Source organism: Metopolophium dirhodum, chromosome 1, assembly GCF_019925205.1.
Source record: "Metopolophium dirhodum isolate CAU chromosome 1, ASM1992520v1, whole genome shotgun sequence".
Classification (NCBI taxonomy): Eukaryota; Metazoa; Arthropoda; class Insecta; order Hemiptera; family Aphididae; genus Metopolophium; species Metopolophium dirhodum.
In genome coordinates this window covers 33,212,055-33,284,143 of record NC_083560.1, presented here as the reverse complement: position 1 = coordinate 33,284,143, position 72,089 = coordinate 33,212,055, and the positions used below count along the sequence as shown (strand labels likewise).

Sequence of the window (72,089 nt, the reverse complement as noted above, 5' to 3'; positions counted from 1 at the left end):
ATATTTTCAAATTCCTGATCATTTTGTACTACTCAAGGAATTTTCTGTGGCGATAAAAACTTAAATTTTTCAAATGAAAATCTTCCTTTTTTACTGTAAATTTTTTTGTGGGTGATTCTCTTGAAAATGTTGAAGTATCTAAATCAAAATTCTAATTAGTAGTTTCTGAGTTATTAAAATATTCATACCAAGGATAATAATCCTTAAATATGGTTTTACAAAAATATAAACTATATGTAATATTATATGTAGGTAGTATTTGTTATACTTCAATTATTTATATTGGTAGATCGTTAGTAATTAATAGGCTTAGGGAATTCTAGCTCTAAAAAACACCAAAATATGCACCAAAAAATGGCCAAATATGCACTTAAAAATAACCGTATATGCACGAAGATATGCCCAAAAAAATTTAATTTAACAATTATGTGGTAAAATTAAATATTTGTTTTATTAAAATGTATATTATATATTACTATATTAGAATATTATATTATTTTTAATTATATTATATTATTATATTTAAAATGATTTAATAAATTGAATTTTTAAAAGGTAATTGGTTTACATTTTAGTTTTCTTCCGTATCTACCGATCCTAAAGTAAAAACTAAACAATGTTTAAATATTTAAATGTTTTAATTCTTATTTTTTTTCTTAATTTCTTTACGTTAAAAATAACACTGCACAAAGAGATATTTCCTGATGTTTTTAACGTGAATCCACGACGATTACTTGACAATAAATTTGTATACACGGAAATACTTCTTTCGACATCTACAGACGACATTTGAGCATATACATAAAATAAACCAAATCATTATACTTATGAAATCCTCAGGCAATCCTTCTATATCTTATACTTTGCCGCTCAAAATTTTTGAAAATTTTCATAAAGCTTTGTAACCATGGTTTTTGTTTAAAACATCGTTTAACTTCTGTCCAACTGCTTTGCATTTTGTACATTTTAAGTCAATGATTTTATTTTTCACATCTTCGACAGTTTTTAATGAATCAGATAATTTTATTTCTTTCTTTTCCAAATATGTTATGGATTTAGGTAAAAATCCGAAATTTGATTTAATAAATGCAAAGTTACACATTTTTAGATCATCTAAGCCACCAAACTTGCCTAAACCTATGACATACAAATACAATTTATTCTTAGTACCTGGACTCTAACTTTCGTAGTACTTTCAATATAGTTTCTGATCGAGTTTCAATTTGAATTTTAATAACAACATAGTATATTTCTGGATTATTTCAATACCTATACCAACCAATTATGGTGCTCAAATTATAATTCGATTAAATTTGGCAACGTTGGAAAAAAAAATGAAATATCGAGCGCTCTCAATCGTGTTACCAAAAATGCCGTTCTCAATCGTTATTTACCGAAAAATGTTGCGTATGCCACTGTCAACGTGTATAAATAGGTGGGTACTAATAATTAATAAAACAATTTTTAGACGTATAGATACTTACGAGATACATTTGTTCCAGTCATTTCGCTATATAATATATAAAGCATTTAATTATAATTTAATACGGGTAATATAATAATTATTATATCATAATGTTCATGGCTACATTTCCGATGCTAAGGACCAAGTTAATTTTTTCTTGGTATTTAGGGAAGCGGATCACTTACAAAGCCCCCTTTAGACGTAAGCGATTTCGGGCGCGCTTGGAATGGACACGTCCAAGACCGCGTGATAAAACCTTGCGTTTAAAAATAAAATCGTGTGCCGACTTAGCACTAGTCCAGCCCAGCACAGACTTGTCGCCCGTACCAAAACCGTCGTGTCATCTTTACGACACACCTGCTTGACCACGCGCGCTTAACCTGCGCGAAATTTTTTATTTCGTTTTTAATTACGATTAATTAAGGTTTGTCGAGTAACTGTTGGTGAATAAATTATTTTCCACCTAGGTAAAATGTTGATCTCCTCGGTATTAAACAAAAGCAACAGTTTTACATTTTTCCAAAATATTAAAGTTTAAGGTATTTGGTTTCAGAAGATAGATGAACCAAAAATTATGTAATAAAATTTAGAATTTCGTCTTTTTGAAAACAAAAGTTTGATTTTATAGTATATTAGGTTTATATTATGTTTTTTACGATCCTGTGTGTTGTTTTTGGCAGAATTTTTGATTGGGCACCCGTAGGTATCTGCCATATGCCCGGGTGGGGGATGGCGGCACTTCTTCTCCGGACACCGTGACTTGTCCGAAGAAAAATACCACGGCCAAGGAATCGAACAATTTAATCTTAAAATGATCATAACTTACATAATACAAAAAATAATATCAATAAAATCCTCCTTCCATGAATAATGAGGAAAATTCACTCTAATTTTAGAAATTGCAGAGTAAAATGTGTTATTGCACAGTTCGTCAGATGACGATCGTTTGTAAGTGGGGAGACAACAAATGGCATTTTTGCGTCCTCTCAGTGGCGTAGACAGGGGGGGTTTTGGGTGTTCACCCCCCCCCCCCTCCCCTCCCAATTGCCTTTCCGGGCCAATGTAAGTTCCTACACGAGAGTAGCAGGTACACAAAATACATACGTTAGTTCCTACACGATAGAAAAAGGTTAAATATGTATATACGAATTTAAAAAAATACATATATAATGTTTAAAAAATATAATAAATATCGTTATAGAGCATTTTCATAAATAAATAAGATAGATCTAATATGGTGAATAAAAAATATAAAAAAATCGCATAATACGAAATTTTATATTTTGAGGTTTATTTCTATAACTTAAAAACTTAACATAATCGTATTGCTTAATTTTGTTCGTTGTATAATCTGAAATTTGTTTATTTATGAAATCTTCTTTTTCGGCGTATTTTTTACTGATTTTTGGTTTTTCGTTGCTAATTGTGGTTCTTATTTAAATATATGTATTTACTTGAAAAGGTTTGAGAATTTCAATAAATATAAAAATATGTGGATGTTGGTGAAAAAAATTTGAGTTAGAATTTGAATGAAAACTTTCACATGCGTTTGTCGTATGCGGACTGTATTAGAACATTGCCGCGCCTACATTTTCGGAGGACATTTGAATAATTGTCTATCAAATAATCACAAAATTCTGTTATAGCTTTTGTATTTTTAGGTTTGTCTGCCATGAAATATTCTGTACAGCATTCTGCCACATCCTCTGGATTGAAAAAAGTCTTAAAATATGTACCAACCATTTTCCTACATCGTCATTTGCAGAATTAAATTGTGGTGCGTAAACTAAAATTTTGAATTTTTGCGATGCCAAGCTTGGCCCAAATGAAAACGACAATCAAACACCTCTGTTACCGGAAAAATTTCAATAAGATATTTTATCTTTCGCCCTACGTCAAGTCGGGATACTATTATCAGCTTGTAGCTTGTAGTATTTTCCCGTAATTTCGTGGGTATATGTTTGCTTTAAATGAAGTATATTTGAGTGTATATTATAGCTAGCTACAGCTGGACCGAGTATTATTAAAACGATACGCCTGTTGGTGCTGTGGCTTAAATGAAAAAAATGCAGACTATATAACAAACAAAATGAATCAAATACGATTATGTTAAATTTTTAAGTTATAGAAATAAACCTTATAAAATATAAAATTTTGCAATATGCAATTTTTATTATATTTTTTAATCATCATATTATATTTATTTTTATTAATTCGTAGGTATATATACATATTTAACCTTTTCCGCCGTGTAGGAACTTACATATATGTACCTTTTCCCGTCGTGTAGGAACTAACGTATGTAATTGTTTACCTGCTACTCTCGTGCAGGAACTTACTATTCCCCGCCTTTCCACATCTAATAAATGCAGTTATGTTTTTAAAGCATCTCGTTCCGTTCCCTGTTCATTTGCTAAAATATGAACTCGTTCCAAATATAGTTCCTCTAAAAAATGAACTCGTTCCCATTTTCGTTCCATTGTTAACCTAGTGTCCTGGTTTTCTCTCGGCTTTAAAGTCATACCTTGTTATTTTATAATGCAAAAACTTTCTTAACGCACGGAACTTGAACGAGTTTCCTCCATTAAGGACCTTGGTATAATTTACTCGCCTAATCTATGTTTTAGCACTCACATAAATTCGATGGTTAATAGAGCACTTAAAGTCCTCGGGTTCATCATACGTAATACTAAATTATTTAAGTCGGTTGGATGCCTTTGTACTTTATACTATGCCCTTGTCCGCTCTCTTCTTGAATTTGGATCTGTGATCTAGCAACCGTATTTAGTCAAAGACCAGCTACGACTTGAACGCGTCCAAAATAAATTTCTTAACTTTATTGCCTTCAAAATGAACATTTATCACGAAAATCATGATTATTCCAACATAAGGCAAGTTTTGAACATCCCAACTCTTACCTCTCGCGTGCAAAAGCAGACTTAGACTTTCTAAATTCAATTCTAAGTGGTTCTTTGGACGTTCCTGATCTCCTTGCAGCCATACCATTCAGAGTTCCTTCTCATTCTTCCAGAAACCAATCACAATTTTATGTCCCAACCCACAAGACCTCGTATGGGCACAACCACACTCTACACCGCATGCTCAGAGCTGCGAACAACCAATAATCCTTAGGCCACTAATTATACTTCTACCTTTATAACTATACTATTTATCTATATTATAACATGTATACTCTGAAATATTTTATACTTTTATCTAAATTATTTATGTATTCTACCTTACTGTACTTATACCATACCTATTTGTAATAATATGTAAAATTGCCGTTTCGGCGTTTAGAAAAAAAAAAAAAAACAACAATGATCATTGAAATTAGAACTTAAAAGATGAAACTAAACAAGAGCTGAATAGTCATTAGGTACCTACTGAACAATTTAATCAACAGGTATACAAAAAATTAAAAATGTAAAATAATTAATAATATAGATTCAGCTTGTATTTTTTCTTATACTTTTTTTTTCCTATAAGTACTTTCAACTTTTAAGTATAATATATTATATAAATAAAAAAATAAATATAAATATAATATAAATAACATATTAGTTTATAATTATTAATAAGTATAAAGTATACTAAATAATATGAAATATTAAGAAAAATAAATGAACTGTGTTTTTTCGTTCACGTTCCTCAAAATAAAGAATTCGTTCATTTTCTTTTTCCTTTATTTTTAAAGGAAGCAGTGCCAAGCTTCGTTTCCTACAAACAGAACTCGTCCCAGGAATCCGTACTTTTTGGAATGAGTTCCTTCCCAACACTGAATAAATGTATTATTTATATTATTGACTATTGTATATTTCATTAATTCTAGTACCTTCTATCTATACAAATATATGACATTAGACGTTTCTGAATATTCCAAGAACTCGTATCCAGAAACCGGATTGATAATAATTTTAACAATAATATTATATGTTTAATTATACTATCTGCACGGGTTTTCAACAACACTGTGGTTATGACCATTAAAGATATTATGATTGTGAATTATTACAATATTTGATAAAACTGTTTGATTACAATTTACATTACGATATTCTAAGGTAAGACTATTTTGTTCGCGCCGCTACACACACACACCGACCGACGAACACACGCACACGATCTTAACAATTATATCGTTTTTATATTTTATTTAATTGTTATGTAGGTAATAACCATAAAATATGTAGTCAATGTTGCCCGCCGGGGTCGCAGCCAGTTTGGTCGTGAATGTCAAGGCGAAAAATAATTATTAATTACGTGCCACGGCGTCGCTGTATAGTTAGGTTATTGTAATATTATTACTGTGGGTGCTAATCGCCGAGTTTTTTTTTTGTAAATAGTAAGCCCCGGGGGCCCGAAGTGTAATTTATTACTAAATAATATTATTATTCGTGTGAGGCGCGAATCGCCATGTTATATTATTTGTCGATTTTAGAATTATTTTATACGGATACAGGTAGCGGCTGGCCGGCAGAGCACCGACAATCTGTGAATTTTTTTTTTTATTACTATTATATTGTCCAGCTATTAGGCATGTTATTATACTTATACGAGTTACAGCTTAAAGAGCTACCTATAAATTATTATTCTGTAGGGGCAAAAGTGCCGCGCATTATCATTTATCAACTATCACTATTGACACCATTGTGTTGCTGTAAATAATCATATTTTGTGCTATTATTATTTAAATTGTGTATTAAAACAGCAACTCAATAAACTAAATCTTCTTGGTATACCATTTATGCTAGAGTTACATACCTAGTTTCATTCATTCCTAAGTACACATACACACCTACGCACCCACCGCATACTAGCACTCGAGAGTCTTGATCGGCGAAGCCATCCACTTCTCCTGAGTCGCTGTACCTGACCCACAATTCGGTCAGTGTGTGAGTATCACGCATAAATATATGCTGACCGGGGCGCACGGTCTATTATTGTACCGTACCCGACGCGAACACTATATTGTTATCTATTATTTTTGGTCGTGCGATACTGTGATAAATCTAACCTAACCGGAAAGTAACATGAAGTTATGTTTAGTATGTCGATTATTATATTTTAGACTAACACTGATAAAGACAAACACAAGCGTTCTGTGGAAGATGGCGAAGATGTAACCACTAAAATTGCTAAAACTGTAAGTAATTATTACTTAATTACATTTAATTTAAAAAATGACCTATTTGCATAGCAGTTAGCAAAAACTGCAAAATCATTAAGTCATATTATATTATATTAGTTGAATTAATGATTTTATTAGTGCAACTAAAAACTCGTATAGCAATGGGACTATATGGGACTAACAAATGTTTTTTTGTCCTAAACTTGAAAAATTCTGAAAACAGCCATGACACTGATACTACTGATTCTATGGATATTGGATTCAGTAGTTAGAAAAGGTTTGCATGAAAAATTATTTAAATATGTTTTGATGTGGTTCTAAATTATTTTATGTATAAAAACCAGAAGAATACGTTTGATATAGATAAATAGTAAATAACCTAGTTATGTTCATAATATTATTAGGATTTGATATGTTATGCATAATTTTATAACCTGTACAAATAAAAATGTATTAATTTTCATATTGAGGTGTTTACAATATATAATTATAAAACATTGTACATTCACAAGTTCACAGCTGAACTTTGATTTTGAATAGTTCAATATTGGTCAACAAATATAACGAAAACTGTAAAAAACTAAGTTTAATTTATACTTAACCCATTCCCCCATTGAAAAATCATGGCTACGCCACTGCGTCCAGTCCTTTTAAACGTCGTCGATAATGAAACCCATTAATAAGGTCGTAGCATGAACAAATTTTCGGTAGTGGTTTAAATCCAAATTATTGTGGAAAAAAATTTAGAATTGAAATGTGAATTGTTATATTAATCGTCATAAACGTTATACCAAAGGTCGCGTGTACATTGGCGAGCGTCGAGCGGCAGCGTCGGTGGTGGCGACGCTCGGCTAGCGGTTAGCGGCCAAGTGTGTACATTAAGGAGCGTTATTTTTCAGGGCATGCTGTTTTTCATTCTTCTACAAATAGACATTTGTCCAATTTTTACAGTTGCAGTTCATCTGTTCAGTAAGAATGTCGTTCATCAGAGTGGAACGTCTCTCTTCAGTCTTAGACAATCCGTTTTTACGAAATAAAATGTTAAAAAAAAGAGTTAGCGTTCACCCAATCAATCGCACCAGGAAAATGTACGGAGAGTTCCATCATTTATATGCTGATTTAAGAAAATCACCACAACTAGATTTTTCGAATACCTCCGAATGTCAATTGAGTCTTACGACTTTATTTTAAAAAGAATCGGTACCTATACAAATTCAAAAGAAAATGAATAACTTTCAGAAGCCAATTTCACCTGCTGAAAGGGTTGTACGTAACTTTAAGGTAAGTAACACTATAATCAATTTCGTAATTAATTAATATTTTTTAAATATATTAATAGTTTAAACTAACAATTAAAATTTAGTTTTTTAACAACAAAATAAATACGTTTTAAATACATAGTTTATAAAAAAAATACTCACCTATAACTCAGGTGATTATAAAAAAATTAAACATAATGTTCTCCTTTTGTATGTTAAAATTAATAATACATTATATTATACAATATATTTATACAAGTTTAAAATAGTAAATACTCCATTGCCTATGAATATATCTATGATAAAATATTTGTATAGTCATGTTTTTTTATACACAGTTGAAAACTATAACGATTTATTAATAACAATTATAATATCATTAAATTAGTTTATAATAAATAATAAATGTCATAATTATTATGTTGGTAATGTTATTTATTAGTACACAGAAAACTTGATGTCTAACTGAATCTCGTATTCAATTTATTCCTAATATATTTTTAACACGAAATTTGATGTGTTTGAATAATATATTATTGGACGTATTCAAATAATTGTGCATGAGATTGTCCCAACTGTCCAACGTCTTTCCGTATATGAGTGTTAAATTTCCCGAGGAGAGACGTGTGACGACACCTTTTTAGTTTAATTGTTCTATACTACGCTTTTGCAATGACCTTCGCACGCGACCTAATTATTGTTACATAATTATAATAAATTTCAAATACCAACAAAATTTGTATTCCCACGATTATAATATATTTATATATAGTATGCATATAAGGCATAAGCGTATATAACAATACATACATAATATAGGTACAGTTATCATATTATTAGGGACGTCTGGTAAATTATTGACTTAAAAAAGTTTCGGAGAGCTTGAACCCCCCTCAAATACGTTTTCGTCAATAAATCGGTAGATATATCCGATAATAATACAATTTTAAACTCCCCCATAATATGGCAACACATTTTTATAATATATATTATATTAGATAGTAAATATTATAATCTAATATAATGTTAAATACATTTGTTCAATTTCATAATATTTGGTATACGATAGTAAATTGATCGCAAACGGCACGTAAAATGTGCCGACAGCAAATGCCCCGACCGCCAATATCGTCGCCACTACCTGTTGTTACTTTGACGGTGTCGCAACGTGAACCTTATAATTTCGTTGAGTATTTGCACTAAATTTTGTTTGTCTGTATCATACAATTTTAAAACGAATCTATAATTAGTGTCTTTACTGAAAAAAAAAAATCACTGCCAAAAATCTCTTCGTAAACCCGAAATTTATATTATGTTTGTTTTGTTTAGATAATTTTTTAATTTTTCTAAACTACAAAACATCAAAAATATTGTGAAGAACGTGCTTTTGTAAAAATCATCAAAACCGTACGTGCTAAAATATTCCTAAAATATCTTATAAAATATTTATATTATATTATTCCATTAGAAATTTAAAAAATTGCAACAACAATCAATATATTATTATGCTTTAATATGTAATTTTTTAAAATTTTTTAGTACAACATATTAAGAATCTTTAGTGAATTAGTGAGGACGTGAGGTATATACACTTCCGTTTTTAAAATTTAATGGTTTATTTATATTTTTGTCAATTGAAAAAAATTTAAAATCACGCAATCGATATTAAATGCGTAATATTGCTGTGATCGTGATGGCTGTTGAGTGAGTCGCAACAGCCACTGAGCCGCCGTCACCGCTGCCGAAACTGAAGAAAAGAACGATTAGACCATGAGTCCCCTGATACTCCAACTCCCCATTTTTTTGGATTTAGTTCGTACGTTTTAGTAGCGTTTTGATCAATCCGATCAAACCTCACAGACCAACCATTATTATTATATTTGTGGCGCGAGCTAAGTAAAAAAAAAAATAACTGCATGACGGCGAGTGTTTCGTATATCGAAGCAGGAGTGGCCTATTTAAACTGTGTAAAAAACAAATACTTACATTTGTTATACGTCACAACTGATTTTCTAATGCATCAATCGACTCCGAGTAAACTCCAAAACATCAGAAATATTGTTAAGTTGGGTAAAAAAAGCGTGAAAATTTAATATAAGGCGCCTGATATATCGTTCTAATAGCAGTTGAAAAATATTAAAAATACATAGGCTCAAATTTTTTGTAAAGCATTTAAAGTTCAAAAGTTGACTAAATTTATAAAAATTTATAAAATGTTCAAATTTTATAGCTAAGGATTGAAAATTTAAAATAAGGCTCTTAGGCTCCAAAGGCTCTTAGGCTCCACGTAAATAGGTTATACATAAATTACTTTTTTCACAATAATATCATAAAATATACCTGGTAATATCATAGGCTGACTGACCGTTTTCGCTCAGAATCGTATTTCTTATACAATGATATTATATCATTGAATTCAAATTTAACCCCATCCATTACAGTGACCTACTTGAAATCTACTGTACAGCAGAGCGACATCCACTTACCCATCTTTTTTAAATTTTTTTTTTACAACATATTAAGAACTTTTAATTAATTAATGGGGACGTGAGGTATATACACTTCCGTTTTTAAAATTAAATGGTTTATTTATTTTGTTAATTGAAAAAAATTAAAAACACGCAATCGTTATTAAATGCTTAATATTACTGTGATTGTGTTTGCCATTGAGTGAGTCGCAACAGCCGCTAAGCCGCCGCCGCCGCTGCCGAAACTGAAGAAAAGAACAATTAGACCATGAGTACCTGATACTCCAACTCCCTATTTTTCGATTTAGTTCGTACGTTTTAGTAGCGTTTTGATCAACCTCACAGACCAACCATAATTATTATTATTATTATTATTATTATATTTGTGGCGCGAGCTAAGTAAAAAAAAAAAATAACTGAATGTGTTTCGTATATCGAAGCAGGAGTTGCCTATATAAACTGTGTAAAATACAAATACGTAAATTTGTTATACGTCACAACTGATTTTCTAATGCATCAATCAACTTTAAGTAAACTCCAAAACAACAGAAATATTGTGAAGAACGTAGTTTTGTAAAAATCATCAAAACCGTACGTTTAGAAATTAAGCTATAAATGAAAAAGTGCCAACTTTTTAATGGAATTTTATACTAAATTCAGAATCATGGTAGCCGTCGTCGTCGTCGTCGTCGCCCCAGCGTTGCCAATGTTTGATATCAAGTCATCGGGGAAAATATGACAAAATTACCGTACAATTACCGTATAAGCAACATTACCGTTCTTATAGATTATTGCGTAAATACTCAATATTTACTCAGTATTTATACAAACAATTGTATGTCCGTACTTTATACACTGTACTATCCTTATATAAATAATTCTATTGTACTTGTGTATGTCACTGAACTCCTCCTAAACGGCTGGACCGATTTAAATAAAATTTGTTGTGTGTGCTTGAGTGGGTCCTTGAATGGTTTAGACTCACAATTGGACTCATCAAGCCCGACCTGGAGAGGTGCTCAAACAGGGGTTTTGAGGTTATACGATGGAAATTGTTCTTTATAAATGGTTGCTATATTGGGTATAGGAGAAATAATTAGTAGAAATTACTAATTAGTATTTATTTATTGTTGGTGGCCATAAGTTATTCGGACAAGGACGTATCAATTCGAATTGTCTACCAAGGTGGTTGCACTTATATCGGGTTGATTGCCTACTTGATATGTTGTCGCAAATTGTCCGCGATCATAATGTTTTTTTGTAATCAATAACAACCATTTAAATAAACAAAAAACAAATTTAAAAAAATGTATTATAATTACACAATCACGAATTTTCTACGTACGACTTTGTTTTATTATGCCGATATTCTCATTAACAATACCATGCCACGAACAAATACTTCACGTCAAAGCCGTAATGCAACTAGGATTCGAAACATTACGAATGAAAGGACTGATATATATATATATATATATATATATAAATTAATTTTCGTGTGTAGATTAGACCTCTGGGAAAAATATAGGCTATAATTTAAAAAGGTTTAAATTTGTTTTTTTTTATTCATCGATTTTATTACGGTTTTTAGGTTAGGTTAGGATTTTGTATTAATTGATTATATTAATCCATCTTAGGTGGAATTGGGTAAAAACGATAAACTTGGTATCACTTTGATTTAAATCATACACTTACTCGTACAAACAGCACGGAGTAATTTTTTTTTTAGCGGTTCCCAGTGATTTAAACATATATTTTAATTTTTTTTTTATCAAAAATAATAATCATAAATTAAAAATGTATCATTATTTAATGTTTTTTTTGATTCCCCTCACTCAAATATACAAATGTTTAGAAGCTTTTAAAATTATGCTAACTAATACTATAATATTGATAAGAAGACTAGAAAAAGTTCGAAAACTATAATGAGAAAGAATACTATTTATAGAAAATAAATAAATCAGCTAAATCGTAATTAAATCACAATAATTAAACTATTGTTAAAGAAAACAAATTAGCTAATAAAATATGTTTATAAATACAGAATAAATTAAAATTTAGTATAGTTAACTTTTTACAATAATATGATTTATGATTGGTATTATTATGTTTCTACGATTACAATTTTTTTTTTATAAATATTTGATTATGATTTATGAGTTACATAATTATATTATATTTTCCTAACCTACCTATATTATTATGGCAGTATCACATTAGGAACTTTGTTTAAAAAGGTTCGTTTACCTGACATGTTACGCATTCCGTGTGCGCCGACATAAACACATAAATAGGGCAGTGAAGTTGTTGCATTTGCATGTTTTTTGTAAATGATTATATTTATTGCTGAGTGAGATTAAAATATGTTTCGTAAAGAGGATGTCAGCGCACTATATGGTTTCTCTCTCTGACCCCCCCCCCCCCCCCCACCATCATAGACAAAACGCATTTCCGCAGAATCATTTTTTCTATATTCTTAAGAAATTTCAGAGTAAAACCACCCATTACAAAAAAGATAGAGAATAATATTTTAGAGGGAATGACATATCGATTTTATATTTTATTGTTATTTGACTTTGAATTCAACTTTCGAAATAAACAAAAAAATACTGTAAATTTAAATTATGTTTAAATTGTTTTGAAACAATATTTAGAGATATGTCATTCCCTCAAAAATATTATTCTCTATCTTTTTTGTTATGAGTGATTTTAGTCTAAGATTACTTAAAAACATAGAAAAAACGATTCTGCGCAAATGCATTTTGTCTGTGTTGCGCGTGGGCTAGAGAGAGAAAATAAATAGTGCACTAATATCCTCTTAAACTCTTAATTTAAACAAAAAAAAAATAATATTGCAATAAATGTAATTTTAGCGACTTTTTTTAATTTTACTGCAATTTTAACTATTTTTCATGATTTTCGTTTACATTTAAGATTATATAACTTAATATATTAAATAAAAGCAAGTAGCAGTAGAAAAACTTCTATATTTGTTGTACCTAATACTTATTATTTTATTAATATTTCTATAGAGTGATTATCGCATTAGGGTCGCTAAGAAAACTTAAAAAAATCATTTGTTATGTAATGCAATAATGTAAGCAATATTCATGTTTAATTTTTATTATTATTATTTATTAATATGTTTGATTTTATTGATTTTATTGATTTTTTCGATGTAATTTTTAAATTTATCAGTGCAATTTTTAATATATTTTAATGCAATAATGCAATCAATTTAGTGAGTTTTTTAATGCAATAACTTCACTGCCCTACACATAAGCATTGGTATTGATTATGAATAATAGTAATCTAAAGTACTCTAATACTAGTATCAATGGTATTAGGTGTATAATATAATTACCTAACGGCTAGCTTATAGGCACGGTGTCTAGTCTATGGCGTAGGTACAGAGATGTTTTGGTGATGATTTTAATTTTTGCCCTTGTCTGGCCCTGTTTTATTTCAAAGGTGGATACCATGGATATTACTGTTTAATGTTTAGTATTAGTGAACCAGACACGTACGGATGGACCGTGACTCAGACAGACCTAATTTTCCACTATCTAATGATCTTACCATGACATTTTGTAAAAGGTCAATTCAATCTAAATGTTTGTTGATTTGTATTCTTATTTTTCGTCAGTATATATATGAATTTTCATGGGTAGATTAGACCTCTGGGAAGAAGATAGGCTAATTTAAAAAGAGTTAAATTTGGTTTTTTTATTCATCAGATTTTAGTACGGTTATTAGGTTAGGTTAGGATTTTGTATTAATTGATTATATTAATCCACCGTAGGTGGAATTAAGTAAAAATCACAAACTTGGTATAACTTTGATACTTTAGAGTTTAATCATACACTTACGTACAAACAGCACGGGGTCCGCGATTTACCGCAGGTAGATTGCCTACCTGATAATATACTGCTGCAGCGAATAAGAATTTTTATTCCAGGCAACAAAAAGTTAAGATAAATCTAGAACATCATACACCGAATATTAAATAAGGCATTGAACAAAGTTTGAGTCATATAGAGTTTGTACATATGACGGGTAACGAAAGTTACAAAGGTGACTTATGCCCGGGCAACGCCGGGAGGGATAGCTAGTATATATATTATATATACATATATAATATTATATGGATAAATATACTGATGCATTATCATTATCAAAAACCCTTCGTAAACTACGTGTAAAAATGGCTAAGTAAAAAAAAAATATAATATTTTTAAGCATTATTAAGCAGTGGCGACATTTAGACATTAAGAGCCCTGGGCAACATTTTACTAACGCCCTTCAACCCACCAAGAAATATACGTTTAATATTGACATTTTCTGTAAACAGCTCAAAACAAATCGAAATATTTTGAAAGTTTAATCAAGTATAGAAATTGATAAAATAAACATAATATGATATAAATCTCAAGTGTCTACGGTTATTCTTTTTTGAATTACAACAAAATATGAAAATCGCTACATGAGAAATCGGGTGAATATCCAATGATGCACAAATTTAAACTCTCATTAAAATGTAACTTAACTTTTTATAGGTAGATATTTTTTTTTTATAAAGATAGAGAACATTATAAGGAATTTTGTATTACGTTTTAAAATCTTAGATTAGAAAATAATTTGCACATTTTCGTGATTTTGAATCTTTTGGTCAAAATTCTAACTTTAAATGCTTATGAAAAAAATTGTGCATATCAATTTTTAATATTTTTCAAATGTCATTGTAAAAATATTTTAAGAGTCTTGTATTAAATTTGGAAGCCCAACAAATAAAATTATATTGGCATTGATAGAAAAAAAACTAAGAAAAATTAAAATTGATAATGTTCGTAAACAGTTCAAAACATGTCAAAATATTTTGAATATTTTATGGTGTACTTATACCAAATGTTAATATAAATGTTCAGGGAAAATTGCATATACGGTCATTTGTTTTAGAGTTACGCAAAAATCAAAATTGATTTTGTCAAAAACCAATTTTGCGTAAAAATTCCTATTTTTCCTTAATTTTGATGTCGTTTTTGAAAACTATTGAGAATTTTAAATATTGACCTCCCAAATCGAAGATAATCGAAGCAGTTTTTCTGCCCCAACCCATAATGACAGATATATATAAAAAAAAAAAAAAACATTATTGTAAAATCCATACATTCATCGCTACGCTCAGATTCTAAAAACCGTATGAGGTTCACTACTTCACTAGATAATAGTCTTAATTCTAAAATTTATAAGTAGTCAATTGACTCTAATTTTTAAACTAATAGAGCTAAATGTGATCTGTTGGACGTACCTGCAATTTGCTATGCTATGCATTTGTAAGGCGTAGAGATCGTATGCTGGTGTACCTCCCAAGTTAACCTCTTAAGGTAAGATATTATTTTTTCTTATAAACACTAACATGCCTTGTATACTTGGAGGAGAATTGGAAATGGTTTTTAAATAACATCCAAAATGAATACTTTCATTCATAGGCGTGCGCAGCCTTCTTGTTCAAGGTATGCAGAAGCGTCAAAAGGGGCATTCCCCCTCTCCTCATTCACCTTAGTTTCCCGTTGTCTTGTTTAGCTAATTTTGTACTTTTGCCTCCCCCCAAAATTAAGCACTGGATTACCACAGGCACCCCCTGAAAGTTATTTTAAGAATGTAAAATTCTGATAAAATATATACACAATATACAAATATTCAAATGTCTTACTTTTTAATTCAAAAAAATTTACTTAAAACTCAAATTCAAATAAAAATAAAAGTGATAAAACTTAAAATATTTATGTCATACAACTTGTACGATTAAAAATCAAACAAAAAAAAACATTATCATATTAATCCAAGTCTTCTTCTTTTATACTTGAATTTGTGGAAACCGCATTATTCTACCAATATGATATAATATTAAATTTAATTGAAACATTTATATTTCATGTTATCAAATAGTATCCAATTCTAAATTCTATTATAACCTACCTGTTTAGAAAAGTATGAATATAAAGTTCTTTTCTTTTTACTAGGTTCCATATTGACTGATCGATCAACTATGAAATCCAAAATCAACGCACAGATATATAAAAAATTTATTTTTAACTATGGTTTAACGGGTAAACGTCAAATTATTATTAAAAAATTATTATAAAATAAACGTAAATTGTATACGCTAATCAATAACGTTATCACTGCCAGTGCCGTGCTTCTGTCACAGAATAATGTAATAATAATAAAATTATTCTGTGCTTCTGTTATCTAATATCTATGGTCTGTGCTGAACACGGCCTTAGAAGATTAGGTCGGGACACTTCCCTATTTAACAACCTTAATCAATTCGGTCGCTTAGAAAGGGACATTTTAGTTGAGTTTTTATTCGCTAATTTATTAGGCGCCTCGGTCTGAACTTAATTGAGGTTATGAATAAAATTTAAAATATTTTTGCGACAAACGAAAATTAAACATCACAATAAATTATTAATTATTATTATCGTAATTGAAATTAGAAAACAGAAAAATTGTATTATACAGAAGTGATTCACCAAGTATGCTCACACCCTATTTTTTTCCTTTAATAATTAACTCAAAAACTACCAGTACGAAATTTGATTTTGATACGTCAAAAATTTCAGAAAAATTATCCACTATAAATTTACAGTTTGAAAACGGGGTTGTTCTCATTTGAAAAGCAAAAGTTTGTATCTCCACTGAACATGCTGGGTGAATCATCCTGTATATTTTAATATTATAGAGCCATAAATAGATATTAATTTGTAATTTGTATACGGACATGGAATTATAGAAATAGAAATTATATTAATACTTCCTGAATAGTAAATTTAGAATTTTGTTTTCACAAAACATATTTGTTAGTTGTTAATATAATATCATACTGTTGTAATTGTAGTTGTTTTAAGAATTGTTTCTTTCAACTTAAATATGCCCAATTTAATTTGTTTTGTTAGTTGCAATAAAAATTCAAAATTATCACATGCCACTGATATAATTTCTTTCGTAGTTATATATTACATTCGTATGAGAATGAGGCAGTTTTCCCAACAAGTAAATCATTAAAAATAAAAATTTGAATCGTAATAAAAAAAAAATTGGTAAGTTATATTTGACATAATACATGAAAGTACCTACTGCACCAAACGTTGAAATTGTACTGTAAATATTTGTAAATATTAAAACAATAAAATATGTTATGGTTAATTATTAAAGTAAATCATTATTCATTATCATCAATTTATTTATTTATTTTATTTAGTTAATACTTGATTATAAATTGGTGACCGGTTTTAGATTCCTGAGATCTAAAACACCGAGCGGAGCGATGTTTTTTTTAAATTTGTAACAATGTTGCCACTTTGCAGCCGATGACCGATGGAAAAGTAAGTAAGTTGGTAAATAGGAAAATTCAGAAATTCGGAACAGAAGCGCTATTAAAATAGCGGATTAAATAAGTACTAAAATGTCCTCTCTAAGCGGGCACAATAATAAGCAAAGATTCCCGACCTTATTTTTTAAGGCCGTGGTACTGAACGTCGTGCGCCTATCCAGGCTGATTTTCTCCCACCACAGTTCCATTCCAGTATTACAGTATACAGGAATGACGATGACACCTAACCGTCGGCGTTGTTATGTGGAAGGGGAATCAATGCGCAGGCGAGTGCAGAGACGGAGGACGGACGAGTTTCGAGTTTCAACATAATAATATGTACTACACTCCTGGGCCGCACCATAATTAGTAATTATTTTTCTTGCGCACAAAAGTTTTTTTTCCAAAAACGATTTTTGCCCCTCAAAGGGCTACAGGGTATGCAGCTGCATACCCTGCGTACCCCCTGTGCACGCCTATGCTTTCATTGGACAATTAAGTTCCCTAATCTGTATTGTGTTCATTTTTTAAAAGCCCGGCAGATATCATTATGTTTTGCTGTCATTTAAGTTAGTTTTAAAAAAAAAATTAATATTTTTTTAAAAGGTTCTGATAGGTAATGGTTTGCTATGAAAATTTTCCCGTCCCTAAAATTTGGCACGCGGGGCATTTGTCCCGCTCCCCCTCTTAAATCCGCCTCTTAAATCCGCCACTACTATAAATATGTGATATCATGAATAAATTCTAAGTATATTAAATTTAAATAAACTCATTTTGTTTCAATAATTTATTTACTTGGCGAGGAATTATTTAGAATAATATATATAAAAATTAATATGTTTAAAATAATAATAAGTTATATTTTAATAGTCCTTCACCGTTTAATTATTTTGTTCATCACACTTTGTTTTTTTTGAGAAATAATTCCGCGCCAAGTAAATAAATTATTGAAACAAAATAAGTTTATTTAAATTTAATATACTTAGCTTTTATTCATGATATCACATCTTTATAGTGCTTAAAGATCTTATATTTTTTTTTTACTTATAGCCATTTTACACGTGGTTTACGTGGGGTTTTTGTTGTGATAATGCATATATATATAAGGGACATCCGGCGTGTGCAACGCGTGTGATATTCTCACGGTAGGTGTAGACCGCAAGTTGTCGTCAGACGGACAACCGGCCTCAAGAAGAACAGTAATCCTAACTTATGCGTGACACGTATACATCGACAATAATAATAGCATTGAGTATAGATTGTAAAATATATTCTCAATGATAATAGTCAGGGCTCGTAAGTTCATCCCCTGAAAAATACTTAAATAAGCATGCATTTATTAATGCATTCAAAATTGGCAAAATGCATTGAAATATGCCTTAAAAAGTTAAAAAAAATATGCATTTATATGCAACAAAATATCTAAAATTATGCACGTAAAAAATGCTTACTTAAAAAAATCACAAACAATTGTTTAATTGAAATGAATGGATAATGTCATATATGATATATATATATATATACGTGACCTTTTTTTATAATTATATTTTATTTTTTTATGTCACAATTAAAAAAAAATAGATTTTAAATAGATTATGAACAATTGAATTTTTTTTTTCGTGTGAAATGTTGATTCTTTCATAGTATTTCCATAAAAAAATGCATGCATATATTGATGTAGTAATATGAATAGGAATACCAAAATCATGTATAATATGCCCAATAAAATAAAAATATGCATAAATAATATGCTAAATAAGCAAAAAACCTGTAGATATGCAAAAACGTGCAAAATAAGACTTCACATATGGTACCTTGAAACGGATTTCTATGTCATCTAGCATTAAATACAACTTAACAAGATTTATAATATGCAAATGCATGAACTTACGAGCACTGATAACAGTAATAAGCGTGACTCTGAGCGACGCTTGACAATGGATAATATATGCCCACGCATTTGAATAACTTTTAGTATATAGCCCGATATACAGAATAATATATTGTCTGGCAAGGGGGGGAAATTGCCTTCCCGCACGAGCCACACATACTATTTGAAATTTTTTATCACGCGTCTGCATTCATCGATCACGACAAACGTAATGCCGGGATTTATGCAGCAACTACACTACATTACAATTATACGACGACAATATTTCAAAATACGAGAAACGATTTGGTTTTATTTATTTTAAGCCTGGGGGGCCAGATGTAACCAAAAGTTTATGTTTCGTATAAGGACCGATGACCGTGGTATGGATTTCAGTGCCTGTTTGTGCAGAGTATACGTTCGTGAAATGTGCGCGCAGCACTGTTGGGGATTTCCACTTTACCGCCCAGCACTATTAAGTATGAAGAATTCCCACTTTACCGCCCGCTGGACGGAAAAAGGACTCTTTCCAACGATTTGACCGCTATCAAAAACCAAACTTTCGGAGCAGGCGTGACAAAAATATTATTGTGTTGTTATTTAAAACAACACCACAAATGACAATAATAATAAATATATGTGGGGGACGTTCGGCGTGTGATATTCTCACGGTAGGCCCAGTCCGCAATGGCTCGTCAGATGACGGACAACCAGCCTCAAGAAGAACAGTAATCCTAACTAATTATGCGTGACTCGTATACATCGACAATAATAATAGTAACGCGTCACCAATGTTTTAAAGTATTTGAGTAAAAGTATTCAAATACTTTTTTACCGTATCGAATACTTTTTTAAATACTTTTTTATTTTGAAGTAATTGAATGGTATTTTAAATACTTTTTGTCACTATTGAATACTAATTTTTTATTCTTTTAATTCTTAATTTGTTTCTACTTATAATTTATTATTCTCGTTAAATAAAAATACCATGCAGTCGTGGTTTTGCTTAAACACTATAACAATACCAGCTGATCCCGAGGTCCATTTCAATGCCCCCCCCCCCCCCATTTTGTTTATGGCTTTTTGTTCTATGTACCAACTCTATAGGAATCAAACGTTGTTCAATTCGTTATATAATATTCGGTGTATGGTGTTCAAAATTTATATTAACTTTCTGTTTCCTGGAATAAAAATTCTGATTGGCAGCAGTATATTATCATTTATCAGGTAGGAAATCTGCCTGCGGTAGATCGCGGACCCAGTGCTGTCTGTACGTAAGTGTATGATTTAACTTTAAAGTATCACGCTTTTTTACACAATAAATAAAATTTTATTGATATTTATAGAAAAAAAAACTAAAAAAATTGAAAACTGACAATGTCCTTAAACAGTTCAAAAAGAGTCAAATTATTTTCAAAATTTTATGGTGTATAGAAAATGCTAATATAAACATTCAGTGACATTTTCAAGTATCTATATTATATACAGTCATTCGTTTTTTATTTACACAAAATAAGAGAAATCACGAGAAATCGAGTGAATATCAAATGTTGTAAAAATATGAATTTCAAACGCTCATAAAAATTTAATTTGACTTTCTTGTAGACATTTTTTTTTTGATAAAGGTAGACATACTTATGGATAATCTTGTATTACATTTTCAAATCTTAGATTGAAAAAGAAAAATTTTTTATGAATTTTCAACTCAAAATAATTTGTTAATTTTCGTGATTTTTTCGTATTTTGTCAATATTTGAACTTTAAATGCTTATAAATAAAAATTGTGACTAAGGATTTTTAATTTTTTATCTGCCTTTGAAACAATAACCTAAGAGCCTTCTATTAAATTTTCAAGCTTTTTTAACCAACGAATAACATTTTATTGATATTTATAGAAAAAAAAATGGAAACTGAAAATGTCCGTAAACAGCTCAAAATATTTGGAAACTGTTATGGTGTATAGAAAATTCTAATATAAATATTCAGTAAAAATTTCGTATACCTACGGTTATTTGTTTTAGAGTTGCACCAAAAACCAAAATTTTCTCAAAAATAGATTCCCGTTTATCGATTTCCCGAAATCTTTACTTTTAACCCCCCAAAGTACCAACTAGATTCACTTTCGTATCAGAAAAGTTACTGTTGAAGAAAATCTAAGAATTTTTACTGTCCTAAAAGGTGACGACAGACACAAAAATAAAAAAAAAACACATCATTATAAAATCAATACATTCATCGCTTCGCTCAGAATCTAAAATTACAAAGTGAATTGTTATTCTAAAGATGAAATTTTTATATTATGCTTTAGTATCACAGAGACAACACATATGGGTTATAATGTCCTCTTAATCAAATATATGAATAATAATTATACAATACATGTACATCAAATATTTATTATGTATACATAATGATTAATATTCATTACAAATTAGACAATAAGAGTTCTATTAAGATACTTAGCAGTAAAAAATAAGTATAAAAATAATAATAATAATTAAAAAAAATAGTAGAATTATTTTTCAAAAATAGGATTATATAGATGATAATATATAGTATGCTACATTCATAATTTTAATTATGACAGTTTCTGAAAGCATCAACATAATTCTATAAACTTAAACCCAATAAAACAAGATGCAAATTTAAACCATTTTTATAAACGTCTTCATGTACTGATTGTAAATTTTTTTAAACTGACGTTTTGTAAATGGTGGAGGAGTCTTGTTCCTAATAAAATTTTCAGAATATGTTTTGTACATATATTCTAAAGAAATACTAGTTTCAAAGAAATGTTTTTTTAACGTTCCAGGAATATTATATGAACTCAAAACCCTAGGAATATCTTTCATGTATAGGAATAACGTTTTCATATTCTTTAAAAGGCACATTTTCTATACTAACTTCTGAGTCACTCTCAGGCTCATATAAATTGTAGTCCTTGTCCAACGGTATTAAAGATTCTTTCATAAAATCTGTCATGATAACTGGCTCACTAATAATATTTAATTGTCTTGGTTGATTAGCTTTCAACGCAATATCTCTATCAGAATACCAACTGTAATTTATTGGTTTCAGAATAGCATTAAGACGGTTATCAGAAATACCTAATGTGTTCATAAAAAAAGTTCGGCAGACTTTTACGGACGCCTTATTCCAAATAAAACGGTATGTTGGACAGCTTTCAAAAGTGCCATCTTTTTTTTTAGACATACGCAATTGTACTAATTGAGTAATTTTACAGTTCTGTTCAGTCGCATTCAACATCTGAAATTCTTTATAAATTTGTCTTCGGTCGGGGCCAGGCATAGAAAAGTAACATATTAATTGACAGTCCTGGTCGCAACAAGGTGAAAGCATTTCACCATAGCATTCTGTTAAGTCTTGATTATGTATTATAGATTCTGGAATTCCTAGAAAAATAATAAACATTAAACATGTATCTATATGAATAAATTTTTTTGTTTAGCATTATAAAAACTATATCACAAATAACATTATACTACTATAGAATATAATAGTAAAATATACAAAGCCATTTTTTAATTATGTGTATGCTAGCCCCAATTTTATATTTTTTAAATTCTAAATGAAAAGTTTCTGAGTTATTCTTCTTTAAATAGTAAGCTTATTAATTACTATATAAATGGTTATGAGCTTGGTAATTATAATTAAGTATGCGATATAGAATATTTGTTAATAATTACTACTTAGTTAAGTAAACTAAGACAATTTTTTTATACTACATAATGCTTATTGGTAAAAATTGCACCCAATAATTTTCAAAACAAAAGTAAATAATATCCTTTTAATAAACTAATATCTTTATATACTCTATTCCAAATAAGTTTGGAAAAACTGTGCAGCCTCTGAATGGTAGAACCGCTGTGATTGGCTCCAGCCAATGAGACTGTACATCCGCAAACCACGTCACTTTTCCGTCGGGATTTTTTCCAAACTTATTTGGAATAGAGTATAGTATTTAAAATAGAATAACTCGGAAACTTTTTGTTGAAATATTTTAAAAAATCTTATGATTCAAAATTTGCATTAAAACATGTAGGTTTTTATGAAATAAACCAAAGTTTGTATCATAAGCTCTTTAAATGTTGTAAAAATTATAAGTATTCAAATATATTCAACTATATTTAAAAATTTGAAAAATAAAAATTTTAATAAATGCATAATTTAAACGTAAAATTGATAGTAAAATAATCATTATTTTACGTGTGAATATCCAATTTAATCAACATTTAAACTTAAGACGCTCATATTATATATTTGTGGGATTACACTAAACTTTTTTTTAATCTCTACAATCACAACTTATCCTTGTAACCTTGTCATACATTTTCTAACCTAAGGTTTAAAAACCCTTAATGATTATTCAAAATTGTATGCATTTTTAACTAGAAGTAGATTTTCAAAGTTGTGAGATTTTGACGAATTTCATAAAAATTTGAACTTAAACGCTTATAAGAAAATACTATGAATAAGTAATTAAGATATTTTTTAATTTGTATATGAATAACTTTTTAGAAACCTTAAAACTAAAAAAAACTTCAAATGTATATATAGCTCAAAAAGAGTAAACAATTTTTAAAATTTTAACATGAATAGAAAGTGGTAATATAAACATTCGGTGAGAATTTCAAATCTCTAAGGTTATTTGTTCTTACATTACACTGAATACTGGGTTTACATAAAAATTCTTGCTTTTTAAATATATCAAATATTTATAATTTTATTTGGGGGGAGGGGGGGGGGGGGTTAATTTAAAACTTAAAAAGGGTTAGTGACCCAGAAAATGTTAAAAATCAAGGCCTATAGGTTTAAAAGTAAACTATTCATACCATCAGTATGATTTTTTTCTAATAGTTGCAGAATTTTTGTTTTGGAATTTTTTGAAATACTTTTTTTTTCAAATGAAAACACATTTTTAGCATCATCACCAGTCAACATGTCTAAGTATATATAATCACAGTCATTTCCATTATTTCTTGATTTTGGTATCATATTTCTTTCTATTACAGTAAAAATAATTTATAAAGAATTTATTGACTTAATTTTGAAAAAAAAAACAATAAATATAGAAACATAAGAAAATGTTTCACTATTTTAAAAATTCAAACTTTTTCTTTCAAGAACATGAATTAACACACCATATTTGAATGAATAAAATCATTATTTTAAGGAAAAACAAAATTTGGATGTAAATTAATTACCTTCAGAAATATTTTTTTCAATTGATTCTTTATGCGATTTCTTAAGTACTTTTGAAATAGATTTATTTTTTGATATAGTAGTGATATTTGGAGTATCGGTATGTATATTTTTCAAATTATTTTCATATATGGTCTTTTCATCTGGTTTGGATACTAATTTAGTCTGATTACATCCATCTGTTAACACTTAATAAATAATTATTAAATTATATTTTATAAAATAAATTAAATATAACCATTGTTAAAATTATTATTATTATTATTCAAATGCAACAATAATAACAACGATCAATGTCTTGTAAAGAAATACATCATGCACTCGTCCAAACATACAGGTGTTTGATGTGAGTTGAATGAATATTTTGTTACGCTACCACTAACAACACAATTGTATATATTATTTTAAACAATGGTTTGTTTTTTACTTTCTTAATCAAGTATGATAATTGGAATTAAAAAATCTAAATTTTGAAAACTTCAAGAGTTTGTTGTAAATAGAATAATAATAAAAATTGTAATAAGTAATAATGAGTAGGTGGGTAATTAAGTTAGCTTTAATATAAGATATTAATGAGATAGATCCATAAGCGCAACTAGGGAGGGGGCTTGGGGGCTTAGCCCCACCAAAACTTGTAATAGCCCCTGCAATATAAATTATTCATTTGTTTCCTAAAATATCAATAAATCTTTAAAAATTAAACTGTATTTCTTACTTTTTTTTTTTAATTATCTAATTTTTATTTAAACTTTACAACTATTTTATATTTCCAATGATAAATATGGTAAATATCATTAGCTGTATGCCTGTATTTGTTTTAATGAAACAATTTATGTCGGTATATTGGTAAGATAATTATGCATATTTCTAATGAATATGCACTGAACTAAAGTAATAGACTATAGAGACATTGAATTGCGGAATAAAAATCCCCTGAAAAATCCCTGACCCTAGGAAAAATAAACCCCAGACTACAATGTTACTGATAACTAGGTATCAGGTATATGAAATTGATTGATCAAGCTAATTAGTGTTTATCACATTATTAATAATTCATTACAATTATATTATACTTACTAGTAGCATAGTATACCCCAGCGGTTCTTAACCTTTTTGAGTTTGCAACCCCCCTATAATGTCACCAAGATGTCTAACGACCCTTTTGTAATGTAAGCATTAAAAAATTTAAGAAACTGTTATTATTGTATTTATTTGTGTATATATTTTACAAAAAAAGGTATATTATGTACATTTGAATATTTTTTTAATTTAATGACTCTTTTGCTTTGTTGATTTGAAATAATTTTGTCAATCCTTGGCTCAACAGATTTGGATAGACGTATTCTCATTGTTGGCGATATATTCAGCCGATTTCTCGATTTAGTTTTAATTGTAGTCATCATAGAAAACCCTGCTTCGCATAAGTATGTCATTGAAAATGGAATTAACTTTCTTAAAGCTTCCTCTGTTAATGCAGGATACTCAGATTGAATTTTGATCCAAAATTTATTTATGTATTTATTGCTATTAAAAATCTGTTCCAACCCTTTGTCTGAATACAACTCAATTAATCTGAATCAGGACCGTTCAAAATTGCTGAAGATGAATTTGATGTTGAGGGTTGTTTAAAAAAATTGACAAAGATGTTTGCTTACTCATTTTTTAATAATTAGGTATTGAATAAACGTACAATATGTACAAATAGTGTATAACTTATAATTACAATACTTTACCAGCTGGTGTACGACATACAACTGACGAAACACCGATAAAATACTCAGAACATCGCGTAATCGATTATATTGTTATCTTATCTGTAATTAGCTTTGAATTGTATTATAAATAAATAGTACGTTTTTATCGACTATCGGACTATCCAAACAAAAATATATATATTATAACACTTATTATTAATTATAAGATTCTAAGTGAAACAATTTTTTTTCCACATGAATTGGTTGAGAATCGCTGGTATACCCTACTTATCATTAAAAAATTTAAATGTAATAAATAATTTTCAAAAATTAACAATAATATTAATATTAATAATCCACATATTATGTTAATTATCTTTTTAAAAGATTAGATACCTACTACCTACAAACATTCATTGATTATTTATTTGATAATTATTTAGATTATTTGACTTATTGATCACTCAAAATATTTTTATATTTTATTTTATAATCTTTTAAATATTGTATCCATAACTTAAACTTGTAAAATCGACTTCTAATAATAATTATTATTATTAATATTTACATTTTATTTATCGTCAAAATATTATTAGGAAATGTAATATGTTATTTTGGGGGTATATAATATAAAAAAATAATTCTGAAAATTATAATATAAATATTAAGAAATAAGTTAAATTGTATTCAATATACACAACTAACCTACCTACCTACCTAACTATATATTTACACTTTGAATATAGCATAGTTTTTTAATTAAATTTTTCTTTAATCTCTACTTGATTTTGAATTTTTTCAATGATATGTAATATGTATAGTGGATACTGTATACCTACACTATAAGTATATATTTGTAATTAAATATTAATAATGTGATATTTACACTAACTATAGCGCTTGAAAAATATTTGTTCAATCATTTTCATGTGTTTATGAGTAATATAAACAAATATTGTAGTCCGAGGATTTTTATTTTGATTACCACATAGTATACTATATTATTCCGAAAAATGATATTTGAGTAAATAAATATATATTTTGTATGATTTTTCTATATTTTTATGTGAATATATATGGGTTACTTTTCATGTAGTATCAGATGGGGCTACAGCCCCCCCTAACATTTTAGTCCTAGTTGTGCTACTGGATAGATCCTATATGAATATGCCAATGTATAATGATTTGCATCCAGAAAAACGTCAGCTCTCAAAACTCAAATTTTTTGTTAAAACTCTTTGACTTAGAAATTTGGTTGATAACTCAATAAAAAGTACTTGTCAACTATCAAGTAGATACAGCATTTAACATTTTTAACGGTTAAAAAAATAGTCAACTTTAGCTAGACTTATCTTTAGAAACATATCTCTGAAACTGGATAACGGATTTAGTTGTTAAGGGTATTGTTACACATTAGCTAGAAGAAGTGTAGCGAAGAGTTTCAGACCTTTATCTTTAATAGTTCATTCACTAGAGATCTTAAAAGTTGTACAAGATAAAAACAGACAAGTAGATAAAAACTTAGTACCAAAAGCGATAATTATTTTAAAATTTTAAGAGGGCTAAAAGTATGAAGTGAGTTCCATATAAGTACAACTACAATATTAAAAAGGGTTAAAATATTTTTAGAAACAGACCACTATAATGTTGTATACTAAGATAATTCAGTCAATAACAAGTTAGGTACCTTTTTACACTATTGTTTGTATTAAATGTTGGTGGTTCTTCCATCAAATTTTTATAGTTTAATATTTCCATACAGACATACTCCAAATGTATTTCATAATATAGTAGGTAGTATTAATTTTTTTGTAAGAATTGCATTTGATAATGTCATTGCGTGTATACATTTTTTTTTATTTATTTAAGAAAAAACTTACACAGTAACTGGTACTATGTAGGGGAAATTTTTCTATATTTTTAATATAACAAAACATAATGATGTGCAAGCAAAGAAATGTTTGCAAGCACAGATTTAAATAATTATTGTTCAAAATTGTATTTTTTACTGTGCTAATTTATTATAGCTTTAAATGTAATATGGCATGTAATGTGCTTGCTATTCACTAAAGTAGGCAAAGTGAGACAACATACAATCTCTGAATATATTTTTTTTAATTTCAAATCACTTTAAATACTTCTTAAGTGTTCCCACATAATATTTTTGTAAATTTGATTTTGATTAATATCGCAATAATGTATCGAGTATCTTTCGATAACAATTTTTTATGAAATAATCGATATTTTGACTATAAATGTATCATGTTACAAGATAATTGATACTTCATATAATTGTATCGAGATACGAGATACAAAATATAGTTGTATCTAAGATACTTCCAAACCCTGCCTGTGGTAAGGATGAAACATTCAAATTATTTTGGAATTGAGGCATAAGAAAATTTTTGAAATAATAATTGTAAGCTTTGTATGTTAATTATAAAGTAATTGTTAGTTCCATACTTATCTCTTAAATAATTAAACCGTGCCACGGTAATTACCAGAAATACCGTATACCTACATTTATTATTTTTATATAATCGTAACGACATAATATAAAAGGCCCTATCCTAGCCCATAGGTTGAAAACTTGGAAGCACTAATAAATTTGCCAAGGTTTATGATTTTTTTGCTAATAACCGAAGTACGGTGCTTTAGGCAATTATCGAAAATACTGTACAACCGGTAATACCGTAGATACCGGTAATAAACATATACCGGATACCGGTATAAAAATATGAAATACCGCTAGTCTTACAATAAATTAGTAAATTACTTGCATTTATTTTTATTGTTCAATTAAGTGTATAATGTATACTATATATTAATAATTTCTCAGAATTGAATAATATGATTATTAATATGCAAGATTTAAAATTTTAATTACCTTTATTGCCATTTATTTTTGTTGAACTAGATTGGACTGCGCATGCATTAAATATTTGTTGGTGATTTTCTGGATCTTGGTCATCTACATCACGTTCCAATGAATTTAACAATAAACTTTCATTCATTTTTTCTCTTGTGTCTTTAACTATCAAAGTGTTATTTTCTAACTGCTTGAATTCTAAATTATTTAAAATAATATCAATATATCTGCTGTTAACTGTGGATGCATGTTTTCTATCATAATTGTCTTCAGAACTTATTACAAATGAATTCTACAAAATATAAAAAAAATTGTGATAATTAAATGACCTATGAAATTGTTGTTACTTTATAATCATATACATACTTGTGGCTTAATTGATGGGATAGCATCATTATTTAGACCATACATATCATTAGTCATTAAAACATCATCATTTTCAAAATGATCAGAGCAAATTCGATCTTTATCGGTTGGCTGCCAATTAGTTAATCCAATACTATCTACCCATTTTTTAAGCATATTTTTGTTTTGCAATGGAAATCTAAGTATAATATCAAAATATAAAATTAACAATATAATATTTGATTAGATATAACCCAACCAAAAATAAGGCAGAAAAAAATCCATTAAGCAAATCTGGACCTTTGCAATAAACCGTGTTATTTTTATCATTTTTTTCATGGGTATGAATATAGTCACACAACAATAATGGACTCTTTATAGTTTATATAATTTATGCCAAAACACTTATAGGTGTAGGGATATACAAAAATTAGGTTTAGAGACATAATATTGTATTTTTTTTTAATGTTACTCTGTACAGAGTGAAACCGGAAAACCTGATAAATGAAATTAATTTTGTTCTAATCAATATTTATTTTTTTAAATTTGATTTTTTAATGGTGAAAATAAAAAAATTAATACTCATGTAAATTGTTTAGGAAAAATGTTTATTGTTTAAACATTTATTTAAGTCACGTTATATGATTTTTACACATCTCATTATTTTTGTTAAATTAAGTTGATCTAGTCATAAAAAAACATATAAAATTTACATTTTAAACTATATTTTAAAAATATTTTATTAGAATTTTTTAATAGGGACATATTAAAATCTTATTTATTTTTAAAAAAGTATTAACTTTTTTAACAAATGAAGAACTTTTAAATTAAGCCACTTGACTTAGATAAATGTTTTTAGTATCAAAAGTTTTTGAAAAACTAGATTTACAAATTAGCTATTTTGAATTTTTTTAATCGGATTTTTTATTTTTGTTATTAAAAAATGTATAATCTTATATTTTAAATGTAGCGCACATTTTAATAAATTATACATATAAATTAAAATGAAAAATAATAATTAGAACGAAACTTATTTTATTTGTCACTTCTTCCTGTTGCACCTTGTATAATTTGTTTAACAATGAAAAATTAATAATGAATATATGATGATGTACTTATGTCAATCATTAAATACTATTAGTACCATTTTATAGCTTTAAATAAAATACATATACATTTTTAATTTTGTAAGTAATAAAAACAACTAGTTTACTTAAAAAACAATGTCTTTTTTCCATCTTTCAAAAATGTCTTGTCACAGCCTTGAATAATACAGTCTTCAAGTTCTGTTGTATTATTTGTTATACCTGCAATTATGTTTTTTCCAAATTATTATCAACATTAATATAAATTTATGTTATCCTAAAATGTAACTAAACTAACTATAATTATCATTCACACTTCTTTTTCGTTTTCTTGCAAACTTTGTATACTCATGTGACAGTAGATAAAGTGTTGGTACAATATTATTATTATTCAAAATAGTTTGTCTAAAAAGTTGACCGTCTTGTCGTATAGTAATAGATGTAAAATTTTCAGGATAAAAATGAATTGAGCATATTTTTAACAAAGGATCAAATTTGTCTTCGCGTCCGCACATTTTCCACCAGGTTTCACAAAGTGCTTTATTATCCATTGGAAAGTTGATGAAAAATAAGGTATCAAACTGGTCTCTTGCATTTTGATTACATAATACAACCGCACATTCTTGGTTTATAGGCTGGTTTGTCTAAAAATTCAAAATTTTATTAAATATTTACTTAAAATAATAAAATAACTGAACCAACATTTACAAGATTTGTTACAGATGAAGACAATGACACAGAGTCTACTTCTATCATTGATTCTTCCAGTATATTTTCAAGTTCAAATTCGGTGTCTGAAAGTGATGATAGAAATTCATCATCAAATTCAGTAGCTTCATTCAAATACTAAAAAAAAATTCTACAACTGAATAACTCAAAATTATAAATTTGAATAAAATAGTCTTACACTAAAACTACTACAAGATGATGTACTTAGAGTTGAATCATCATCACTGGATTTCATATAACTAGTATTTGGTGTATCAAGTAAATCGTCAGAACTAATATCGCTTGTAGACGAACATTCACTGTCTTCAGAATCTGTCAATATCTTTCCATGTGTAATATCCTCAAGGCCGTCCTGACAATTTGCGGGGCCCAGGGCAGAGTAATATTGTAGGGCCTAAAATGTCATTATCGTTAGTTGGTAATTGCATATATTTAATATTATGATGTATACCTAGGTATAAGCGGTCAACGCGCAAATATACTTAAAAATATAATACCTTGTACTTGCAACAATATGAGTAAGTAAATTAATTAATAACAAAACATGTCATATATTTCAACTTAATATAATAATATTGATCAATTAATAAGTCTGTAAATATAGTAGGTACCTAATACAATATAAAAAAAGGTGGACGAGTGTGTACCCCTCTGCTGTACAGTAGTACAGTAGGTGTCATGCATGTTGTGCAATATATGTGTTATATTAGAATTACATTGATAAATCATTGTATACGAAAAAATATCCTTAGCGGAGACGTTGTATCAACCTAGCATACTTGTACAAATAATCAAATTTAATAGTTTAAAAAAAAATTAACAGATAGAAAATATCTCTCTGCTATAAATAGTCTGCCTTTCCGGTGAACTTATTTAGTTTGATAGAGATACAAAAACTTGTTGGAAACCTTCTATTAAAATTTTTTTATCTTAGCTACGAAAAGAAAAACTTTTTTAACTTTAAAATAATTTACATTTTAAAAATTTCTTCTGGGTACAAATAGCTCAAAGCTATAAAAAGCTATAAATAGCTCAAAAAGAATCAAAATTGTTTGAAAATTTTACCATGTATGGATGGTAATATGGAAATAATGGTAATTTTAACATTTGGTGAAAAATTAAAGTGTCTATGGTTTATGTTTTTGAATTACAAAAAAATATTAAAAATTGATGGATAACAATTTGTTAATTTACCGAAGTAAATCCAATAACGTAAAGTTAAATTCGCTCATAAAAAACTAATGTTACTCTCCGGTAAACATATTTTTTTTGTTTAATGTAGGAATATTTGTGGAGAATCTCCTATCAATATTTTTAGCGTTAGTTAGGAATGAAAAACTTTTATGAATTTCTAATATAGTTTGAGCATTTTTGAAATGTTGATACATTTTGTCAAGATTTGAACTTTATAAGCATATAAAAAATAATTGAGTCCATGTATTTTTTTAATTCCATTAATAAAAACTATTAGGAACCTGCATTACATTTTCAAGATTTTTTACTAAGTGAAAAAATTTTATTGAGGATAATTTTAAAAAAATTTAGAAAAATAGAAAAATATCTCAAGGCTATAACTAGCTCTAAAATAGTCAAAATATTGAGAATATGTTTTATGGAAGATGCTAGTGTAAATATTTGTTGTAAAAACAAAGGTACTACTTGAATTTTTAATTTTGACTTCCCAAAAATACCAACTAATTTCACTTTTTTATCAGTAAAGTTGCTGATCTCGAAAATCAGAGCACTTTTACTACCCAAAATGTGGTTTACAAAACAGAAAAAAAACATTATTGTAGAATCAATAAATTTTTTCACTCCGTTCAGAATCTAATATATTATAAATTAACCTTCTTACGTCTTAAATTAGCAAATGTGTCAATAAAAATTTAAATATAAATATAAATTTTAGTTTTTCAGCATTTTTTTTCTTTAGACATTATAACTGGTCCTTTTTTTGGGATAGAGCGCTTTAAAGATAGTTATTTTTATAGTTTTCAACTTTGAAAATTGAATTTTAATTATATTAACTCGTTTAAAATGTCATACATTTATTTGACGTAAATTCATATAAGTAGGTTTAGATAGTAAAAATTACAAAATTAAATGTATAAATATATACAAATAACACATTTTTTTTTTTACTCATTAACTTGAATTTTTTTATTGTATCTATAAAAGCGGGGCCTGTCCAACTGTGGTAAAGGCGAGGGGCCCTACTCGCTCTGACCTGAATATTCTTTACACAAATACATATACTCAAGCATTTTTCATAATTCATAACATACATACTATATTTATACTTTATTACATTTACTTACATTATGAATTGTATTTGTTGTATGGAGTATGGGACAAGCATCTGGTCTAAGCCTATTGGCCCTATTGCCAGCTTCATATTCATCCATCTCAAAGTGGTCGTCACATATCCTACTTTTGACAATTGGTAACCAATTTGAACGATTTGTCGCCATTATCCAAATGGGCAATAACTTCTCATCATCAAATGGGAATCTATAATATAATACACAATAATGTTTCAATTATTTTTGTTGAATCATTCAATTAGGTATAAGCAAGAATATATACTCATGCAATCGAACTCCATCATCAGAAGTATTCAAACATCCCAAAACAGAACAACGATTTTCCATGGCAATAGTAGGTACATACAAACTCTCAGGTACTTATTAAAAGAATTCAAATTTACTGTGCTTTACATTTAAAACAAGTTTCATATAATTTTTATTATAAAGTAGGACTACTATAATTATTAAGATCATCTGCTAGTAGTTACCACAATACTCACTATAATGATTAATACTCCGGTATATTACTGTATACTACTAACTATGAAGTCCGTGCCACTACCGAATAGTTTGCACAATCGATTGTCATTCGATAGTTTAAAAAACAACTGAGTGATTTTTTGATTGAATAAATATTATCAACAATCGATTTTTTTGAAAAATACACTCGATAGTTTTCATTCAATAGTAAATAGTAATCAGTAATGGCGGGTTTCCGCTGGATACGTGTACGTGACAAGGCAATCGCGGCAGCTCGGAGGATCGTGTTATCACTAGGTGTTATCACAATAAAAATTACTTGTATACATTTTCACGTATTTTCACGTACTTTTAGTTTTATACTTTGACATATTTTATTTTAATCATTATGGAGAAGTCGTGTTGTCATTGTAAATGTACAACAAAATTTCAATCAAACTTAATTCGTCATCAAAAAAATGCACATAGATTTGTTGAAACACAATTCAAATGTGAATACTGTCCATATGCTACCAACTCCAATTACAATATGCAACGTCATCGATCTCGTTTTCGCGAGCTGGGTATTGATTGCAATAGCAAGAAGAATTGTAAACAGAGAATAATTTGTCCGGTTTGTGGATCAAAATATGAACTAAGAAATGAGCTGAGGCGACATAACGTAACCGATCATAATGAGACTGTTGAGGAAGAAAATCTTGTTTTTGAATCTGACAGTAGTAAATATTAGCAAAAACATTAATATAAAAATAGGTAAGTAGATGCAATCTTAAACTACAATTTATTAACTGCAATAATTTTACTATCAATAATACATTTAATTTATGGTTTTAAAATATTGAACAAAAATATAATATCATAAATACATACCGAAATGCAAATAAAAATATTTAAATGAACAACATATTAAAAACAAAACAGTCTAGATAATATTAGTTTAACCTTGATAATAACTCATAAACTTAAAATACATTTAAAATCTTTGCAAAATAAACAAAGTGATACATTGTATATTATAGAAAAAATAGTATAAATTAGAATGCACCACCCCCCTATAAGCAAAGCTTGGGCTGGGGAGCAATTCTTATCTGTACAATATTATTAGAATACATTTTATTTTTAACTAGGTGTCAAATGAGAAAAAAGTGAAGAGTAAATACATAATAATTACCTATTTAGTTTAATAACATTAATTATAAACTGGATAATTCATGACTTTTAACATAGCTTTTGATTAATTTTAAATTAAAAAAGGTGGATAAGTAGATGTCGCTCTGCTGTACGGTAGGTTACAAGTGGGTCACTGTAATGGATGGTGTTAAATTTGACTTCAATGATATAATATCATTGTATAAGAAAAACGATTCTGAGCGAAAACAGTCAGTCAGCCTATGATTTTACCAAGTATATTTGATGATATTATTGTGAATAAAGTAATGTATATATAACCTATTTACGTGGAGCCTTGTTTTAAATTTTCAATCCTTAGCCATAAAAGTTAAACATTTTATAAATTTTTAACTACAAAATAATTAATAAATTATAAATTTGATAAATGTTGTCAAAATTTGAACTTTAAATGCTTATAAAAAAAAAATTGTGCCTATGTATTTTTAATATTTTTCAACTGCTATTAGAACGATATATCAGGAGCCTTATATTAAATTTCCACGCTTTTATACCCAACAAATAAAAATTTATTGATATTTATAGAAAAAAAACAAAAAAAATTGAAAACTGACAATGTCCGTAAACAGCTCAAAAAGAGTCAAAATATTTTCAACATTTTATGGTAGATTCACTTTCCTATCAGAAAAGTTACTATTGAAGAAAATCCAAGCACTTTTACTGTCCTAAAAGGTGATGACAGACACAAAAAAATAAAAAATTAAAAAAAAATAAAAAAAAAAACACACATCATTGTAGAATCAATACATTCATCGCTTCGCTCAGAATCTAAAAATGATTAATATTAAATATAACAATTGGCATAATTTAAGACCACAAAAAACTTTATATTAAATAAGTTAACGTATATTTATATATTTTTTTTTTGTATCTTGTACTATGATCATGATCTAAGCAGATAACTAAATGTTTATTTTTGTTAAGTTCCACTAAAGTATTGAAATTAAAAATGTACCTAAAATCATTTACTTTTAGTCCCTTATAAATTAATATGGTACTTGTATGAATTGATAAATTATGTATATATTTATTTAATTAAGATTATGTAACTCTGGTAAAATTATTTATGCATAATACATACTCATTTTTAGCCAGTACATTTAAATAGTCATTGTTATGTTTTGAATTTGTCATTATATCTACATTAATATTGCCACGTAAAATGTTTAAGTACTTATATTTAGTTTGAGAGAATAATAAATCAAGACTTTTAATAAAACTTTCTTGATTATCATTAGGTGATATAAAGGGTGATATAATATATATATATATATATATATATACAGATTACAGAAAATAATAATTCATTAATGATTCTCAGAACCATGTACACAGATTTATGGTTTTGAAAAAATAAAAACTAATTCTTCTCTTATATTATCCTAGAATTTTTTTAATGGAAGAAAACTGTCGAATGTGAAAACTTTTGGTCATTATGTGTGTCATCAAGGAATGAGCAGAAATAAAAATAGTACCAAGAAAAAAGAATATTTTTGTCTTCGTGATGGATTCCATAATGAATTTAAAAATCGTAAGAAGCAGCTCAAGAGTCAGGGTTCTAACAAAATAAATAGATCCTGTCCTTCTGTCCTTCAAAGATGAAATATAAAAAAGAAAATGGAGTAGTCTTGGTACAGTTTATAAAGTCACACATTGGACATGATGAAAATATTGGCAGATTAAACCTTAAAAAGGATGAACGTGCTGAAATAGCTGGTAAGTGATTATACAGCTATCTTTGAATTATCTTAATTTATATATATATCTTAATATTAATTTAGGGAAACTCAAATTTGGTGTTCCACTTGATGTCATACTTGATCAAATTCGTGATGATACATCAGATATTCATGCTGCACTTATTACAACAACAAAACAAGATCTTCGTAATATTATAAGAGATTTTAATTTGGATCCTACTCGTTCACATTCAGATGACGATGTCAGCATAGAAATTTGGTGCACCAAAGTAAGTGGTGTTAATGATCCTTCTTTCAACCCTGTTATATACTATAAACAACAAGGCGATCATTCTGATAATGAAAATCTGAATGTTGAAGAAGTCCTTTTGATTATATCTAATGCATTCCAGAGAAATATGCTTATTCAATTTGGTAACAATATAATATGCATTGATAGTACACATGGAATGAATCAATATGATTTCCACTTAACTTCATTGGTAGTAATTGATGAGTATGGTCGTGGTATTCCTGCAGCATTCTGTATTTCAAATAAAAAGGATACAAATACATGGTCAATTTTTTTTTAAAAAATAATTGAGTGTATTGATATCATTTTACATCCAAAAGTATTTATGTCAGATGACGATGACTCATTTTACAATGCGTGGAAACACGTGATTGGCTATGTACCTAATAGATTACTGTGCACCTGGCACATTGACCGTGCTTGGAGAAATCAACTCCAAAGAAAAATAATAAATGTCGAGAAAAGAGTTTTAGTATATAAGGCTTTAAGAATCTTATTACAGGCTACAAATACTGAAGAATTTCAAGAATTATTAAAAGGTTTTATGCAAGAAGTAATGGCTGATAATGAAACCAGTCCATTTGGAGAATACTTTAAGTCATACTACATCACCAGACAGACAACTTGGGCATATTGCTTTAGAAAAAACTGCGGCATCAACACTAATATGAGGCTAAAATCCCTGCACAAGGTTCTCAAATACTTCTATCTTCATGGACAAAAAAACAAACGTCTTGATAAATGTATTGACGCTCTTGTAAAGTACTCCCGTGACTGTCTCTTCAAAAGATTAAGAAAAATTGTTAAAAATGAGAGACCAAGACGACTGAAGAATATTGCAAAGAGCCATGTCATAGCTGAAGAAGTGCAGGTAAATTTTAACCAGGCCACAAGTACATGGTCTGTTGAATCTCAGTCATCAACAGATATATTATGCGAAGTTGAATTAGTATGTGATAATGTTGGAATTTGGAGTGATGATTGTATAATGATATGTGAACAATGTGAGCCAAAAATATGTGTTCATACATTTGCTTGTGAATACGTTGATTATTTAATTAAAACAAATATCTGTAAGCATATTCATGCTACTTTAGCATGTATATCCAAAGATCTTCTTACAGCTGGATCTGAAGTCTCCCCTTGTTTTGAAGAAAATACCAAGCTCAGTGAAAGGATTACTCAGAATATTGACACTTTAGAACCATTATTCAATAACAATTCCTCATCAGACATTGATGATAATCGAAATATAATATAGTTTTTAATTCTCAAGTGAATATAAGTTATAACTATAAAATACTACCAAAGATGGGCGGTTGTACACTTGTACTACTCTAAATTGCTCCAATACACGTAGTAAAGGTTTTCGTCTTTTTCGGTTTCCAAGAGACCCTAAAAGACAAAAAACTTGGTTACAAAATTGTCGCCGTGACAAATGGCAGCCTACAAATTATTCTGAGTTGTGTGAAGTAAGTATTAGATCATAATTTATTAATAATTTATTAACAAATTTAGTCACGTTAATATTTTTTGTCGTTTCCTTCAGAATATAGGCATTAGATATAAATATCGTAATATAATAAAATATAATTATATCTTATGCGTATTCCAATAGATCCATTTTGAAGAAGGACAATTTGAACAACATCGTCAGGATGGTGTAAAAAAACTCAAGCCAAATGCTATACCAACACTGTTTGATATACCAAATCCACCACGCTTGTTGGAAACCAAAAGAAAATCTTTGTATGAGATATATATCATTATTAAACCAAATTTATTATAATTAAAAATTTGCTTTTGTTACCTAAATTATATATAAAAATATACTATTATTGTTATTACTATTAATAGTAACTTTAAACTATTTTATCTATTTAATTTATTTACAAGGCACATTCTTATAATAATCTTATTTATTATAAGTTAAGTTATGCAGTTATTCAAATTTTAAATAAATATAATTGTAGTAGATCTTATTTTTCCAAACGTTTCTGTAACTATAAATTTTAATAATCGTTAATAATTTTTTTTTAACCTTAATAATTCTAAATAATATACTAAAATAAACAAACAAATAATAGGTAATTGAGTCCAAAGATTCTGATTTGGCCCATTATCAATCAATATTGTTAAAAGAGAAGCAAGAATTGTTTTTTGTTCAACAAGAAAATAACAACTTGAAAATAAGACTTCAGGTATGAACACAACTGAATGTACATACTTGTAGATTGGTATCATTTAATTTAATTTCAATTTTATGTTTTGCAGGTAGATAATAATCAATGTTATAATATAACAGGCAATCATTTATCAAAACTATTGAAGGAAAAAAATAAATTGTTATCATTATAAAAAGAAAAGAAATTATTGGAAACAAAATTACAAATGGTCCATGAAGCTTTGGATGAGATTATGTACAATTGAAAAACAATGACAGTTTTGTAAAGTATTTGAGCAAACAAATAGGTAGATATAGTTAAATATAAATTATGCATTTAAGTACCAAATTGTTATTGGATGTATTTTATCAGTGTTGTAAAGTATTTAATTTAACTTTTAACTAGTTTAGTAATCGGTATATTTATTATTAATTTATCACATACATTTTGTAATAATAAATACAATAACATAATAATACAATAATTTAATAGTTTTATTTAATTAAGTTAGGTTTATCTTTTTTTAGCAGTTGCTGTGCCATATATTTTCTTTCTTTTTTTTGAGTTTACTGAAAAGTTTACTGTAGCATAGGATCTTACCGTAAAAAAGTGTTTTACAATTCTTACAGGATTACAGGATTTAAAACATGTAGGAAATTCAATACATAAATCATTTACAATTTTATTAATTAAGTTATAAGAAGAGGTATGTATTATATATGTCTTATACTTAATATAGAGAATTTCAAAATTACAAATAATTAGAAATAGTTCCATGCATGGATGGTTCAATCCACCTTTATTCAATGAATTGGTGTGTGTCTTAATACTTTCAAACAGTTCATCATTAGGTGCATTTTGCTGTAACTTAATTGCACATTCTTTACAACAATGTTTTAACAACATATTGGTTGTACTTCCAGCAATGTGGTATAAACTGTTTAGATCAATTTTACTAATGCCGGTTAATATCTGGTTGATAGTTTCTGTTTCAAATGCATCACTAGGAAAGTTATTAGCGTTATGTGTAAACAAGTCACTAAAATTATTAATATTACTGTGAATACTCTCATAATCGGGATTCTGGAAAAAATCTATAAGATAAGTATCACTGTCGGTTACTAAACTACTTCTTTTAACATCGGAAATAAATTGAGAAACTTAGATTATTTTAAACGCACTGAGACACTGGGTGGCTATAGGAGTTGCTCCGGATTTTCGTCGAAATTGAGAAAAAAACATTTTCAATTGCATCTTGGGTGAATCTATGACAAATCAAGAAATCAAAGCCACAATTGAATAGAGTTTCTGCAATATCAATCAAAGATAATGATGACATTCAAAGGTTTCCAACTATTTCCGATGGTTAAGTTTTCAAATAAGGTAATAACTTTCTCTAAAAAATCATATTTAGATTCTTTGTTATTTTTAGTTGTTGATGTTTTTCTTAGTTTTGAGGCTATCAAAGTGAACCATTTATCAATTATTCTAATAAAATGTGCTGTTACTAATGCATCTTGAGGTAAAATTCCTAACTTTACACCTAACTCAAGAGCAACTGCAGTCTTAAATGAAAAAAATCTAATAGTTGATCCAACGTTCATTTTCTGAAAACTATCTGGAAAGATATCTTCACGTTTCAAGTGGTATAAAGATCTGAGTTCTTTACCTCCATTAATTTCTTCTGTCCACAATTTAGTAACATAAGACCCTTTGACTTTTAGAGAAGGAAGATTGTTTATGTCGCAGTAAGTTGTGGGTAAAATCATATCCCCTTTTAGTGTGGCACTTTTAAAATTTTTATTAAATGACATACATCAGGAGTAATGAAAATATAATGCCCATTGTAGAAGAACTAATTTTCTCTAATGCCTTCTTTTTTTACTTGTATACCCAATACTGTTCAAAGTGCTCGAATGCTATTACCCATATCCGATGACAATGACATCAAAACCTGTGAAATCTGGTGAACCTAGGTAATGTTTAGACCTTAGAGTCTAGTAGTTTTGTTTAGCAACCTATATGTAGGATAGCAAAAAATAATTTGGGCCTTGTCTTCTAAGTTATAAGATACCTACATTTTTTGATGTTTATGTTTGTAATGAGATCATAATCGTGCACCTTGCCTTGAGGCTTTCGTTTTATTTAAAAAATTGATTTCACCCGGGGTCGTAGGTTTATGACACGGGGAATTGGACTGAGAGAACCGAGATGAATTCTTGAGTTATTTAGATAAAATCTCTATTAGGAAATAAGTTTGGATGTAGTTAGAATATTTTGACTATTTCATCGTTAAAACATTTAATTTGTTTATATACTGCTAAAGATTCATTTTCTGGTTGAGGATCAATTTACTTTGTTTCTATTAAACCTTTGTTTTTTTTTTAAGCAAATCTTTGATAGAATAGATTTTACATTTATGTGATATTTCTCAAATGTATGCATACAATCGTTTTTCACAATGTATATACAGTGTATATTGTACACGATAAAAAATATTTCGATTAGCTACGGGGATGGTTTTATGGTAGAAAATTTGATCTAGTATATACTTTTCAGAGGTCTATAATAGGTTAAAAATTTCCAATACTTTTCTTAATAATCGAGGAGGAACAAAATGTGCTCTATAATTTACGAGAGTGATAATTTATTGATAGAAATATCGCGTTATGGCGATGTCAGCTCCGGTTATATACCTAAAAATTGTCATATACAATTATATATGTTAATCACATGTTAAACATACGCAGCAGCTGATATAGAATTGGTTCATATCCTAAGATCCTCGTCATTTGTCAATTGTAGTATTATTAGTTATATATGTATTTGTATTGGTAACGGACACAATTCTAAATTAAATTATAATTATCCTAACAATATATTAACGATAACAATAAAGATATAATGTTATATGCACATTAAATTATTAATAAGAATACAAAACAAAAAAAAACGTTATGGAGCCTGTTCATGAGTCAGTCGTCAATGATGATTTGTGTGAGTGTGATTGTATTCTATCTACACATTTTCTGTATGTGCATTGTGCGCACATGTCAACAGCACCGTCGACCAAAAATGAAAAGTGTGATTTTTTGCTCAAAACACCCTTTACAGGATGAACTCATACGAATCGTCGAGTGGACTGATTTCATTAATTATTTTTTATTAGAAACGGGATCATTTATTCAGGCCGCATTGGACCGAATTTTAATTTCATTGCTTAAAACAAACATAGAATAAAAATATGAAAAGCCTGGACAAATTGGTCTTATTCAAATTCGTTTATATGGTCGCCTAGAAATAGATATGCCAATTATAAAAAGCCAAGAATTCCACTTTCAAAAAAAAAAAATATATCGATCACTACAAGGCATGAAAGTTTTTCCCGTAAGGCATATATTTGAGCAAAAAAACAGGTCACGTGCAGGCCCCTTGAATATATTACCTATCAAATAAACAAGATAACTTTAAAAAATTTGTTATCATCCATTGCATCACATAATACGAGTCAGGAGAATATTATGTTATATCATTTTTAGAGAATTATAATTATATTCAGAAATTCATTTTAATCATATAAATATATTAATTTTATTTTAGATAAATTGCATGGTAAAGAGGTTTCTCATCTATTGAAATCTAACTAATAAGTTTTTTTCAACAATTGACAATTGTTAATAAAACATGAAAAGCTTGACAGTTTAATACGAGGTTCATTTTAAGTTTTTATTACTGGAATTCCAAAGCGTAAATAGCGTAAGCGTAAGTCCATAGAAGTTTTTAATGAGCATTCGAAGTTAAAATTATGTGCAAATATGAAATAAATTGAAAATTGGTTTAAGTATTCACATAAGAATATGCTAGTATCTGTATTATTTAGGTAGGTACTTGTGAATACCAATAGGCCGAGTCTAATTGTGAATCGAACTCATATCGGGAGGCACTTGTAACTTACTGTACAGAAGAGCGACACCCACTTTTTTTTTTATTCATTAGATTTAAGTATGGTTAGGTTAGGATTTTATTAATCCACTGTAGGTTAAATTAAGTAAAAACTACAAATCTGGTATAACTTTGATACTTTAGAGTTAAATTATGCACTAACATACAAACCACACGGGGTCTGTGATCTTAACGCGAGTAAATTGTCTACATGATAAATATACTGCTGTAAATCTCACGGAGACGCCGGCCGGGATGCCTATACATTAAAAAAATAATATAATTTAAACTAAAAAAGAAAATAAATACCAATTTAATCATGATTAATTTATGATGTTATCACTAAATTAAAACTACTTGTAGTTAAGTTACATTGCTGTTTCAAATACCTACTTCGTTACCTACATTTTATGGGTTTTTCTTTGGGAAATGGGAAGAACCCATAATTCATTATTTATTGTTAGTATTTTAAAATCTAGATACGAAAATACATAGTTCTAGCTTTCTATGTCACATTGTACGGTCGAACTTTAAAAATTCAAATCGCGGACATTTTGTACGGCCAGATAAAGTGTACCAATACATTTTATAACGTGGACATTTTATACGCAATGGTAGAATGTACATTTCAGAACCAGGACAGTTTGTACTAGAAATCTAGTACCTATAGACTATATACCAGGAGAAACCAATTAATATTTTTGATGGGCTACAATCTGGAAGTTGTTCAAGAGCCGTAAAATTTTCTAACGTCGGTAAAACCAATTAAAAAAAAAAAATAAAATTCAACTCTAGAACCTTATACTGTCGGTTTTTATTTTATTTTTTCTTGTCTGTTGGCCACCACTTGGTGACCCCTGCTATATAAATAAGAAATCCTTCCAAAGTCATGAAAAATTATATCATAAATGTTGTAACGTTTCATATAATTTCAACTCATTTTAGACCAAAACTCGTAAATGATTATTTTAACTACCTATACCCAGTGGTGAATTTAGGGTAGAGGAAAAAGGGCAATCGCCACAGGCAGCACTTTTAGGAGAGCAGCAAATTTTTATGGAAGCCTTTCTTCGAAAACAGATATACAATGATTTGGGCACAATTAGTCAACATTTCTTGTGGGCTACAGTGTTAGTAATATAGTACTGATAGTACCAGAGGGACGCGTCCGGACGTACCTTTATCAAAAATTGTTAATTGAACAGGAGAGTGTTTTCAATAATTAATAGCTTACAGACTACAGTAATTTGAAAGTTATGTTCAGCCACATGCCCAGATATAAATATATCAAATTCTATTAAAAAAATGTGGTGTAAGTTTTATGATGTAGGTAGGTACTTTTTAAAAACATAAATTTATAGAAATAGTATTAAATTTATAAAAACGATAAATATTTTGAGATAAGGCCTTAGTGCATTGATCATTTTATTAACTAACTATTTAATATTTATATTAACATACTTTCAAAAAGTTTCAAGACCACTGTAATAGACTGATCAATTTAAATAAGTCTATTTTTAATATTACCTGGACTGGCTCCCAAAAATGGGTATTCTAAATCGCAGTATAAACCACATGGCTTAACTTTTAAAAACATAGTTTTTTTCAAAATCTGCAATTTTGAAGATTACATTGCTTTCCCATATTCCGTAGCCTTTGAATTAAAAGTTCTGTATACTAAATCATATACCAGATTTTTACATGATGTAGTGGCTCTTTTTTTGCATACGCGTCCAAAATTTGAGGCAGTTAATTTCTTTCGTCTTTCTATGTGTCACTTCTTAGAATTTGATTGGCTTCGAGTTTCTTCTTCCAAAGTATTTCACTGATACATATTCATACATAATGTGTTTAAAAATTTAAGTTTAATTTCGTCATAGTCAAAGGGTTCGTCGTTTTCTAGAGGTTCGGCTAACCCATACTCAGCATCCGGACCGTAATATTTAGTGTTTCTGGGTACATTTTCATTAAATAACATACGTCTTCTCCTCTGATCATTTTTATTTTATTTTGAAATTAAGAACTTTTTACCAACATCTCCTAAAAAAATAAAACGTCAAAATTATCATATAAATAATTTATAAGTTGCATTATAATAAATTATCTATTTGCTGTAGAATTGAAAATTGAAATCAACGTAATCAATTAAAATTCTCCCAAGATATACATAATACATATTATAGTCTATATTATATATTATAATTATTTATTTTCTTACCAGGACTATTATCTTGAACTAATGCTTTATGAATAGTACTTATGTATTTTCCAGATGTGTTGTGAGATAGTAAAGCTGCTTCTACTCTGACATTGTAATTATGTCGTTGTGAAAAATTTATTCGTTTGCCGGAAAGGTGTTTATTTAGGATGCTATTAAATTGTTCACAAATATTATTATCAACGTTCATCAATAAACTTTCAGCATTATTTGCTAAGCGGTTTACTATTTGAATAAATTTGTCTAACAAACCAGTAGTCCGAGCTGCGTCAGTATAATTAATTTCGTTTAGCTTAGTACCATTGCAAAAATACGGTTCACATAATCTATGGTCACCAAGAATATGTCGAAAACTATTTGTGATATATTTTCATAAACCTGGGTATTTATTAATTATACATTTTTATTTTACATTATTTTTATAGAAAATAAACTCGCTTACCAAATATTTTCTCTTCTTTTGTCTCACATTGCAACTTGCTGCGGTAATCCATGGCCTTAGTTATGGCACTTCGAAATCGTACGGGATTTTTTTTTATATGGTTCCTAATTGCAATTGGATATTTCGTATTTTTTACTATTCCTGTCAATTTTGTGCCATAATTCCGTAATAAATGGTTACGGCACTCAATTTTTTGAATAAAAAAATTTGGACCGTATGGCATTACCTTTTGTAGCCTTTTAGTAACACTAGAATCTACATCTCGTTTAAAATAAAAACTAGTGATGTGGATTTTACGTAAAAAATAAAGAATTAGTTGAATAAAAAAAATTGAAATTATTGTGTACTCACGAAATTACTTTACCATCATATCACGAAATTAAATACCATATCACCAAATTACCTAAATTATCTCAATGACTTTTGAACTTTTATAAAAACTTATCACCGATAAACCGAACAAATGAAATAACTTTTGTTCTAATTTATAAAATATAATTTTTATTTTTATCAAATTTCAAATGTTTATCCAGTTTTCATAACAAATATTTGAATAGGATTCACAACTTAACTACTGCATTACTTATACTATAATTATAATAATTAATAATATAAATAATTATCTTACCAATTAATTTATTATATTTTAACCCATGCATTTCTACACTTTTTTTGAAACCTTCAGAGACCGCATCTGCTTCTATGCTAGTTGCTCCTTTTGAAATTATCGAAATATATTGAAAAAAAATATGGGATAAAATGTCACTTTAAACAACTGGTGGAAATTTCAAGTCTCTACAATTTATACTTTTTGAATAAAAACATAAATCAAAAATCGTTTGAGACTAAATCGTTTATTTTACGTGATTTCGTAAAAATTTAAATTTCCAATGCTCGTACAAATATTTGGTATTATTCCGGTAGAGTTTTTTTTTATAGAAATTTGAAGAAAAACTTTTGAGGAACCTTGTACCAAATTTTCAAATCTTAGGTATAAATATTAAAAATTTTATGAAATTTCAACTACAAAATATTTTCAAATTTTCATGGTTTTATCATATTTCAATATTATAATATTATAATATAATATTTCAATATTACACACTACACACAATCTTAATATTTAATTTATAAAGCATTTAAATTTACATAAATGGTGAAGGTTCTGCAGTTCCTTCAGATGCTAATGATTCACTGATCGATGTGGTAGGTTCCTTATGTATAAAAATAATAGGTATGACTCTTAGTCTAACTATATACTTTTTGTCCATATAATAATTTAATACAAATATTATTTACCATTTTAGTGTTATTTTAGTAAAATTTTTAATTCTTTCAAAGTTTAGTTTTTTTATACTTTTACGTCTCGACGGTGCTATCCGCCTTTTATTAGAATTACCAACTTTATGGATATCCATTTAAAAAAATGTAACAAATCAAATGTGTAAACCCGGAAAAAATACACTACAGTCTATAGAAGTACAGTAGTCAACTGAACACTTTCAATTGCATAGACGCATAATAAATTTGTCAAAAATAGTAGTTACAGTATCATTTTTGTTATAATATAATATTGTGTAGAGAGAGTAAGATATAAATTATAATTATACAGGATTACGAGAATTTGACTTTATCGCGATTCGCGGCAGCCGGCAGTGCTATTTTTATAATTATCGCAGCCCGCAGGACGGACCGATTGTGACGTAAAGTAGGTAAAATTTACAACAATGCAGCTAGCCGCTAGGTGCGCCAGCTGACGGTGTGAACAAACCATACACTTTTTTGTAAAACCCTTTTCTGAATTTCAAATGCTACGAAGTCAATAATGGTCGTACACCCATAAGTAATACACTGTTTGAAAGGTGATAACTTTTTCTATGTTTTGTTGGAAACCGATTTCTGAAAATAGTATTAACAAGCGAGCATTACTGCATAGAAAAAGACCATTTTGTAAATACTGATTTGCTTATATTTTAGATAATTAATTACAATATCAAATATCTGATACCAACAAAACATAGCAAAAACTACCACCTTTCAAACAATGTAACTATTACTTATGACTTTTTGTGTCTGTCATCAACTTTTAGGACAGTAAAAGTGCTTGGATTTTCTTCAAAAGTAACTTTTCTGATAGGAAAGTGAATCTAGTTGGTACTTTAGGGGTCAAACGTAAAAATTTCCCAGTAGTTTTCAAAAGCGACGTGAAAAAAAAAAGAAAAATCAAGGAAAAACGGGAATTTTTACGCAAATTCTGTTTTTGAAAAAATCGATTTTATATATTATATATTATTTTATATATATATTGATAGGTACATGCAATTTTGGCTGAATTTTTATATTAGCAATTTCTATACACCATAACATTTTCCAAATATTTTGACTTATTTTGATCTGTTAACGGACATTTTCAGTTTCCACTTTTTTTAGTTTTTTTTCCTATAAATTTCAATAAAATTTTATTTGTTGTTTAGAAAAGCTTGAAAATGTAATAGAAGGCTCCTAGGTTATTGTTTCAAAGGCAGATGATAAAAATAAAAAATCCTTAGTCCCATTGTTTATTTATATCCATTTAAAGTTCAATTGTTAACAAAATACGGAAAAATTAGCAAATTATTTTGAGTTGAGAAATCATAAAAATTCTTCTTTTTAAATCTAAGATTTGAAAATGTGATACAAAATTATCCATAATCTACCTTTATCAACAAAAAAAATGCCTACAAGAAAGTCAAATTAAATTTTTATGAGCGTTAGAAATTCATAACTTTACAACATTTGATATTCACTCGATTTCTCATGTAACGATTTTGCTATTTTGTTGTAATTTAAAAACGTATGACTGTAAATACTTGAAATTTTCACTGAATGTTTATTTTAGCATTTTCTATACACGATAAAATTTTGAAAATAATTTGACTCTTTTTAAGCCGTTTACGGACTTATCAGTTCTCAATTTTCTTAGTTTTTTTGTTTCTATAAATATCAATTAAATTTTATTTGTTGGATAAAAAAGCGTGAAAATTTAATATTAAGCTCCTGATATATCGTTCTAATAGCAGTTGGAAAATATTAAAAATACATAACAACAATTTTTTTTTATAAGCATTTAAAGTTCAAATTTTGACAACATTTGTCAAATTTATAATTTATTAATTATTTTGTAGTTAAAAATGTATAAAATGTTTAACTTTTATGGCTAAGGATTGAAAATTGAAAACAAGGCTCCACGTAAATAGGTTATATATAAATTACTTTATTTACAATAATATCATCAAATATACTTGGTAATATCATAGGCTGACTGGGCATTTCAAGGCTTTTGCCATTTCGACTCTTTTTGAGCTATTATTAAAGCCATAAAAAATGTTCAAATTTTGTAAAATTTTTTTAATAAATGTCGATAAAAAGTTATGACTTTCACCTGGTAAAAAATCTTGAAAATTTAATGCAAGGTTTTTCATAAGTTGCTTTAATAGTTCATCAAATATTAAAGGTACAAAGGCACAACTATTTTATATATACATTTAAAAATTTAAAAAAACAACATCTAACAGACTGGGTAATTAAATATATTTTAAATAACCCACTAACTAATAATAATAACATGCATAATACATTAATCCCTACCTTAAACATCCAAAACTTATATCAACTTTTTAAAAAGCGTTTAAAAAATAGAGTTAATAAATATAATAATGTATACAAGTTTTTCGATATAGACATTTACTTCCACCTCTTAGTCATGTTTATCATTAGGGCTGTAAATTTGAAGGATTTTTTTTTTTGGTGTTTATGAAACGTAGCTTTGTAAGTACATTATTTTAAAAATGTAATTACGAATCCATTTATGAAACTTTTATTTTACATTTTTTTTTGCATTTTTAGGTCATATTTTTCTTTTTTAGTTCGTTCTCTGGTATTTTTAGTCATTTTGTTGTGGTTTTTTTTTTGTCCAATGCATTAGTAAAGACTAATGATGAATAATAAGGTACCGCAATTAAATATATTTAAGTTTGTTTTATTATTTTAACAAAATTAATACATAAATAAAATTAAACAAAATTTAAATTCAATCAATATTTTTAATATTTATTTTACACATTTTTATACGTGTAAACTTTAATTTACAAATGTGTAATATCCTATAAAATCAATATAAATATAAAAATTATATTAAAAACCATTTTAAGTGAATTTCATACTATATTTTTTGACATTTTTAATGCAGTTTTTAAGGTTTTTTAGTGCATTAAATTCACAGCCCTGATCATCGTACAAGCTATCAAAAAAATGTTAATATGACTAAACATAAAATAATGAAACTCCAATTTTTGTAAAATGAATCCACTGTATACTGGAACTGATTTATGCATTCAATTTAATATAAATATATTAAATTTTCATATTTTTATTGCATATATAAACTATATACCTAAATAGATTAGTATTGTAAAATTATAACTTTTTATCTATCTTTATGTATAATACCTTTTATAATCTATCTAAACTATACATTATTTTTTATTTTTTCTTGTTATTGTATAACCTATTAGTAAACTAGCTAATTCTTAAGTCTAATCCACATTACAAGAATTAGCTTATAATTACATGTTATAAGCTAATTAATGGATTGTTACAAATATAAACTATTATTATTTCAAATTTTAAGAAAATTCATCAAAACCTTTATTATTATTATTATATAAGATATTAGATATTATATATTATTATTATTTTTATTTGTTGGCCTGATTAATATAATATATTGTTACGTTCTAAGGGGCAAATATATGTAATTAGGTATACAATATAAACAACAAAATCAAGTATTTTCCTGTTTTGAGCGGGATCCGGACCGAGTAGTGAATCAAGTGTTTCTGTAATTTTGAAGTTTTTTAGTTTATTTTTTAAAATTAACTAATTTAATAGACCAAATATAATGTAAATGTAAATGTATAATATAAAATTATGTAACAAAAGTATCACAAAAAAAAAAAAAACGTAACTAATGGCCTATGATGCCGGGTTGAAATAAATAGATCAATAAAAAAAAAAACAACAAAATTATTGTAACTTAGTAACTATTAGGTACCTACATTGTTTGTTATTGATTCGATTTATATCATTGTTTCTTATTGTCTGTGCATTTTGGTACGTACGTTTTGTTAATTCAACTGAAACCGAAAGGTCTCATATTTCACTCCGTAATTGTCCGTCTGAGTATCATATCTAGACATAATGCCGAACGAAAATGTGCCAAATAGTTATGACAAAACAGATATTATTCACATTGAAGCAGATTCAGTATCTGGTGCTATATACGACATAATGGTCCAGATATCACAACACCGTTGATTAGAAAACCAGTATCAAACCATAATACCTACTGGAAAGAAAAGAAAACGATTGCTTATAGTTGATTAAACTGGAATTGAAATGACCCCCAGAGCCGGGAGAGAAACGAAAACGGTACTAGTTTGTTGTTGGTGGTATTAATTCACTTGCAGATGACGTGGGCGGTGACCAAAAATTGAACAAAGTAATAAAAGGTCAACTATTTTACCGCTTTCTACCAGTATTTATTAATGTATTGTAATTTTAACAGGCTCCCAGGAATATCCGTGCTGATTGTTTGAGTGCTTGGGCCAGAAACGAATCCAATGATGTGGAACCGTTACCGAAACAGTGCACGGGTGATTGTGGCCGTCGTTGCAGTATCCGTCTTGTTTAGCAATTAAATGCGGCCCTTTTGACCACTGTGCTAGCTCTCGAAACCCGGTGGTTTTGTCAAGACTGTAGAACGTGATCGGCAATACCATCGTGTTCAGTTTGTAAGTATACAATACAAATAAAAATAAAAATAGTGGTATTAAATTTGTTTTATACGCAGATGACGAATTTATTAAACGTGCGATCTAGGTTTATCATTAGCAAATAACTTCAACCTCCGTCAGGTTTGGCTGTGGATAAACCCAAATCTGCATTATATAAATAATAATTAATTAGAAATTATAAAAAATGCACCTTTTTACCCCAATCATGGCGTATAAGTAAAGCACCTAACAGGTAAAAGGCTGCAGTCTAAATTAATTACAAATATATATTTAATTAAAAGAACATTGTATAATAATATAACTTATAGTGTTATAGTGTATGCATTATTTTCTACACAATTCAATTTGGTTAAAATTCCCTTAAATACAGATATTATGTAATTTGCACCATCTCGTGTGGTAAAAATATGAATTGTAATTTGCGTCTAATTAAATTGCTTATTCACTTTCGATAGTACATGTACGTTTTGATAACTAGTAGACCATAGTAGAGTATAATATATTAAGATATGAGAAGCTAATAATAGTTATAATTTATAACTAATTCTACATTATCTTATTTTTTAGTTTCTTATTTCACTAATACATACTCACACCGACATCGTTCTACAGTACCTACATCAGAATATTGACTTTAAAGCTACCTAATAACAATAATTATACTACAATATATACTATGAAAAACATATATAAATATATTATATATAACTTTTATTACGATAGATTTAATAACATATTTAATTTATTTTCAAAAATGTATAAAAGACATACCTACTGTGTGAATGTCATACGTGAATGATACACCGGTTCGGACGTCAAACTTTCTAGTAATTACCAGTTAATACTTGATAATGTTGTGGTGGGTAGTTTTTATTTCTCCCGACGCCTTTGAATATTACTGGGAATCAATTACTTTTGACCCCTAAAGCAAATATACCACTTTCCTATGCTGAAGTAAAAAAATTAAATATTATTTAGAAAGTACCCCAATATATGATGACTAGCACACTTTTTGCAAAAAAAGAAACGTCATTGTAGAACTAATACATTCACCGCTCGTCTCAAAATTTAAAAAACATTATTGTAGAGCCAACAGATTCTCCACTCAGAATCTAATACCAGAAATATCAAATCGTAAATCCCAAATAAAGTTGTAATAAATATTAATTTTATATGGTTTTTTTTTATATATTTAACCTATTTACTATAATATAGTAAATAGGATAATTATTATCCAGAAATATATGTTTTTTTTATTCATATTATAATAACAAAAATGTTGTTTCAGTTTGAACTCAAATTTCTGTAATCGTGAAAATCCAAACACTGTGAGTAGAAATTGTAGTACTATTATTTTCATATATACATGTTATATAAATACATATCAAATTTAACTTTTTGTTTTTATTATTATCAGGTAAAAATGAGAACACTAATAAACTAAACAATGGTGAAGAGCTGAGCAGTTATAAGATGTAGTTAAAAAACAGGAAATTGGTTTGGAAAACTGGATTGTATGTCAAGATATGATGTAAAATAGTTATGGCAAGACAACTATTGTTAAAACTGAAGCATATTCAGTATCAAGTGTCTTACGTCACCATCGTCCAAAATATATCACATCATTGATTGGAACACCAGTCTTAAAACATAGTTCTGGAAGGAAAGCACGATTGATTAAAATAGATTCAAATGAAACTGAAACAACATACCTTTCACTACCTAGAGCCGGGGAAAAAAGAAAAATGGTACTGACTGAGGATAGCGACAAAAAATTTAAAAAAGTAACAATAATGCCAGTTATTATTTTTTTCAGTAATTTTTAATATATTGCAATTTTTACATGGAAGGCCATCCATTTGAGGTTCGGTGTATCTATGTGATTATAAATACTGAATGAAATAATAATTGATCTTTGTTACTTTTTTAAATTTTTTGTCACTATTGCCTCAGGCTGTACCCTATTTCTTTTTTCCCCGGCTCTAGGGAGTGAAAAGTGGATTGTTTCAGTTTAATTTGAATCAAGGTACTTCAAGCAATCGTGCCTTCCAGCCAGAACTATGTTTTAAGACCGGTGTTCCAATCTCTGATGTGATATTTGGACTACGGTGGCGTATTTATCCCCTTTATATAAACATCAACAATATTAAAGTTAATACATAATATTGTAATTTTGTTATATATTTCCACAATCATGTTTAATGAATGTAAACTATTTGTTATGTCTTGTCTCAATAAACCTGAATTAAAGTTATTATTGTTATATTAATTATCTCATAAAATTCAGATAAAAAACTTGTAAGCTAAATTTTTTCAAATTACCAATTTCAGTTAATTAATATTACTATCACATATATTGCCACTACCTTTGTGTTTATCTAAATCTTCCAGTATAACACATTTCCAATTATGCACTGTATGTCAGTTGGCCTATACAGTAAAAGGATTTTTCTGGTTTCCCGATTGTCTTTCAATCTTAGATAGGAGATAACCCGAAAAGATGAATTAGACGTGATATATTTTTCTAAAACGACTGGATCCATATATTTTTCACTTACCTACTGAATTCAATGAAAATTCGACCATACCTCTTTCTCTGATACTGTAGCATAGTGACGATAAATTCTACATTATAATTTTTCAAATTGTGTTATAGTTTTGAAAAATAAGTAATAACCAACCAAATGACATAAATAGTCCTTAAGAGTCTTATTGAACCATTATTACAATAGTAGACAACTATACAAAATACGGTTGGTCTGCACATAAGTATAACATTTTTCATTTATTAATACTGAAATTAAAAAAGTGTGTAAGTGGATGTCGCTTTGCTGTACAGTAGGTTATAAGTGGTACAACGTATAATGGATTGTATTAAACTTTAATTCAATGACATAATATTATTGTATAAGAAAAACGATTCTCAGCGGAGAGCTGGAGACGGTTTATCAGTCTGGATTTTTTAAATTTTTATTATTTATTATAGCCTTTAAGTAGAATTAATATTATAATATTATAACTTTTTATTTATTTCTACGGTGATAAACAGATATTAAAATCCCATTTGTAGCGGTTTTTTGTTATTTGTTGGTGGTTTTTCTCGAAGCATTAAATAACTATTGAGAAAATCAAGAAATTACCTGTTTAAAGTACCATCCTTGATCAAATTTGCTAAAATATAAGGTACTATATTATGTTGAAATCGAAGCACTCCATCTGGTAGAAATTTTGTATACAAGATATAAAAAAATAAAAATAAAAATAAACACTGTTGTCAAATTACTAGATTCCTCGCTCCACTCAAAATCTAAAATTTAAGTCTGATATAAATGTTTGTTGAAAAATATAAAATAGCCAATGTGTACATCTATTTTTTAGAAAAATTTGAATTGTAAAAACATTCATTTAAGTAATGTAGTTTATTTTTTAAAAATTTTTGAAATATCATTATTTTTGTTAAATTAAGTAAAGTGTAACTAAGTATTTATGACGGGGTACGATGTGGTTAGTTTTGTGCACAACCATAATATTCTATCGACGAATGAAATTGCGACAATAAAAAAAAAATGTAACAATTTATTATGGGTAATTATATAGAACACTGCAGTAATGTACCTATTTTGCCTATACAATACGCCGGCCAACACTTTATGCTTGAGCAAAAGCAGGTACCTTAATACTACCTATATAATTATTTAAAATACTTAGATTTTGTATACCTAACCTCAGTTTGTTCAGTATTTACAACGATTTTCAGTGCAGAATATACACCGAGATTATCTATAGGTAGAGATGTGGATTTTATGTAAAAAAAATTTTTTGGTAATTTTACCAAATTTACGGTAAAATTGGTAAATTTTTATTAAAATTCAATTTATAGTGTACCTGATGAATTATTTCACAATATTATGTAAAGAAGGCAAGATAAATATAAAATAAAAAATCAGTATTTAATCCCTTTATTAAAAATAACAATTAATAATTATTAATTATAGTAAAATAAAAAAAAAAATTATTTTGATCTGTTTCAAAAAAAAAAAAATAAATAAATATAAAATCCATCTTATAGTATAAAGAAAACAGCAGCTTTTGTTAAATTAATATTTTACTCTTCATTAAATTAACTGTCTAAGTTAATTACCTATCACTTATAAATATATTGTCTTAATTTGTTGATGCTTTATGACTTATTAGTAATTAATAATAAGTTATTTTAAAATAAAATAAAATTGAACATACAAGAATTCTATGTAAATACAATTATAACATTTAAATCACAAATATATTGAAAATTATTATTATTTATTATGACCATGCTATTTATAAGTTTATAATAATATTGTATTCAAAATAAATGCGATGAGATACAGATAAGAGATAAACTAACAGTACCAGTAACCACACACACCATATCACAATAATTCGTATCACTTAATTGTCATTATCATTTTATAAAAATCCTGATTTGTTTTATTATCCTAATATCTTAATAAAAAGTACAAAACCATACAAATAAAGTGGTCACTCAACTGTTTGAGCGGTAAAAAACATGTAAATTGTAAATTTTTTTTTGTAGATGTACTTAACTGGTAAAATTTTACATGGTAAAATTATGAGACTCACATCACTAGTCCGTAAACAGCTCAAAAATAGTCAAAATATTTGGAACATTTTTATCAAAATTCTAACTTTTGACGGTCCTAAAAATTGACTGTGGATTCAGGTACAACTTTATTTTTAATTTCCACAAACTACAACTTATGAGGAACCTTGCCGAGAGCATGCACTTGAGAGCTCATATCGATAAGTCTGTACCTAATGTAGGTAATTATATATTTAGTTTTATTATTTTATAAACAACAAATTTATTTTATTTATGAAAGTCATACACCTACCATATTAAATCAAGATATACAAGATGATTAATAAATGTAATACATCAACTAATGGAGTAGGTAAGTAGTGGGTACCTACTTTCAATTATACAAATAAATATGCATATTTGGATTAGTGATGGATTAAATGCCTCTAGGTTGATGATGTGGGGGAAGAGTACCTAAAACTACCTTGTATTTATTATAAATGCATATATTATATAACACTAATATAACATTTTGCTCCAAAATATAGCTCAACATCCCACCGACTTAAGGTAGGTATAGCATGACTGTAAATATCAAATATAATTCTTGTATTATTGTGGTTTTTAAAAAGGTTTATCTACCTGATGAAATTTCACATCCTGTCAAATCAATTATGTTTGCCGATGACACACATATTTATCTCAAAGGGAAAAACATTAAATCAATGACACGTCAACTCCAAGATTGCCTAAACGATCTGTCCAAGTGGTGCTTCCACTCAGGTTTTATTTTCTCACCAGAAAAAACCAAATGTATAATGTTTACCAAAAAGAAACAAAGTTCAAAACCAAAGTCATTTTTGGGAAACACACCCTTACCCTTTGTAAACAACATAAAAATTCTAGGTTTGATGTTTGATAGCAAGCTTACTTGGAAACCTCATATAAGTAAGACCAAAACAACCACGACCAAAAGTATCAATATCTTAAAAACGTTGAGCCATGCTGAATGGGGAGCTGAAAGTAATATATTAATCAACTTATATAGATCTCTCGTTAGGTCCAAATTAGACTATGGGTCCATCTGCTATACCAATGCAAACCCCAATGTTCTTAAAACAATTGATATAATTCACAACAGTGGTCTAAGAGTTGCAACTGGAGCTTTTCGAAGCAGCCCCATTCCAAGTATATTATCTATCTCTGGAGAACCACCCCTTCACATTCGTAGAATCAAATTAGCTCTAAATTATATTGCTCGCATCCTATCCTCCCCAGAAAATTCAACATTACCATTCTTAACACATAATCGTTTTGCAAATACATTTTGCTCCAATCCCAATCTAAAAAAACCACTGGGTCAAAGGATGTTATATGAAATGTCACACACCAATATTGATCCAAATTTAATTATCAAACGAGAATGCAGTGTGGTGCCCCCTTGGAGGGTTCCAACATTTCTTGTGGACACCAGCCTAGCGGATCATAGTAAAAAAGAAACGTTAAATGTTATATATAAAAATTTATTCAATGAAATCATGGACTCTTTTCCATCTGAACCACAAATCTATACAGATGCCTCAAAAACAAACTCAGGTGTTACGATCGCTATCATAAACGGAGAGCAATCCATATCGTACAAATTACCAGACCATAACAGTATATATACGGCGGAATACTTTGCACTCCTGGAAGGAGTCCACCTAGCCATTCAACTACCCGATTCCACCATTAACATTTGTACAGATTCGCTCAGCGCTCTAAACAATCTGAAATACAATTTACACTCAAGCATCTTAGCAATCAAAATAAGCAACATCATTGAAAATGCCAACAAAAACATACGGTTCATATGGACACCTGGCCACAGCGGAATTGATGGCAACGAGAAAGCTGACAAAGCAGCTCGTGAAGCAGTAAATAACCCTCTGACTGAAATACGCACGTACTCCTCACTCATCGACATCCATAGAAATGTCAACACCTATTGTACCAATCTATGGGAATCTGAATGGCGTCGTACACCCAATAACAAACTGAGAGAAATAAAAAATACTACCGAATACTGGCCTAAACCCCATACATCAAATCGTAAAGATGAAGTAGTTATCAATAGATTACGTATAGGTCACTCAAAGATGTCCCATGGTCATCTTATGCGCAGAGAAGAACCAGCAATGTGCCTAACCTGTGGAGAACTTCTCACAGTCAAACACCTCCTCATCCACTGCCGCATCCATATTGATACCAGAAAAAATCTAAAAATGCCCGACAACCTCTTTGAAGCCCTCAGCCCTACACATGACAACACCAACAAAATAATCATATTTTTAAAACAAATTAACATGTATAATTTAATTTAAGAATTTATTGTAAAACTATACTCTATTATGTACTAACTACCAATTTTGTTGCAAGCTAATAACCTAGTAGTTGATGCTGTACCATGAATAAAAAAAAAAAAAAAAAAAAGGTTTCTTAAATTATTAAGCCGTTTTAAAATTGAACATTAGTTTAATGGTCAGTGTTCAATTTTCAATAATTTAGGGTACCTAATGCAATATTTAATACCTACTGTATAACACTAAAAAAAAAAATTATGATAAAACCGTATTTTAACATATCTAAATAGGTAGGTAACTACATAATATTCATAATACCTATGTCCTATTCATTGTATTCGTTTTATGATTAATCAGTTTTTAGAAAAACGTTACTACCTACTAACTGGTATTATTTTAATAATGATAATAATTAATAATAAAAATATTCATCTTAGGTACCTACGAGGACATTACTAGTAATGTGATTATTATTTAATTACCTTAATTTATTGTGGAAGTTCAGCCTAGTTTTCTTTTAAGTCCATTACGTTCGACGTCACCAGATATGACCTTTTGCGGACATTCATAACTACTCGAACGTAATCTATCCTATGGATTGCTAATATACTATGATTGTACACCTTAGAGATGTATTGTATTTGCCGTCACCATAGGATATGACCTAACCTCTTACGGACATTGATAACGACCCGAATACAACCTAACCTATGAACTTTTATAACACTCATATAACATAATATAATTATAATTACAATATACCAATCGCACTACACTAGCAATCGATTATTTAAATTGGAGACAAGATGATAGAGGATAATAATTAACAAGGTATTTGATCTAGCAATATGAGACAAATAACTCTTAATGACCATACCTGAACATTCGAATGATACAATATACATATAAGTTCATAACGCAAAAAGTAATGTATGATCATATACGAATAATGTGTAGGTGTGTCGCGATGTTGACAATGTGGACAACGTGGACAATGTGTATTGAGACTTCTCTGGAATAACACTGACGACGATTTGAATCCGTAAGGTCCTTATATATAATATGATTTTGGTGTGATCCTTTCTTCTGATGTGCATCGATAAATAAGTGATATTAAAGTATTGATATTATGTTTTATTATTTTGTGCGGCGCGACAAAGGTACCGCTGGTAATTTATTGTGTTGTTTTTGACCGAATGTCTTGATCGGGAAATTGTCGAGGGGTCTTGAATATATAATATATATACGCATGTACGTAAGAATGCGTTCATAATTTTATAATATACGGTGCAGTTTACTGGCGCCGCAGATAATATTGATTGTGTTGTCTCCACTAAACACATCGGAGAGCATGTGTCGCGTATGTGCAAGAGCAATGCGTATAATATGTATATATATATCTAATGTGTATGTATATGTGTATATTGGATTACACAGGGCAATTGCCACTGGCAGCGTTTTTAGATGTCAGAAAATTTTGGTGTCAGCCTTTTTTCGAAAACAGATGTACCTACAATGATTCAGGCAGAATTAAACAACATTTTTTGTGAGCTATGGTGTTAGTAACATAATACTGTTAGTACCAGAGGGCCGTACCTTTATCAAAAATCGTTAATGGTACAGGAGAGTGTTTTCAATATTTAATAGCTTACAGACTACAGTAATTTGAAAGTTATGTACAGCCACATGCCCACATATAAATATAAAAAATTCTATACAAAAAATTTCTTATAAGTTTCATGATGTAGGTAGGTACTTTTTAAAAACTTGAATTAATAGAAATAAAATTTATTTATAAAAACGATAAATATTTTGAGATAAGGTCTTAGTTCATTGATCATTTTATTAACTAACTATTTAATTTTTATATTAACATGGTTTCAAAAAGTTTTAAGACCACTGTAATAGATTGATCAATTTAAATCTACTAGTAGACGACATCACAAGTTATATAACCGGATTTGTTGTAAAGAATTAATAGAACTTAGTTATTAATTGAAGGTACTAGCTGCTGTGATGCTTTTACAGAATCAACTGGACATCTTACGTGTTTGATTTCCATATAGAGTAAAAGAAAATTAACTTACGGGGGGTAAAGATGTACTAAAAGTCTGCCACGAAGCTGAAAAAGGGATTTGATGTTACAACTCAACTTACTTCACTACAACTAGAAATAAAATATATTTGATAAATGAAATAAAGTCAAATGTTGAAATGTATATAAATCAAATAACCGAATATTTTGAAAATCAATCATCATTTTTAAATCGCCACTTATCGCAACTGACAAACGTTATTATTTTTAAATATAAAGATATAGGTACGAATATTTCATGCAATACACAAAATAAATGACAGTTTACACAAGTACAGAAAAAAAATAAAATTTGCAAAATTAATTCACTTTTGGCATTAGTAAATGAAATAAGAATAATGACATGAAAAATGAAGATTAGTCTATTAAAAAATCTATCTGTGGTAAAACTATTGTTGCCTACCTAAATACAAATTATAACTAATTATTATAAGTAATTATATTTATTTTTTATTTAATTTATATTTTCTTACATTTAAAACGATGTGGTTATGGGATAAAAAAATATATTACCCCATAGATTCGGGAACGCACGTGGAAGGCTAATGACCTAATCATTATAATATAATATTGCCTATGAATACAAAACGTTCGCGTCGTGAAAATAATAATATATTTCTGATCAGTACCTAAGTGGAATCACCACATGGTTTCATATTATACATTTTATCTGAACTTTTAAACCAAACTATTCTCAGATCAAGAAATGCAACTAGGACATCATAATAAATAAAATCAATAATATAATAATATAAATAATAATAATATAAACGATAACACGGATATACGTTTTGTACTGACTACTATAATACTGTATACAACCAGTGTTGTACATTAAATAGATAAGAATATACACGCGAAAAGTAGATTTACTTACTTCTAACATAACTTAAATCAAACATAATAGGGTATAATTTAGAATATTTATTTTATGATAAAACTATTATTATTGTTTACAATCAAATCATATCATTAATATACATTTATTGATTCTCCTATAAATTACAATATCTTGTTGTAGCATTTTGGCAACCGGTCTTTTGCCAAAATGCTAATCTTTCTTTTATACGTAACATAGCAGTTATCGATCCACCTAACCTCGGAGGTAAAAGTGCCAAACCTAAACCCGGTATCAATGACACGAGAGAGAACCCAGAACTAGTTGACTTGATGATTGTGGATGCTGTGACGATTTCTTCCAAGATTGCTGAACACTGTCCGTAGTCTATATGATCCTTATTCAATGAACTGTCCATTTCTTCAAATACATCATTCAAATGCAAAGCAAACTGGCCAGATAACATCACTTGCACCAACGTTAACGCCGCACCGGTTACAGGTATTGCGCTCAGTGTTGTCATTACCGTGTAAATAGATTCCTGTGTCATTAACGCAATTTGTAAATCTTCGATCTGTTCATCGTTTTCACAGAACGTGGAAACATTGGTTGTACATAATGCAATTGTTAACGATATGTAAAAAACCACAGAATATTATATTGCTTTCATTTTTATTGTCACGTAGGTACAGCACAGTTGTGTAAATATCCCAAGAGGTACGCCTGATATTCGTACGAGTCGCAATGTGTCGAGTGAGCGTCTGTAAACATGCAATGCATACATATTAAATACCTATGTAGAACAAGGTAATCTGTCAAAAAGTCAATTTTTAAAAAAGTTTGACAAATAGTCTAAAAATACAAAATATTCTATTAAATTTAATATTTATTTAAAACATGTAATTAATTTTATTAATATAACATTATATTTGAATTTGATTATTATGATGTATATATTATTCATGAAAAATCATCATGGTTCCAGTCCCTGTATTTAATCCATATATTTAACCATGAATAACAGCCAACTTGCCATCAATGTGAAGTATCACTGACAATAGAACACCTCACACTACACTGCCCCATGTAGGATAATATAAATAACGACACATCCTAAGCTTCCTCTATAAACATGGAGGAAGCGCTAAGTGAAGTCAACACGAATAATATTTTTGATTTCTTTAACTTCACTGATTTTATAAACATATCGTAAAAAACGATTATAAATAAAAAAAATATTATATACATATACCTCTTAAATATCATAAATAATGTAAAATAATTTGTAATACTTTTAAGCTAATGACCTTTGCAGTGAAAGCAAGTAAAAATGACAAACTCTTTTTGAACTGTTTAAGGACATTGTCAGTTTTCAATTTTTTTAGTTTTTTTTTCTATAAATATCAATAAAATTGTATTTATCGTGTAAAAAAGCGTGATATTTTAGAGTTAAATCATACACTTACGTACAAACAGCACGGGGTCCGCGATCTACCGCAGGTACATTGCCTACCTGATAATATACTGCTGCGAATCAGAATTTTTATTCCGGAGAACAGAAAAGTCAAGATAAATTTTGAACACCATACACCATACACCGAATATTAAATAACGAATTGAACAAAGTTTGAGTCATATAGAATTGGTAGATTTAACGGGCAACGAAGTGCCAGCGGGATCAGCTAGTTAACAATAAAATGTCATGACCAAAACGATCAAATACTTCACGATAAGGCCGTAATGCAACTAGGACTCAATTATATATTTATATAAATTTATGTTTGTGTGAAGATTAGACCCATATGAAGAAGATAGGCTAATTTAAAAAAAATTTAATTTGTTTTTTTTTACTTTTTAAAATTATGAATTTTAGAAAAGGGTTAAACTTTTACAAAAGGTACAATTTTGAAAGGCTTATTTTTTTAGAAACATTTTGAAAAGAGTTATTTAAAAAAGGGTTTTTTAAAAAAAAAGCTTGATAATTATACAAAATAAGTATACTACTTTGACTTCACGAAGTTATAGTTGTTATAAGTGATACTCACGATTTGGTTCTTTGTTAATATTTTAGTGACGCCATAGGTTTTTGGGTTTTTTTGCTAATAAACTTTGCAGCCAACTTGCCATCAATGTGAAGTATCACTGACAATAGAACACCTCACACTCCACTGCCCCATGTAGGATAAAATATATAACGACATATCCTAAGCTTCCCCTACCAACATGGAGGAAGCACTAAGTGAAGTCAACACGAATGGTATTTTTAATTTCTTTAACTTATACCTGTAATCAAAAACAAACTACATATATTTTACTTATACGATATTAACTTTATTCAACTAATATACTTAACCTCGCTTAAGACTTATTTCTTAGAGAAAGTGCTAAAAGTATATCTTATACATTGAGCAAGCATACAGATTACTCTTTGCTGTTAATGCGGGATTCAATATCAAATATAGCATATAAATAACATATATATTTTTTCGGGGTGGGTAATTTTCTCTTGAGACACCACCGGTAGTTGCACTTATGGGTATTATAAAATAATATATGTATACTACTACTGTATAATAAATCATATAGTATAAAATAGATTTATAAAACAGTACCTATACAACTGTATAAGTTCAACCTATAATAATTATTATTATTAAATTGTGTATAAAATATTAATATACTCAATAACACAGAGAAACACTTTAGATTGGACTTATATTTTTGAAATTCTATTTCTAAACCATATAAGTTTATATTCACAAGCTTTTGTTATTTGTATTGTGTTTATTTTAAACATTGAAATTAAAAATCAAAGTCCAATATGCTCTGTAGAAACTATTCTCTTTCTAATGAAAAAATAATTAATCAAATCAGATCACTCTACGACGCGTGAAAGTATTTCCTGTTAAGCGTGGTTTTGAGCAAAAAATCCATTTTTTACAATTGCATACATTTATCGGAAGCAGTTTTCAACTTGTGGGTGGATACAGTCGGACGGAGTCCTTACTAATTTTACAAAAAATTTAGTGTTCTCCTACTACTATTTATGAGGGGGACGCACGAGAGTCTTCATAATAAATTCTGATTTATTATCAAAATGCGCGAGATACTAATTACCAACATAATTTGTTTTATGAATTAGTTAATATTAATCAATTATTACCATACTATTAATTAATTTACTTTTACTATCCTCTTTAGTTTATTATTATTGATAACTATAATAAATATATTAGGTACCTAGACCTTCATGTCTTAAATAAACTTTTATTTTTTTTATTGAATATTTAGAAATAAATATTTTTTATATGATTTAAAGAGGGGTAATAGGGGGTGGGGGGTATAGCTCATTACCGTTTAACAAGAGGTGAGGATGCTCTTTTTTCAAAAGTAAACAAAGTCTCCCTACTTTATTTTTTCCAAGTCAAGCACTGCTTGTAAGTATAGGATTTGTAAGGTTAAGTTAGGTACATTCTTATAGGAGTATAGCTAGTACAATATAATATACAACAAGAAACAACAGTGTGAATATTATATGATTTATGCGACGTTAACCTAAATTAGATGTCAAAACATTTTTGAAGGGATCGTAATCAATTGACAACTTAATTGTCACAGACCACAATACAAAAGTCTAAACTATACATAGTATTATAAAGTACGATCATAAGGTATGGTATTTTAACTGCCCACCAGTGAATTTTATTTCATTACTATTAATAAATATAATTATTTGGCATTTATTTCATCAAAAATTCGAATAAATAGATTAATTTTACCCATTAAAAAAATAATTAGGTTACTGATTTAAAGCGTGGTTGCGTGAAGCGTACATTATAAAATAATATTATGTTTATTTCAAGGCTCAAGCTATTTTCAGCGTGTTTATAATTACAATATTTGTAACTTATAACTTGCAACATTTTAAACATGATAAAAACCTAACTAGTCCCAATTATAAAAAAAAATTAAATTCTAGCAAGTAAACATAGAAAGTTTTATATTTGTAAGTAAGAAATTTAGGCAATTCAATAAAGTCAATTATATAATAATAGTAATAATAATAATAATTATATACACTAGGAAAAATAAGTATACTTATTATGTTATATTTTATAATGAGTTAAGTGCACAAGTTAACAGTTATAAATATAGTCAATATATTTTATTATTACTTTTCAGTTATAATTTATTAGGTCTCACGCTCCTTATACGTCAATAAACGATGGCAGAAGAGAACTACGCTATAGTACTATACAGTACCTATTGCTCACACAGAGGTTCGTCTGCTGTCGGTTAACCAGAAAAAAAATGTCCTACACTTCTATACTTGGTTACTATAAGTACTATTAGTATTTACAACTTATTAGTTTATTACCTACCCCTCAACCTGTTGACCAAATAAGACGTATTTATATTAATTATGCTACAAAATATATGATGAGACTTATTATTTACACAGTAAGTTTATAGGTCAACGACACTCCTTTTGTTAGGATATTTAACATTTGCTTATTAAAAAATAAATTTGTTCACCAAAACCAATCAAAAATTAAAGCTGTTACCTATGGAGGTATTATAATAATTCAGATGCCGTTCCTTATGCATTATGCCTTATACCTGTATAGACAATAAGTACAAATAACTTACATAATTTATATTCAACTTAAAATATAAATTACTAATGAGTAATGCTGGAGACTAATTAATTGAAAACAAAAATTAGTCAAACATAATCTTGTTTAGGTTTTGTATGTAAGGTCACTTAAAGAATTATAACAATTCCCATAAATTATAAAATATATACATATGTCTATAGTTTTATACCTTCATTGGACGGTAATACCAATGTAAAATATTTTTATATGGCTTTAAAGAAATCTAAAATGACGCAACAGTCGTATTCTGAATGAAATAACAAATTAATTTTTAACGATTTCAATTACATTTCAAAGTTAAAATGGGACTTCTTTGTCAGAGGCATATATTGAAATAATTTTTGGCGTAGACTATAGTAGATAGAATCTAGCAAGTGATCTATTTTTTTAGAGGCTACTGTCAACTATATTATGTTTAACAGTTTCTATAAATATATTCGTAGGTATTTGTTATTTTATGCTTCTTTTAAATTGCCGGCTTTGGCTTTGTTTTTTATTTCAATGGCTGATGGTCGACCAGTTTCAATTCGACGTGATCGCCTTGTGAAACCAGATCTTTCTTTCCTTCGAGAAATTGCTGTGGGTTGAACGTGAATACTTTTTTTCAAACTTCGTTTACCAAGTTTAACTAACACTGATAATAACTGAGTAGTCGTCTTGTTACCTTTTCTAGTTGAAAAGTTGGTTTTCTTTATCAAATTTCTAGCAGAAATATCTTTGTTTGTACATAATAATTGAATTATTGGGTCAAAACTATTGACTCCGTCCACTATTGCGTGATATTTTTAATTTTGAATCTTATTTAATGTGTATAAGCTTCGAAACAACAGTACGCGGTCATACGCTGTCACGCGTTAATTAGAGCGACGAAACCTGGTAACAATAAACATTAAATATACGTAAATAGTAGTTCTTCCAGGTATCTATGGGTGCCCGTATAGCTTTGGTTTTTTTTATGCATATGCCTGCTTTCCGTCACCGTCTGAAAGGCGTGTTCTCATCATGGACAGTAAACCCGACAAGACAAAAAACAATTTATTTGACATTAAGATGTGTTATTCGATGTATTATTTATTTCAACCCCAGTCAAAACGACACAGGTATGGCAGATCAGATTGTATTTTAGGTTTGTTTTTATTATTAACTATTAATTTATTTCACCTCTCTTCATTGCGATTGTCGTTTTTATTTCCTTTGACAAATCGTAAATAAAATGTAGACAAAAAAATCATTTCTTTTGCAAACTATTATGACCAGCTTGTAATTACACTGAAAAAATTGTTTAAATAGTAAGTACTTGCGATTTAGGACAAATGGACGTTGGCACGTATATGTAGCTGTTTGGTCGTGGTGGTCGTGGTTGTTGGGATAGTTGGACGTAAAAAAACAATAATAAATCAATCAATAAAAAGATAAGTAGTAAAAATTAAAGAATTAAAAGACAATATTGAAAAAAGCTATTCACCGAAAATAGATCAGTATTAAAATATTTAAAGAAAAATTAAAAAATGTTTTAATGTTAAAATGCATGTAAGTACCTATTATAATGTATAACATTTTGATTAAAATTATTTTACCATTATTGAATGTTATAATCAATTACCAATGTAAATAATCGTTTTTGATATAGTGCTTCCAGTTTGAATTTTCATTAATTATTTTTCTTCCTTATATTTTTATCGATTTATTTTTTTTGTCCAATTGTCTCAAAGTCCAAACAGCCGCGTCTATTTTTCCCTACTCGTGGTACTTGTTAGTCGGCGTCCGTCCAGGTCGGATATAGTTTGATTTTATTATATATTATGGGTTCTCATTAAAAATAGAAAATATGCGTTCCATCCGTCACAAGATCAGACTATTGAAAATATAAATTACCTTGGGAATCATAATAATCGATACGATATTATACAAATTTATTATAAGATAGATAAGATAGATACAGATTTTCTTGGAATTACTGACACTTAGATAAACAGGTAATAAAAACATGCAAATATGAACTTCAAATTTTGTTATAACTTGAGTGACGAATAACAAAATTAAAATTATGAAATATATTAATAAAATATAATAATTTATTCATTGACAGCAATTAACTATACCTTTGGACAAAAACATCGTATCGCCAATTCCTAATAGCAGAATTCAGTTTAGGCGAAAACTTTTCTACTCTGACCGTTTGCGAAACCCTGCTTCACTTGCAGGTATGGACTCCAGAACTCAGAACTCCAGAACTCTGTCACGGATTCCTTATAGGAATAATGTCAGTTTCGTATAAGCGTCTATAAACGGCCGTTATTAAGAATTTGTTGTATGTAAATACCATTGTGTGTACCTAACCAACCATACCTATAAATAACATTGTAAAATCCAATTGAAACTTTGGTAAAATAACCGCTAATAATATACCAAGTATAATAATATTATTGGGTACACAACATTGTCATCGCTTCGTTTAACGTATTTAATTATAAACCATATAACATGTTTTATTTATGAAAGTTTGTAAAATCCAAGTACTTTTATAAAACCTTAGTAAAATAGTTGAGTTTAACGCGTCGACTGACGATTTAATGTACTTAACAAAATGTATAAATATTATTATATTATTAACATTATTAAACATTATAATACACTAGGCGTACACTATTGTCATTCGTCACAATATATTATGGTATAATATATACCAGCTGTTTAATCCGACTTCACCCGTAGAAAAAAAAGACAATTAGGTACTTAATTGTTGTATTATGCATAATATATAAAAATTATAATTAAAACTAGGTTAAGTAAACATTCATATGTAAAAGGTAAAATATCAAAATAAAACAAATCAAATCATATAATACTCAATAAGCTAAGTAACAACATAGAAACAATTATGCATTTCATCAAATTTGGATATGATAGCAATTATTATGCAATACAATAACAATTAGTATAATTTTAAGCATAGTCAGTAAGTATGATGTAACTAGGTTAAACTTAATATCGATACTACCAATAATGATTCGATCGTAATATTTATATATATAAGTAATATGGGAAGACAGAAAGAGGGTCAGTGAGTGGTGATCGTGAGACTCGGTACCACTGACCACCAGTGTTAGAGCCAGGTGGTGATCGTGTGACTTGATCGCCACTGGACGTCAAAATTTAATATTAGTGCTTAATATAAATATAAAGTTAATTTATTTGTATACGACTGTTAACGGGGTATACGACATAATATAAAATAGAGTTATATCAATGGTGTATTATACCTCGATTTTATTTTACCTTAGATCACATATTAATAGCTCTTGGCATCTTTCCGAACGTGGTTCTTTAAACTTTTCTGTTGTCTCTAAGAACAATCACTGACATGTTCGTCAATATCGGTAGAGTAGTTTTTGAGTCTAAAGGCAACAAAAAAATACAGAAGAATCATTTTATAGATAAACTATATTTGTTTTAAGATATAATTTGTTTATTTGAGGCAATAAACTCGACGATTTCTCAACTGCCTGATTAACCAATAGTGATTATTTATTTACAAAATTTTTAATTTCCATCGTGAATATCAAAACCCTTGTGTGAGCACCTCTCTAAAATGCAAATTTGGGGAAATTGTCTCTTAGTGCAACCCTACATGGTTGTATGAAAGTACCGTGAAAATAGTCTATGTATACAAATAAATTACGTAACAATTAATTTCCCCCCTGTATACGTGCCTAAGTACGACCTATAAAGCCTAGATAACAATTTATATATAAAGGTTTTATAAATAATATATAAATTATACCTATAGGTACAACAGCGTAAATTCGTCATCACATGCACGTCTAGTCTGAAGATAATTTCCTGATTGAATAATTGAAGAATAATCTGGAAAGTCTAGACGTAGAAATCGAATTATAATGGTTTATTGTTTTAAAGGCAAACGAACTAATGTATTTACACGTAATGCAAGAACAAGGTCATCCGATTATAGTTATTACTAAACCTGTACGGCTGTACCTACACATACAAAAGAATTCCGGTGATTAATAAAAAAAAGAAAAACCCAAAAATAATCGATAAATTGTGTAAACCTAATAGGTTTATAAGTATTTGATATAATAACAACGATTACAGACAAAAAACACTAAACCCTATGGCGTCTCTATAATATTAAAAAAGAACTAAATCATGAACATTACCTATATAATAAACGATCCATATTGACCAATGACCAATGAATGTCCGTGAAGTTAGCCGCACAATGTCAAAATGTTGGCTCCAAATTTTGTTAAATATTTGTAAGTCATTTGTAAGTATTTGTAAGCACAATTTGGTAATTTGTAACAACAGCTGTTTTTAACTATCCTCAAAAGTTTAAATCACGGCTAACTTTCCGTTTTGGAATTTCAAAGTGTTGCAATTTGTTTCAATTAATTTTCAAAAAGGTGGCACTAGTTTGGAGACGATATGACAAAGTCGAACATGAACTTGGCAAGCGAATTTCTTTTTACTGGTGTGAAAAATATTTTGCAAATTATTTAAGAAATTTTAATTTAGTGAACAACGCGACATTTACTGTTCACATAAATAGATATGTTTCAAAGTACCTAAATTATCATTGAATTTTATAATTATTCTTACATTTTAAAACAAACTATACCAAATAATAAATATAATACAAAATAAAAATATGTCGACTGTTGGTGTCATGTCGTATCACTAAATTGGTGTACTGAGTGTGATTATTTTTCAGTTCCAAATCTATTCAATATACCTATGTGGTGTTTATACAATATTTGATATTATATAACAATTAACAGACTATAAGCTAGTCCAATTGTTTGCCTATCAGCCCTATCATTAATAATGTAAAACTGACTACTATACCTATGAATTATTTATATAATATTTTTTAGATTTTTTTGACTTCCAATGGAAAGGAATTAGTGTTCATAAATATTTATTTATTAATTTAAAATTTTTACTGACATTTTTAAATGTGATCATGAGGAACGCTACCTATATCAGCATTGAATAGTAAACTACGCTCGGGCTTTGGTTAGTACTTATAATAATATGGTGTTCGTTTTGAATCCTATATACATTTGAGCCTTTGATAAAATAATCATTTGTAAGTGGCGCGTATACAAACGTGTAAAGTAAATAGTTATATTATTTTTGTTGTTAATGACGAGGTTACCCTCATAACATTTATGTTTTTTTTTATTTATATTTATATATTAAATGATTCAAAAAATGCTATTTCGATTATTTGCATCGGCATAGAAAAAACAGGGTTAGTATGATTGGTGAATTACCGTGTAAGTACCTATATGGTATAATATTTTACGCGTGTGCGCAGATTTAAAACTTGCACCTATTTTAAATTTTTCAATTTTAAATAATATGTTTAAAACCGTTTTTGTTTCATGTCCGAATTTTGACTTGGTACAACAGTATTTTCAAAAATATATCCACTAAAGTTTATACATCCACATAAACTGTAAAAAAA

General features: G+C 28.4%; 3 protein-coding genes and 2 pseudogenes across 3 annotated transcripts; 2 read left to right on the top strand and 3 right to left on the bottom strand.

Annotated features, from left to right (window-relative positions):
• Positions 1-22,024: 22,024 nt before the first annotated feature.
• On the bottom strand, positions 22,025-34,313 carry LOC132935538 (uncharacterized). The gene is given in 11 exon segments (XM_061002130.1): positions 22,025-22,429; positions 22,431-22,981; positions 24,794-24,970; positions 29,373-29,646; positions 29,721-29,898; positions 30,913-31,006; positions 31,083-31,428; positions 31,487-31,630; positions 31,692-31,907; positions 33,832-34,024; positions 34,100-34,313. Coding segments are annotated over 11 exon segments (2,454 nt in total). The 5' UTR covers positions 34,165-34,313; the 3' UTR covers positions 22,025-22,213.
• A 426-nt stretch (positions 34,314-34,739) lies between these two features.
• On the top strand, positions 34,740-38,482 carry LOC132937200 (uncharacterized). The gene is made up of 3 exons (XM_061004022.1): positions 34,740-35,052; positions 36,874-37,203; positions 37,269-38,482. Exons 2-3 carry the CDS (start codon positions 37,086-37,088, stop codon positions 37,757-37,759), a joined length of 609 nt encoding a protein of 202 aa, XP_060860005.1. The 5' UTR covers positions 34,740-35,052; positions 36,874-37,085; the 3' UTR covers positions 37,760-38,482.
• A 6,731-nt stretch (positions 38,483-45,213) lies between these two features.
• On the bottom strand, positions 45,214-47,664 carry LOC132936671 (uncharacterized; annotated as a pseudogene).
• Positions 47,665-51,484: 3,820 nt separating this feature from the next.
• LOC132936661 (uncharacterized) lies at positions 51,485-60,025 on the top strand. Its single transcript, XM_061003427.1, has 7 exons — positions 51,485-51,596; positions 51,754-51,785; positions 51,852-51,960; positions 53,498-53,555; positions 53,621-53,864; positions 57,295-58,841; positions 59,962-60,025. The coding sequence occupies exons 1-7, from the start codon at positions 51,485-51,487 to the stop codon at positions 60,023-60,025; spliced, it is 2,166 nt and encodes a 721-aa protein (XP_060859410.1).
• A 2,069-nt stretch (positions 60,026-62,094) lies between these two features.
• Positions 62,095-62,607, bottom strand: LOC132934115 (uncharacterized; annotated as a pseudogene).
• Between the last annotated feature and the right edge of the window lie 9,482 nt (positions 62,608-72,089).

Bases quoted from the DNA above. Each gene is read 5' to 3' on its own strand.
- LOC132936661 (XM_061003427.1), top strand. From the start codon at position 51,485: ATGCCGAACGAAAATGTGCCAAATAGTTATGACAAAACAGATATTATT. The intron at 51,597-51,753 runs GTTGATTAGAAA...ATTCACTTGCAG, and splicing joins GGTCCAGATATCACAACACC to ATGACGTGGGCGGTGACCAA. The intron at 51,961-53,497 runs GTATCCGTCTTG...TATTATTATCAG, and splicing joins TGATTGTGGCCGTCGTTGCA to GTAAAAATGAGAACACTAAT.
- LOC132937200 (XM_061004022.1), top strand. From the start codon at position 37,086: ATGAAATATAAAAAAGAAAATGGAGTAGTCTTGGTACAGTTTATAAAG. The intron at 37,204-37,268 runs GTAAGTGATTAT...ATATTAATTTAG, and splicing joins TGAACGTGCTGAAATAGCTG to GGAAACTCAAATTTGGTGTT.